Source organism: Sardina pilchardus, chromosome 1 (assembly GCF_963854185.1).
Source record: "Sardina pilchardus chromosome 1, fSarPil1.1, whole genome shotgun sequence".
In the NCBI taxonomy this organism is placed as follows: domain Eukaryota; kingdom Metazoa; phylum Chordata; class Actinopteri; order Clupeiformes; family Clupeidae; genus Sardina; species Sardina pilchardus.
Window position 1 is genome coordinate 47,911,513 of NC_084994.1, and position 56,020 is coordinate 47,967,532.

At 47.7% G+C, this 56,020-nt stretch overlaps 3 protein-coding genes across 3 annotated transcripts; 1 reads left to right on the forward strand and 2 right to left on the reverse strand.

The window, feature by feature from the left end:
- Window positions 1–6,474: 6,474 nt before the first annotated feature.
- mgat3b (beta-1,4-mannosyl-glycoprotein 4-beta-N-acetylglucosaminyltransferase b) lies at window positions 6,475–31,891 on the reverse strand. The gene is made up of 3 exons (XM_062547186.1): window positions 31,206–31,891; window positions 10,369–10,768; window positions 6,475–9,598 (listed from the first exon to the last, which is right to left on the reverse strand). Exons 2-3 carry the CDS (start codon window positions 10,765–10,767, stop codon window positions 8,123–8,125), a joined length of 1,875 nt encoding a protein of 624 aa, XP_062403170.1. The 5' UTR covers window position 10,768; window positions 31,206–31,891; the 3' UTR covers window positions 6,475–8,122.
- Window positions 31,892–34,255: 2,364 nt separating this feature from the next.
- tab1 (TGF-beta activated kinase 1/MAP3K7 binding protein 1) lies at window positions 34,256–50,447 on the reverse strand. Its single transcript, XM_062547196.1, has 11 exons — window positions 50,387–50,447; window positions 49,329–49,459; window positions 47,929–48,079; window positions 44,668–44,754; window positions 43,837–43,975; window positions 41,886–42,002; window positions 41,184–41,295; window positions 39,117–39,261; window positions 37,129–37,342; window positions 35,913–36,066; window positions 34,256–34,480 (listed from the first exon to the last, which is right to left on the reverse strand). Exons 1-11 carry the CDS (start codon window positions 50,417–50,419, stop codon window positions 34,258–34,260), a joined length of 1,506 nt encoding a protein of 501 aa, XP_062403180.1. The 5' UTR covers window positions 50,420–50,447; the 3' UTR covers window positions 34,256–34,257.
- A 60-nt stretch (window positions 50,448–50,507) lies between these two features.
- zfand1 (zinc finger, AN1-type domain 1) lies at window positions 50,508–51,498 on the forward strand. The gene has a single exon (XM_062547208.1). It carries the CDS (start codon window positions 50,532–50,534, stop codon window positions 51,348–51,350), a length of 819 nt encoding a protein of 272 aa, XP_062403192.1. The 5' UTR covers window positions 50,508–50,531; the 3' UTR covers window positions 51,351–51,498.
- The last annotated feature ends 4,522 nt before the right edge of the window (window positions 51,499–56,020 follow it).

Here is a 56,020-nt window from a genome sequence, read left to right on the forward strand (position 1 = left end):
ATGGCTGAGATGACATATTGATTCCACATTGCCTTTATAGGGACCCTTTGTATGGTGCCCCATGCGTCAGACTACAGAGTAATTGCAGAGAAGCAATCAACTGATTGGAGCAATTTAATAATCTTCTCCACTCATGATTGGACTCGGACCGAATGAAAAGGTCATGAGTAGGTTTTGTAATTTTACACATCTGTACAAAAGTACTGATCAAAGAGCTGCTTTAAAAGACCTGTTCTGAAATGATGACCTTGGTACCAAACATCAGTGATAACAGTGGCCTTCACCGCATGTCTCTTAAAAAGGGTGTTTCAATTCTCTGAGACGGAGTGGACTTGAAAAATATAGTGCAAAAATCCCACACAAACAAACACACACAAATTCAACTGCATGGTAAAATTTTAAAATTAATTTATTATATTTCTTTGCCATAGAATTATTTTTTAAGGTTAACATACAGCCATTCATATACAGAAAAAAAGCTTTTTTTTATAACTCGGAAATGTACACTCTTTATTGTTACCAATAGTAGAGAAAAATATTTCTCTATTTTTTTTTTAAAGAACATCCCTCCCTTCCCACATCTGTAATTTTCCCTCGTTTCCACAGGATGGAGTGTCCGACCTCTGACCTATATCAGGCCACACTGGAGTCGCCACCAAACCACCAGACCTCCTTTCCCTTCTACATATAAACAAGAGCAGTGCCAAAAACCCAGAGGGTGAACCAACACATTGGGCCACCCCAACCATCTCCTATTTTTGGGGAGGGGAGGGGGAGAGGGTAAAACAACCTTCTCGTCGATAAACAAAACAATATAAACATATTGTTTTACAATCAGCAATCAGTGCATTGTGACAGAGCATGGTGTGGCATTGAATGGGTGCGAGGTTGTTGGCTATCGAATGAAAAGAAAAATAACAACAACAAAAACAACAAAAAAATTGGTGAGGAGAAAAGGCTCCAGGAGGGGACTAAAGTAAACTGCTAGATTCAGAGGCATGAATCTAGCAGTGTAAGCCAGTTCAAGCAGACAAAATGCAGTGGCACTTTAATTGCTTGAGTGCCTGGATGCTGAAAGCATAAGACCCTGTGTATGTGTCTGTGTGTGTATGTGTGTGTGTGTGTGTGTGATGGTGCTCTAGGCGTAGCACTACACTGAGGAGTTTAAACTCTGACCTCAAAGTGTGCTAACACGCCGAGACGCTTGAGAGAAGAGCTGGACGGACGGCAGAGCGGAGGGATATACTGTATACTGTATGTACAGTACGTGGCTTTAAATGGGGGCATCAGGGGAACTGTGCTGACCGGCGTGCACATCAGTGGACTGCACACACAGGAGTAATTATCGGGACGAGAGCGGGAACGGCAAAATGTGTGCCACACACCACTCCCAGTACTGTCAGTCCTTCTCAGAAAACACTGGGTGGTTTTCCTACTGTCAGTTAAAAATACCAAGCATGCCATTCATCCCATCTCTTTTTTATACACAGTAAAAAAAACATGTTTCCCTGTGAACTGCTATTCTCTCAACAGCAAGCATCATCCATACTTTAGGTCATGATGATGCATTAGAAAGTATACATCAGCAGGCATGAAAAAAACCTCTGAGGGACATAGCGCCCCCTAGTGGCTGTAGTGACGAATGACCACTCCAGAACAATGGTTTTCTCTCAAAAGGGTGTTGGCCAGGGAGACCATAAAAAGTGAATGTTGCATTCACCCCCACAAGCTCATGGACTGAAAACAGCATTTCATTTTTTTAGCTACCCAGATGCTGTAGGCTTGATATGAATATTACTTTCGGGGTGTAAACCGTGTATCATATCAAAAAGTAAACATACCGTTTTACCAGGTTGATAACAAAAAGAATAATCGCGCTGTACTAAACTCATAGGTGGTGTGTATATGTGTTTGTGTCTGTATGTGAAAAAGCTTGATGATAAGCCAGAGAGTTGTAGCTGATTGTATGATCCGCCTCTTTTTTTTTGACAACGCTAGAAAAAGACGCAAGTGCAAAGCCGCCACTCCAGAAATGGACAAAGAGCAGAGGATTAAAGTCTCCCTCTCTCTCTCTCTCTTCCTCCCTCTCTCCCTCTCTCTCTCAGACTACCCAGCCCCTCAGCTCATCTCCTCCCCACTCGAGTGATGTCAGGGGAATCCTTCTGGCCTCCCCTCACTGGGAGATGGACGAGGTATCTGAGTTCATGAGGAGATCGTTTTCAAAATGAAGGCCGGAACGGTAAGGGCTAAAACAATAATAATAAAAAAGCTGCCTTGTTCGCAAAACAAACAAAAAAAATATGATAATTACATCTTTTTAAAAAAAATAACAGTTTAAATCACAACCAAAAAATGGAATATACAACATATAATGTAAATTAAAAAACATATCTGTATCAAGCTGCATTGACAAGAGCATTGTCAAATGCAAATCAATACGCAAAACATAGAAGTATACATATTTAAAAAAAAAAGATATGGAAGTGGTTTCATATCTTGTATAGATATATAGACACAGTGCCTTTATGTCGTTGTTCAGAACTAGACATGTCATTCTGTCCCTACTGTAGAGTCCCAATGCAACCTGCCCAGAGAGAAGGGCTCAGGCCATCTCCTGTACCTGTGCTCCCTGCCAGCAGGTGGGATGCCCACGACCCTGTCATTCAAACCAACAATGGAGTGTGGGACTGTGTGTGTGTGTGTGTGTGTGTGTGTGTGCAGCCCGTGGTGTAATTCTAGAGATGGGTTAAAGTCACTCACACACAAACAAGCACACACACACACACACACACATAATGCATAACACAAACCCAATACACACACACACACACACATGGGCAACCTACCCAATACACACACACACACACACACAATGCATAACACAATGGTCTATGCCCAGGTGCTCTCCGAGAGCATGCATGCATATGTGTGTGGGTATGCATGAATGTGTGAGTGTGTGTGTGTGTGTGTGTGTGTGTGTGTGTGTGTGTGTGTGTGTGAGTGTGTGTGTGGGGGCGCACGTCCATCTGTCGCACAGCGCACACAGACGTCAGCGCTCCCTTTGATCTGTTCTGAGTCAGCGTAAGGCACCTGGTGCCTCTCTCCGGGGCCTCTGATCAGCCTATGATACGGCATCCTAGAGCGACACCTTCCACCCGACACCCACCCACCCACCTCCCCGCCCGACCCCCACCTCCTCCTCCTTCTCCTCCCCCACCCCTTCACAACACCCTCTCCTCACCCAGCCAAGTGGATGACACTCGGAGCCTGGGCCTGGGCGCGCTCACACGTGTGGGTGAAGACAAGCGTTTGTCATGTCGGCTATGTGTCCACGCGTGCTAGACTGAAGCACGTGCAGAGTGGGCGGATGGACAGAGTGGGTGGGGATCGAGAGAGAGAGAGAGAAATCTCTCCGTCGCTGAAATGACCACTGCAGTAAACAATCAAAAACATCCAAAATAACAAACAAACAAACAAAAAGAAAGTAAGTGCATACAATTCAGGAACATCAGCATACAAGATGGCCGTGCGTAGCAGTGATTAGTGAGACGGGGAGATTTTTGGCAGGTGATGAGCATCGCAACGCTGCCCTGTGTGTGTGTATTTGTATGTGTGTATTTGTGTGTGTGTGTGTGTGTGTGTGTGTGAGGAGTGGGTCAGCTGAGCACACAGATTCCTCTGAGGGCACCCAGTCAGTCCTCCACCCACATTCAGTTTAGTCTGAGCTCCTCACAGGTTCCTCCTGCGGGAGCGCGGCGCAGCGTACACTTCTTATTCGTCAGTCCTTCCCTTTGCACACCGAGGAGTAGCAATAAATTAGATACACAAGTATAACAGGGACATTAACACCAGCAACAGCACAAGTAAAAATACATACAAAAAAACAAAATACAAAAACAGACAAAAAACTCATTGTGTCCAAAAACGAGGACATCCCAAGAAGACGGAAGGGGAAACAGCCCCCCTCCCCCACCCATCCCCGCCCCTGATAAGACCCCCTTCAATTTTAATTTCCCGAAGATGACATGTCGCTATTTTTTTCGGTTATGCATCAGTCAGGAACCCCATGAAGTTGGCCTGTAGCCAAAGCTTAGGCTTTGGAATAATTTATGTTGTGGCTGCAGCTGAGAAACCGTTGCATGGACTACACACAGAAAACGAATGCTGTACAGGAATTTGTTTCTTGTCCCCTACACACATATGAAATAAAAACTGTAATCATATCAAACTCTGATTAAAACTGGCACAAGCACATAAGTGGCCCATTTAACGGTGATCGAACCTTCCTGGGGCAGACAATTGAGCTTGATAAGAATGGATTTTCTCGCTGGAAGATGAATCGTTCATCGCAGCCATTTTAATTTCACCAAGACATCTTTTTCTTTTTTCAGGGAGAGCACCCCCCTCCCATCCCCCGCCCCCCAAAAAATCAAAGCAATTTGCTCCCATTTGTGCGCTTCTCCATACATAATAAGACATCAAATAACTGGGTCGTTTAAAAGGGCGACAAAAAAATTGCGGGCTATCAGTGAAATTCATCTGCCGGTAATGAATCCGCCTCATTCATCTCGCTGACTCTCTTTTGAAATGGCACAGGCCTGGGTCCTCACCCCTGATCATCTGCCTCCCTCCACCCCACCCCACACCCCACCCCATCCCCCCGGCCTAGTCCCAGGCAGCCCCTTGAATTCCACCTGATTGCAATCTCACCCTGCCATCTTTGCCGCACTCAAATTCCCCTCATGGGGCTCGTCAAGAGAAGAATGACACAAACGTCAGCGTCAGAGTTTTCAGGAAAACACGTGGCTCTCCCCCAGACTTCTGAATGACTCACAGTTAAGTTAGCTCACAGGAGAGAAACAAACAAACAGAAGAAATATAGCATCACTTTTAAAAACTCTCAGCACAACAGAGTGCCATGATAATCCAGGTTGAGTCCCTTCCCTGATGTGTGAATGTTAACAAGTCGAGGATATCCAGGTTGTCGGCTCTTTTTCCGCTCTGATGGCCGCCGCGTATCTTGTTGTGTTTTTTTTTTTGGCCTATAGTGGTTCGATGAAGTGCACCAACTGTGTGCGATGATGCAGTGGAAGCGTGATCCAGAACAGGCCGGCTTAATATGCCCTGTAACACAGCTCCGCTTAATCCTCTTACTTTATGACTTGCGCTGGTCGGGGAGGGAATAGCGTTGGACAGCGAGTCGATGCCTGCGGTGTGCTAGCCGCACACACACACACACACACACACACACAATGGACCAATAGGTCTCACTTGTGCAGGGCTGAAATGTTTTACAGCATGTGGGCGCCAAATGCTCAGGCGCTACCCTCCCTCACTGGCACGTCTTTGGCATGTTTTTGCAAAGCATGTGTTTTGTGTGTGTGTGTGTGTGTGTGTAAGTGTGTGTGTTTGTGTGTGTAGTATCTTGGTGTGTAAGGGGATTGAGGGATGGGTGTGTAGTAGTGTCGCTGTAACGGGACTGAGGGGTGTGTTTTTGTGATTGTGTGTGTGAGTGTGAGTGTGTGTGCGTGTAGTTAGGTAGGTGGGCAGGCTTGACCAGGCAAGTAGGGCAACCCCACGGAGGCGGCCGGCCAGGAGCGCTGGCGAGTCATGTCATGCGTGGTGGAGGCAGGGGGGCGAGATCAAGCGCACGAGCCCCAGAGGAGGGGGCAGTGTCCTGGGGGAACAGACGGGGGAGTTTGGCAGCTCTGTTGGGATCCTCCTTGGACCCGCCAAAATAAAGGAACAAAGACTGTGTGTGTGTGTGTGTGTGTGTGTGTGTGTGTGTGTGTGTGTGTGTGTGTGTATGAGTGTGTCTGGAGTGTGTATGTATGTGTGTGATGTGTGTGTGTGTATGTGTGTGTGGGTGTGTGCACGTGTGTGTGGATAGTAATGTGTACATGGGAGGAGAGCAGAAACAGCAGGAGTAGACAGGCTGTCTGTGACCTTGCATTCCCCCTTAAGTGGTCAATTGGAATGAGAGAAAAAAAACTGTGAAGTTTCTTTCTAACTCCTCATCTAGTATTTTTCTCCCCCTCTCCTCTCCTCTCCTCCCCTCTCGCCTTCCAATCTGCTTCAGACGAACTCTGAATGCTCTCTGCTGTGGGCGCTCGCATACTTGCACGCACACATAGGCACACCCACCCAATACATACACACACACACACACATATGGGCAACCCACCCAACACACACACACACACATATGGGCAACCCACCCAATACACACACACACACACGCACACACACAAGTATATATATATAAACACCACACGCAGCGCTCGAGAGGCTCGGGTGTGCTCTACATTCTCCGCATACACAGGCCCCAGTGACCTCAGATGAACGCGTGTGTGTTTTCGCCGAGTTGGTCCCTCCCTCTTTTCCTTCCCTCATCCTGCCCCCCCCCCCCCACAACGGCCCCCCCTCGCCGCCCGCCCCGCCTCCCCTCGAGCGCCTGCCCCCTCGACAGCCAGCAGACCCAAAACACCCCTTCCTCCACTTCCACCCCTTCATAGGCTGCCAAGACAACGTAGGCAAGCGCACTTTCTGTTTGAGTTATTTGGAGAGGGGTTTTTCTCTTTTTGAGTGTGTGTGTGTGTGTGTGTGTGTGTGTGTGTGTGTGTGTGTGTGCGCGTGTGGCAGAGAGGGAGAAAGAGGAGAGAAACAGAGTTCCAACTCATGTCCCTAAAGCCTGTCCTCTGTAAAAGGCTGTTTGAGAGCAAGACAGAGAGAGGAAGAGAGAGAGGAAGAGAGAGAAAGAGAAAGAGAGCAAGAGAGAGAGAAGGGGGGGCAGGAAGAGACTTGACTTTAAAACCCCTTTCATAGAACTATTGTATGGAGAGAGAAAGAGAGCGAGAGAGAGAAAGAAAGAAAGAGAGAGAGTGAGAGAGAGAGGAAGAGAGAGGAAGAGAGAGAAAGAGAGAGATACTCCTGCTGTGTCTGGACTCTCTTGCCAGCCATGATTTATTCATCCCAGTCTGCTGAAGGAAGCTGTCAGCCCTACCCCTCGCCTCCCCCCCTCCGGTGCTGGGAGCTCCCAGCCACAGCCACTCCAGCAGACCCCTCCCTGTCAGGCACCTTAGTGGAGCGCCGCGCACTTCTCCGCTTGCAGCAGGCGGCGTGACCTGTGATATTTCCTGCATGAGAACACCAGCGAGTGCTATCAAAGCTAATCCTCCCCCAGCCCAGCTTAGCTTAGCTTAGCGCAGAGGCCAGTCGCAGGGTCTGTGACTGAAGACTCTTGACACTTCCACTCCCAGCGACCGGTTGCTCTGCTTCTGCAAACGCGGCTAGCTCTTATCGCCGCCACCGGTTACTCGGACAGCGCCGAGTAGGCGGAATAGCGGTCGTTTTTTTTTTTGTTCCTACCAGGATCTTGATGTGAATTGAGGTCATCGAATGCCTTCTCAGAGCAAACAGGGAACTGAAAAGCCGTAGAGGCTAATGTGTTCTGTTCATTCTCTGTTTCTCTTCTTTCACTTCCTCCCTCCTTGCTTTCACTAACTAAAAGGTAACACAAAACTCACGGTGATCGGACAAAGAAGGAGATTAGTCTCCAGTCCACTCCCAACAATGCAATAATAGTAAGCCTGGTGTTTTCTCCTCTGAATGGTGTACGGGGCTCGATGTTTTGTGTGCAGGACAGAAGTGTGTTGAAGGCCGACTGACCCACCGGCCCCCTCCTATGAGATATGTCCAGAGAGATCTGCAGGGCTGACCACAGACACAACAGCAGAAAGATGTGACAGGAGAGCCCTGGACAGGGCAGTTAATCTCCCTTGGGGTAGCAGGGGGAGGGGGGGGGCAACAAAGTGAACATCAACATCATGGGACATTTTAGCATTGCTCCACTTCTTCATAGTGTCTTGCGCCAGCGCTGTTTGGTTATGTCCAACCATGCCAGTCCAACCCCACCCACTGCTGTGTGCCCTGTCCTGTCATTGGACGGTCGTGGAGCAGTGGGTGGGCCTGTGTGGAAAGGGGGGCCGGACTTCTGGTGGGCGGGCATTGTACAAGTTGCCAGTGGTTTTATCCCTTTTCTCCCCGGAACCCCATGACATCCTGGAACCCTCACCCATGGTTCTCCCGTGGACCGTCTGAAAAGCCCCTGCCACGTTCCGCCTTACCCCCCGCTTATCTTAATTTCGTACGGGTTCTCAAGCAAGTACCGGTACTGCTCGTAGTGGTCCAACATGTACTTGGGAGCGTACATGTGCTCCTTGGGATCCGAGGGAGGGTACTCCTGCACGGAGCCGTCGAACCAACCCCCGGTTCGGATCAGCTCCCGGATGTATCTAAGGTCCCGCTTGTCCTCGTAGTCGCCCCAGCGCGGGAAGTCCCCGTTCTGGGCCGAGATGAGCTTAAAGTGGATCCCCTCGGGGGAGAAGCACCACGAGCAGTGCCAGCCGGCAAAGTGGAACGGACTTCCCAGCGACCACTGCACCAGGATGTGCCCCGTGTCGTTCTCGTACTTCCGGAAGCCCGGCATGGTGTAGTACTCTCGGCGCCGCAGCCGGATGCCGTCGTTGTCGTAAACGTCGCGGAGCATGCCCACCGTGCAGCCCGACACCACCTCCAGCGAGCCCAGCTGCTTCCAGAAGAATCCGTAGAGCGACTTGCGCATGTGGATGGCGAAGGGCTCCGTCCAGCCGTCGAACAGCTTGAGGAAGAGGATGCCCTCGCGGGCCGGGATCTCGTCGGCGTCGTTGATGAGGAAGACGTCGTCCGGCCGGAGGTTGGCCACCCGCGACATGCCGTTGCGCGTCAGGAACGTGCGCAGGTAGTCGTCGGCGATCCAGCCGTCCTGCCGCCCGCCGTCGGGGAAGTGGTCGAGGAAGACGTAGAGGATCTTGTGGCGGATGTAGTCGTACGTGCCGTTGAGCAGCAGCCGCAGGAAGCGCAGCGGCCGCCGGTCGCCGTACGCCGTGAAGTTGGACTCGCACACCAGGAACAGGTCCACGGCGCTGGCCAGCTCGTGAAAGCGCACGTGCAGCAGGTCGAACTCGTGGTTGACGTTGATGGCGTTGATGACCCGGCGGGGGGTCTCGCGCGGCGTCAGCCGCTCCTTGGTGGGCAGGTTGGAGTGGTAGACCATGGTGGGCACGCCGCAGTAGGGCCCGTGCCAGCCGGGACGGCACACGCACTTCACCAGCCGCTTGCCGCGCCGGGGTTTGGCGCGCAGGGTGCCGGCCTGCTCCTCGGGAGGGTACTGCAGCTGTGGCTGCGGCTGCTCCTGCGGCTGCTGCTGTTGCTGCTGAAGCTGGGGGTGCATGGGCTGCTGGAGGAGCTGCCGCTGGCCGTGTTTGGCCGCTGCCGTGGGACCCGCCGCTTTGGCCTGGCCACCGGGGGGCGCTACTTCGGTCCCCTGCCGGAAGCACAGGGCGCCGGCTTTGGTGCGCACGAAGTAGGACGTGCGGTCGTTCTGGAGGACGTGCGGTCGGGTGTGGAGGTCGCCCATGGAGTCGATCGGGTCGGGGGTGGGAGCCGTCGTGGGGTCGAGTTCCTCCACCTCCACCACCACGTGCGGAACCTCCGGTCTCAGACGAACTACCGGGGGATTGGGGTGCCAGGGGGTCACCTTCTGCCGCTCATTTTGCTCCTGTTTTGGGAAAGAAATGTCTCGTTTAAACCCAAGAACATGGAAATAGCATCGAAGAAAAGGAGAACAGTAAACACATTGAACTAACGCTAACCATTTATCCATCACATTTATCTATCATTATCTATTGAAATATTTATGACCTACCCGTAATTTCCCAACTATTAGCCGCGGCTTATACATTGATTTTGCAAAATTTCTTCCGCTATGAGGTTAATACTAGCATGGCTAGCGCCTACCACTTCTCAAATGAGACGTGGTCTGGCAACCAGACGTTCATTTTCTCGTATTTGAAAAAATGCCCAGATCCATTGGGCGCCACAGATGTCTATCAAATGCGTCCGTGCATAGCTCATCATGGTCTTGCTTTCTCCCCTGTTCTGTGATTGGTCGCCAACATCAGGCGAAAATGTGGGTGTTAGTTTCCAGACTGCCTTAGCAGCGTGAATGAAATCACCGTGCAAGGCAGTATGGGAACACCCAGGCTAGGTTAATACAGTATGACCTACCCGTAATTTCCCAACTATTAGTCGCGGCTTATACAATGATTTAGCAAAATTTCTTCCGCTATGAGGTTAATACAGGGGCGGCAATTAATATGGTGTTAATATGGTTTTGTCTCCTTTAACTTGCATAAAACACTGTCCTGCGGCTTACACACAATGTGGCTTATATGCGGGAAAGTACTGTAATCACAACTCTTTCTGCACACGCTACCAACACAATAACATCATAACGTAGGAACTGCAGATCACAGATTCGGTGCTTACTTCAATGGCATCAGGGTCCCGGTGTGGTGGTTCCTCAGGCCTCCCCCACGGTCTGGGCACTCCGGGATCCTCCCCCACCTCCATCACCAGCCCCCCCGGCTCCTCCAGCCCCGGGATCATCCTCGCCCCCTCCACGTGCTCCCCGCCGGCTCGGGGCTTGGTGTCCGAGGGCCTGAGGTCCAGCGGCGGGCCCTCCTCGGGGACGGCGCTGGCCAGCGGCGTGGCGCGCTCCCTCCAGAAGAAGCCGGTGACCATGATGAAGGACTTGATGTTGGGGTAGGGGGCGGAGAGCTCGCGCAGCAGCGACACGTAGTGCAGCGCCTTGTAGTAGTGCAGGAAGGAGATGACACACAGGCCCACCGTGCAAAGCAAGAACACCCTGTGCCGTCGCATTTTCATCCTGAGGAACAACGAGAGGAAAAGGGGGGGGGGGGGTGAGGCGGAGAGGAGAAACAGAGACCATGTTTAAGGCCAGAATACAATTGTAGCTTCATTGAAATGATATGAGCAAGGCAGCAAAGGTTAAGCAGATTTCATCGGCTGCGCATGTATTTCCCTGATTTAGAAAGGTTACCCGCTAAGGTCAGTCAGTGATGAAGTTGAGTTTTATATCTGACGTCCACAACCAGATCAAGCAAATCCAGTTACCACAGGACCAATGATTACACAGGTGCCCTTTAATCCCCTCCGCTGCATGGCTTATTTCTGATGATATAATTGCATGTGTGTTTCTGTACAGCCTTTGAGGTTCTCCAGTGGAATCCTAAATCATATGGATTGATGATTCAGCTGTGATTGGCTAGGACAAGCTCCCTCCCCTCCCCTCCCCTCTCTCTCTCTCTCCCTCCATTCCTCCCTCCCTCCATCTTTCTATCATCATTCTCTCCGCCTGTCAGAATCTACCATGAAAAATGGAGGGAGTCGGCGGGGGTTGTCTCACAATCAAAGAAACGCAATCTGGCAGAACTGACACGGAGCACGAGGATGGATTCCAAGTTTCTCGAGTAGGAAGTGACCTTTGCTTTTATGGCTCCTCATTTGCACAGCGTCGAAATGCACTTCAGTTTTCAAGGCACTCACTACCAGTGCAGGACACCAGGGAATGGGGTGGGGATTGGGATGGGAGGGAAAAAAATAGACGGCAGAAAGCTGGGGACTTTTCTCAAGACCCTTAAGAGAAGTTCCTCCAGTGAAATAGCTGCAATCTGACCTCAGTCATCAAGCCTAATGCAGCACTTGGCTTCGCTACAACTGTTAATGTTTTCTCTCTCAGTGAGTGAGTGAGAGTGACCGAGCGAGAGAAAGAGTGAAGTGAGAGAGTGGCAAAAGAAGGAGTGGTGGAGGACAACTTTATAGGCTCTGGACTTCCCCTTCAGAATCATTTCCTCCTTTGTCTCTATCAGCAATCTCCTTCTCTCACTCTCTCCTTCTCTCCCTCCCTCCTTCCATCCCTCCCTCCTTCCATCCCTCCCTCACTTTCCCTCTTTCTTTCACACCCTCACACGGTGTGTATTTTTATCTAGACTTTTTTTCACGTCTCCTGCTTCTCTTTTGTTGGCACTCTAAATATGCCTCTGCTCTCGTCTGCCTTATCTCCGTCTCCACAGCCGCGCGGGCCTGTTCCAACACCACCGGTGTGGTGCGGCGAGGCACGCCTGACTGCGAGGGAAGGGACGCTTTTGCACCGGGGCCTGCAAGAATCTGCGCCAGAGATAAAAATACAAAAGAATATGCTGAGTGTCGAGTTACCGGGGGGCCCCCCGGGCTGCCGGGGTTGAGGTGAAACAGGGACGCGTTCGGTTACCTGCGGGAAAAGCCAGCGGTGGCCTCCGGGCTCAGGGCTGACTACGCTATGAGGAACGATCCGATCTTTTTTCCGTACACTTGAGCGGTGGTTTAGTGCACTCCCGGGCCACCGTGCGCTCACTATATATGCTGAGACGTTTTTCAGAGTTCAGGCCAGCGAGATGGATTGTGAAGTGCAGCAGTCATTTCGAAGTAATATAAATGCATCTGGCTTTAGTTTTGTGGCATGCACGTAAACAGAAAGAAATGTTGTTCGTGTTGACGCAAGCGAGCCAGTGAAAAGGCTTGCCTTTCAGACGGCAGGCGGAGCGGAGTGCTTAGACTACAGGAATATTAAAACAAAATACCAAAGACAGTGAAGCGCACATGTCCAACATTTCTGGGAGTACCAGGTGCTGCTGAGCGCACACTCTCGTGGGTCATGTCAAACATTAGACACTCACACAGGCGCCAGATGGCTCTTTCTGGAAATGAACCAACGACCCAGAGAGAACCAGGTGACCTGTCATAAGAGCATAAGAGCAGCCAACCATACCGGTATATAGGGCGCCTATTCATCTATTAAAGGGCAGCGCAGAGTCAGGTCCAAGGCCTTGTCGCCTCGTTGGAGCCGTAAAGTCGGAAAATAGCTGAGATGAAATTAAGCTCAGCGCTCGCCTCTAGTTGTTTATTTGTCGCGTTCACTTTTGCCAGCCTGTGTCCACATTGTGACGCTTGGCAGAGAGAAAATAGACTTGGGAGGATTTTTTCTTAGCGTTGTCTAAATTTAAATAACGTCCTCTTGCCACTGTATTAGCAAAGCCAAACATTTGGGGTTTTGGAGTCTTGGAGGAGTCTCAAGTGGCAAACAAACTGTGGTGAGCGGCGCGCTGAGCGGAACTCTCCACGGTAACACGGTCAAAGTCGACGTGATTGGGCCAGCTCGAGTGCGGGGGTAAAAGAAGGACAAACGAGCATTACAAATGCAGCGCAGTTTGTCGCGGCATCCAGGGCGGCTCGCGTCTAATGACTTGTCTTCCGCGGCGCTCCGACTGGCTGCCATTATGGACGGACAAGGGCGAGGCGGAAGTGGACAAAAACGGCATTGTGGGTCACCATGGGAGCAGCGGCGGAGGGGAGGGTGGCCGGACAAAACCTGCAGCCAAATGGGCTTTAACACAATTAGGGCCCCGTCAGAGAGCCAGAGTGTGTCTATGCGCTCATCACACACACACTTCCTGACACTGACACACACAAACACGCCGACCTTTTGTGTCCTCTTCTGTTTCAGTAAGACCCAAAACACATGAGAAATATCATGCTGCTCATTTATTCAAAGATGTGCTCGATATTCTTCTGATCTGACATGATGCTATCGCTCTTGCACATCACTATGAGTCATGCTAATATTCATGCCTGTCTGACAGTCCCATAGACATGACCTATTTAGAGGAGAAAACACGGAAAATGATCATTACCACACACTATTCTGTGCTTTAAATAGCACATTCATAGATTCAGCGCTTTAAAGAACAGATTCCCCGTGCGCTTTCTGGAAACAGGGGATGGAAGTCACCTTCAGACGAAAGCGAAAGGTCTTATTGAGGCACTGATGAAATCATAATTATTGTGCTGCTCTCGCAGCGTCCCCGAAGAGTTCTTCCGCCTGGCTGCTCGACGTCTCCGATATCTCGGAATCTGCAGGCTTGACGTAACTCAGCGCACACAGAGCTCTGCAGCAGCACCCGGGCTCTTCCTCCTATGCTCACTATGAAAAGAACATACAGGAGCAGCTCCCTCTCTCCCTCTCTCTCTCTCTCTCTCTGTCTCTCACTCCCTCTCTCTTCCTGGCTGCCAGTTGGCACGGTGCCCGGGGCAGCCTCCCTGCAGGGGCTTGTGGTCTGGGGGGACGCCGCCATTGTCTGTGGTGCCCGTCGTTCCTAACGAGAGGCTTCCTTTATTTGTGCCTGTTGTCAACACTGGAGCCAGCTTAGCTCGGTTACTTATCGCTCAGACGACTGCAGTGGCGGCGCAAACGTTTCGGGGGACGGCTCGGGATTCACGGATCGATTGAGGCCCCCCCTCCGCTTCCTGATGAGTCAGGTTTCTGGAGGAGGGCAGCGCGGCTCTACCTTTTTTAGCCACGGGAGTCAGGAGGCCTCCTACTCGACTGGCAAATGAGCGGGAGCCAACCGCGCAAGCCATGGGGACGGAAGAACCAGGCCAGCTAGATACTGACATGCTAATTTTTGACACGCTCTGCCAAAAGTGACGCACATACGTTTACACAGATGTAGGGTATTTTTGAAAGACTATCTCCTCCCTGGATGGAAAATCTGCCACCCACAGCAGCCATCCCCACTCACTGAGTCGGCACAGGTATGCAGCAGACACCGGGCGCTCCGAACGCGAAGGAGAGAGTGTGGGGAAGGGTGCTAAGTGCTTTTAAATAATTCAGCGGCACATTTTGAAGAATGAGGGAAGGTGGCGAGGAGTGTGCTGGAAGGTGCTGTTCCCGGCCCAGGAGGAGCGAGAAATGTGCGGCGGGCCTCATCAATAATGGAGGGAAGCGGGTCGGGAAGGGCGGCCGCTCTCCTGGTGCCGGGGGGGGAGTAGTGGTGCTCGGCATTGACTGGACCTCGGCTGGAGCCTCGGGCGGCCGTTCTGACATTATCAGCTGACGGATGATAGAGCCGGCCAGCCCGCCTGCCTGTCGGCCATCTCCCCCCACCCCCACCCCAACACAAAAAAAAAATCCCCACCTGGGCGCACATAATGGAGAACAGCTTTGACTCACTAGTGGCTCCATGCATCGTAATCAGTCCCTTTTTGCGCTGCAATAGATCCTCCCCACAACACACACACTCACACACACATCATTCCCGTGTCATTCCTCATGATCTGCTCTCTGGAATGGCCGACCCCCGGGTGGCGCGCGGCCTTGGAGCGGCTCCACCACAGATCGGGGCCAGATGTGGTTTTGGAGCGGCGGCGGTCTCCGATAGCCTCCGCAGGAATAAAAAGCGGTCGCTTTCTCAACTCGCTGCCCAGGCCGCTCTGGCCGGCTCCAGGAGCAGCGGAGCGTGGCGGCGGCAGCAGCCAGCGATGGCAGGGCACACCGATCCCGCCGCGACACTGCTGGGATTGAGCTCTGTCCCCCAAGGTGAGTCATCCATTTTTTTTTTTTCCCTGACCAAACACAGGCCCGGTCTCCGAGGACCTGCACTCGTTTACCATTGACTGGGTGTTGTTTTTTTTTTATTCTTTCTTTCCCTCGGAGGACACTTGCGCCACTCCTGTCTTGGTGCTGACAAACCGCTAGCGTGTAATTAGCGTTAACGTGTTATTTGGGCTGAGGACTGCGGATCAGCTAATGGCTGACTGGGCTTGTGTGAAGGAGGTTTTTGCATGCAGCAGCCTTGCAATTACGCCACTGTTATGCCCTGCTGCTGTCTAGACACTCAAGTGATAACGCCACATCAAACTAACCCAGGAGGATGACAAGAAATAGGTGAGTATGTGCAATGCATAATTATGTATATACAAAAAATTGCTGTTGGTGTTTAGTGTTTTTTGAAGAGATGTATGTTTATTTCAACTCAGACCTATAATTACAGTCGACTGGAAGGCTGATAAATTGAGAAATTGAGAAGTAAGAGAGACGGGGGGAGGGAGAGAGAAAGAGCGAAAGAGAGAGAGAGCAAGTGTGTACAATAATTCAACACACTTGCGAACGCATTGGGCTTCACCATCATGCATCTATAATTACAGCCAACTGGGGGGCTGATACATTGAGAACAAGACACCAAAAGTTGATGTGTGTGTGTGAGAGAGAGAGAGAGAGAGAGACAGTTGAGATGCTAAGTCATAACAATACAATAATTTGACTGATCACCGTTCACTCGGAGCACCACATCCTGCAGGTCACTCTCGGTTTCTCGCCGTGTTCGGCCGCCTCTGTTTTACAGCCTCGCTCGCTCTCCCTTCCTCTCCACTGACTTGCAGGAAGGAAACAGTGACGGGGGTGAACACCCATTACAAACGCCAACACCAGAGGAGAAATGACTGACAACAACAGATGGCAAAACCATTACACTCCGACGCGGCGGTTCTTGTCATTTCACCTACCATTTTGCGAACGTCCCGACAAGTCGTGCTGAGGCACGCTGCCGTTATGCCTCTTTTCTCTCGGCAACAGGGCATAGAGAGACCATGAGTCACCAAGACGTCTCGAGTGTGTCTTGTCAGGACACAAACTGTCAGCTTAAGCAATCACTGTGAGCCCGTGGACTTGGAGGCTTAGGTAGGCAACTGCAGCTCGGTTGGGAGTGCTGTTATTGTTTGACATTGCTGAGGCCTGACTGCTCTCTGCTGACACAGGCGTCTTTGGTAACAGTCACCACAAAAAGAAGCCCACTCTGATTGCTGCAATCAGACAGCGGTTGCACAGTGATGAGGAGTAAGAGCTCTCCAGACGAAAATTGAAACAAAACAGTGCTTCACTTGAAGCACCGCAATCCAGTGCCACGAGGACATGCCAACATCTTTTCATCAGAAGACCAGCCAAAAGGGAATGATGAACAAGATCCGTTTGGGCAAAGGTGGTGGACGATCCACAGCCACATGAGCTTAATCTCGCCGACACCTGAGACCAAGCCAAAGAAATGTCCATGCACATTAACACCCTCCTGCAGACCCGACCTCTCCACTGGCCCCTGCATAACTTTAGATAAGGCCCGCATCTCAACGTAAACCTCCCAGAACAATTACTCGGGAAGGGGGGGGACTGAGTTACAGCATGCCGGGTGGCAGTGTGTGTGTGTCTGATGTGGGTGTATGTTATGTGTGTGTGTGTGTGTGTGCGTGTGTGTGTTTGTGTGTGGAAGGAGGGGGGCGTGTCTAACTGATCCCCACACCAGGAAGAGCGATGGGGCCCCAGACAGGATGGCAGCGGCAAATGCGCGTCTGCAGGGAGCCTGGAGATGAAAGGTGCTACTGGGGTGCTGGCTCTAATCCCGTTATATAAACCTCCTACAGAGTGGAACCAAAATGGCCGCCGCTGAGCTATCAAACACGGAGAAAGCTTTTTTTTTCCGCCCTCCCCACCCCCCTGCGATCCGAGAAACAAACACACACAGTTAGATGCAAGCAAACAGAGTTCTCTCCCCGCGGTGAGAAAGTGGATTATTCCCACCGCCCTGGCTGGCTGGCAGAGCGAATGATATTTAGATAATTCATGGATGAGTACGGTGGCCTCTCTGGTAAGCATAATAATAATAATGAAAATAAAGCCTTGCTCCCCTGCATATGGCTGTGACCTTTCCCAATCCGGCACAACTGGCTTGTGCTGGACGTGGCGCATGATTGCAGACTGGGGCAAGGGCGCAGGGCTTTGCATAATGTGATTCTATTATCAAATGGCATGGTATTTGCACAGGTCACCCGGGCCAGGCGGTCAGCAGGGCGGATTCCATTTCTGGTCTACAAAGCGAGCTCTTTGTGATGGCAGCCACCTTGTGAAGTGAGGAGAGAGAGAGAGACACAGAGAGAGAGAGAGAGAGAGAGAGAGAGAGAGAGAGAGAAAGAGACAGAGATACACAGAGAAAGAGAGAGAGTGAGAGAGAGAGATGACCTCTATGAGAGAGTTGAAACCAACATCCGTCCCAGGCGAGCTCTTTGTGACGGCAGCCACCTTGTGAAGTGAGGAGAGAGAGAAAGGGGAAAGAGAGAGAGAGAGAGAGATAGATACACAGAGAAAGAGACAGAGTTACACAGAGAGAGAGAGAGAGAGATATGACCTCTATGAGAGAGTTGAAACCAACATCCGTCCCAGCACAAACCCACAGCGCTGTGGCGGTGCCTCGCTCATGGTAGTCGCCGTGCAGCCGTGCTAGCCTAGCACCATACCAACTCTCATCTCCTCCTGCCCTCATCTCATGCTCTCAACTCCACACCTGTCTGCAGCTGTTTCCCTCCCCCACTCAAAAGCCGTAGTGTATAAACTCACTCGGTCGTGCTCGAATGGTCACACAGGAAAAGCACACAAGAGGCTCTTTTCCATCACGGACCGAGGCTGGCCCAAGGTGCGTGGCCTTGGTGTTCTGTTTCCACAAGAAGCTGTAACATCAGAAACATTAGCTAACAATGCTAGAAACTTCTCAACAGTGCTTAGCAATGACAATGTACTTAGCAACGACACTGCAACCATACATCAACTTAATTCCAAAGACATCTAAGCAAGTCATAAAATTGTAAGCTTTCAATTAGAAAAGAGAGAGACCTTCAAGGACACTGATGAAGATGTAACCTGACATCGAAACCTTTTTACTCTACAGTACCTTTAATTCTTTTGCAAAGTTTTTATATATCTATATTTATATTGTTTTTATTAACAAATAAGAGCACCCGCGGTGGCTTCTACCCCAAAGTGGAAAAGGGCCAAAAACGTCTGAGGCCATCGTGTTTTCTTTCTTCCCCCTCATCCTCCACTAGTGCCAGACTCATAAGTGGGTCAGTCATCATGACCACTCAATACATGTGGGCCGTGAAATACAGTTTCTGAATGTGATTAAGTATTAAAGCAAAACACAATGGCGTGACATAGAGAGACACACAAAGAGTGCCATTCAGTGGGGCTCTCGGGAGGAGAGACGGGGGCGTGTGTGTGGGGAGGTGGGGTGGGGGGGGGGCTGTGTTGGAGGTCATTGGCCCTTCCAGGGCTTTCCTCAACGCAGCCGAGCCTCTGAGCAGAGCAAATGTGTTGTGGAAAAATGTAAGCACACCGCTCAGCACTGACAGATATACGACGGTCAAGTCGGGTTTAATTTGAGTTGAAAATCAATGTGTGGGCGGGGGGCTGCGCTCAATACATCAGCCTCTCGGGCGGCAGGTCTCTGCCAGTCCCTCAGCATGTGCCCTGACCTTTGACCCTTCCCTAGAACACACCAGCAGGGGCTCGGATCAAAACGTAGAACGCGAGAAAGGGGAAAAAAACAGTCAGGTATGTGCAATACAAACATGAGGGAGGAAGTGCTTAGTGCTTAGTGCACCCCCCCCCCCCATCTCCTCTCACACCTTTAGTTCTGGGAAATGAGCTGGCCAGCGCTGAATCCCAGAGCTAGGTAAATACCGCAGGGCTTGGAGCATCCGCTGTTCCACTAACTAGCGTGATGATCCATTGGCTGGTGGTGGTCGGGGGTGGGGGGGATTGGGCCGCAGATGTCCACAGCTCCCCTCCAGGGCCAACTGTCCTGTGGACAGACGAGGCCAAGATGGTGAGGGGGGTCTGTGACTGATCAGGCTTGAATCATAGCATACAGATCTGTCTTTTTCAGACAGACTTAAAGGTTAGTTCAAATATCATCCCTATGGTTGGTCCAAAGGGCCCTTTTCACTTCAAAGCAGACTTTTTCCTCTTTGTGTGGGTTGTATATGCACTCAGAGTGGAATATAATATGTGGGAGTCATTATGTTGCAGCCTTGGGAGAAGAGTTGCAAAATTCCAGGGATTTTCAAAGTTGAAAACTTTTCATGGGAATTAACGGGAATAAACTGGGCATTTAATGTGGTAAGTTAGTCTATAACAAGGAACCTAAATGTAGTTGAAAAAATTCAAAACAATCTCATTTCAAAAAACAATCTTGCAGCATAACATTAGTTAAAACAACCTGAGGTACTGTAAGTTCAGTCAATTTCTACCCTGCACATACGTCAATCACATGCAAACAGCATTCAAATAGGCTACTGGACATAGGCAACCCATAGTGCATTCATGTGCATGGGAAAAATTTTTTCAGACATTGTTGAATGACATAGCGCACCTTTGGAAGGTCAGTGGTTTCTGTGTTGCTAGCTTGCTGCTTGCGAGGATTAAAATAAGTTCATTAAACATTGAACTTCAGTCAGTGTACACAGCAGTTTTGGCTAGCTAATGTTAGGCGCTAGTAAAAACAGACTGGAAACAATAGACAACACTGCGATTTTCGTAGCCTGCTAACTAGCTTCATATGCTAAGCAAGGCAAAAATAGTAAACAAACAAATCATATTGCTTATTATAAAACAAAGTGTTTATATTTATGTTAATATATAAAGCAGTTTATGAATTACCTCAAATTCCCAGTTAATTCCTGCAATTCCCATAATTTCCTTTAATTCCATGAAGGTTTCCAATTTGGAAAAAAATCCTTCTTAACTTCCCATGGAAAGTTTCCGTAAGATTTTCCTACTGTATGGCATATTGCCTCTCAACAGACTCTCACAAAAGTTGCATGCTTTTCATGAATAAAGTTCATAACTGCAACTTTTTTGCAACAGTAGTTTCGCTTACAAATGTTTCTCAACAAAGATGTTTCTTTGAAACTGACTTCACAGACAAAAGACATTTTTTTTTCTGTCCAAGTGTCTTTCTCTCTATTACTGGAAAATAAAAAAATCAAGAAAGTGAAAACACTTTCAGTCTCACAACACCCCACTCTATGTGTCACTGAAGCGTTCAGTTAAAATCAAGACATACAATTGTGCTTGTGTTCTGTTAGTCTTCTGAAGCATAACAGGAGCTTTTTCTCGCTTCATAATGGATCTACTGGAAGTCAGCGCAGAGACAGAGAGTCCAGTGATGCAGCCGTCTTGGCCAACATCCCACAGCAGGTTTCTGTGTCCGACTCTGTCATCATTCTCCAGAACTGACTGGCCGGCTCAATCCTCGCACGGGTGTTACACACTGATTCACCGTGAGAGAGCGAGAAGGCTGACGCAAAATGGCGGTCATGTTACTTATTACAGGGATTTGGAGCGGACAGGTTGCCTCAACGATGTTGTTCTGACAATAAAAAGGGTCGAGACAGAAGAAGCTTGTCTCTTTCAAGTAAGTTCCATCAGTACACATAACAGCGTTGTGCTGAAGCGTACAGAAAGACAAACGCACAAATGCTCCTCTTGTCAACTGTAAATCTGAATAAAAATCTAGCCTTGTGAAACATGTTCATTTTCAAAATACCAATTCATGACAGTCAGTTCCAACTAGTCGGAGAACGAGGCATGTAATGTAATTCTCCCCGAAGAATGAGTGTACCTTGGTTTCGCAGTAGGCCTAAATGAAAAATCATCTGATTACTATCCGCCTGCTTCACAGGTCACGCAGTCTCATATATGCATTAGGCTACTGACTAATATTACACAGACTAGCCTACCAGTAACTAAGAAACTCTCCGGCTTATAGAGATGAGTCATTTCTACTTTCAGAGCAACTGCTGCTGATGAGATGGTTCAGGATGTACTGTCCCTTGGTACTACTCTGGTGCTTCTCTCTCACTCACCCTACACACACCAGCCGTATCACTCACCTGCTATCTCTGCTGCTGAGACACCGAAGGGGACACAAATCTCATTAACAACAAACATGTAACACTCAGTGCAGCGATCCGCTCAGGAAGTGAAAGCATGCCTTGATAAAAAGAGAAGACTAATGTGCCTTTTGCCATCAATAGAGCTTTCTTTAAAAGTAATGCCTCACCTCTATTCGTATAGTCTATTCACCACCACTGAATGGTCTTGCTAGTCACTGACACGTCACCCACTGCAACCAGTATTTGACTTTGGGATGTAGCTTTTTTTTCTGTTCATATCAGGGTGCGTTCAATCTCTGTGGTTCTGGTTGTGAGTGTTCTCAGCACAATCAAACATATGTAGCTAGTGAATTATTGACCACTTTGCAGCTGACGCTGTGGTTGCCACGTTTTCTTTAATTGTGTTCAGCCTTGTTTTTTATAGGTCACTGAACAAAGGCAGCTGCCAAGAGAGCACATGCACATACCTGAGGGGGGGTTCCACTGTTCACAGAGCATCAAATCAGGAACCGATCCAAGCTTTACAAGACCAATTCTGTCTTGCATCATGAAACTACCACGTTACCACAAGGCTGGAGCAGCTGTGCCTGTGCAACATTATCTACGGACACATCTCCAGCATGCCAAACAGCCTGCCATCTTCTACAGTACTGGTCCTGAAGTGCCAACGTCGTCACCATGCACGGTGCTGGGCGCGTTGACTGATTAACGCCGCTGTTTTGAGTGAGGGGGTGCCGTCAACGCTGTGGCTAAAAGCTAGCCGCACGCCCCCATCGGTCGAGATCTCACCGTGGAGGTGGCACGAAGACCAGGCGCCGCCCGCCACTGGGTGTTTACGCCAGGGGGGCACTGCCTCGACTGTGCCCTGGCAGCGGCTGGCAGCCTCTCAAGAAGACAAGTCGTGTCGAGGCTAGCTTGTGCTTCAGTCAACACGCCGCGGCGCGCTTCATCAAGGCTCACGTGGCCTCAGCAGAAACCTGAATGAGACCGTGTCCCTGAACGCCCTCTCAAGCATGCTGGAAACAGTTTCATAACAAGTCACGGCTCAGCTCACTGACATTCATTTAACCCCCCCTTCTTGAAAGAATGGGCTAGTCCCTATGTGATAATCACATGATATGTGTACAACAACAAACATGGCACGTACCATGTAAAAAAGGTATTTCCACAACGTTTGCGATGACCCTTCCACATCAGTGCGCAGCGGTAATTCCTGCCTCTCTTTACAGCACATATCAGTGTCATGCTGCGTCTACCTTCAGCGCTGTGCGTTCACCAAAAGAGCCAGCTGACGACTAATCGAGAGCTATGCTGGTGACACACCACCCAGGGGTTTGGACAGGAAAGCCTTCAATTCATTTGTATTTGTGTGTGTGTGTGTGTGTGTGTGTGTGTGTGTGTGTGTGTGTGTGTGTGTGTGTGAGTGTGAGTGTGAGCAGACAGAGAAGCCCTGTTACTGTGTAAGATAACAGTGAGAGTGAAATTAGAAATGAGGAAGGAAGTGATCTCTCAGAGGAGAGATAGCTCAAAAGTACAGTGAGAAAAGAAATAAAGATATTTTTTATATATTGTTATATAGGATGTAGGTTTTTTTTGCAAGATTTTTGCCACTGCTTACTTTTCTCTTTAACCTTTTTTTTTTACTTCCTCTGGTGAAGCCTTCAAGATGAATCAGCAAATCGACTCATGCGAGACTGTCAACAACACACACAGCATCTGAATACTTGGCTCTTAGTGACTTAGAGGCGGGCGCATTCATGTGTGTGTGTGTGTGTGTGTGTATGTGTGTGTGTCTGTAAGCCACAGCAAGTTTTCAGCGCGTACAGTCTGAGCAAAGCATGCGTGTGGGTGCATGTGTCTGCGCTCTGTGAGCTGTTTGTGTCGTTGAATGAGGGAGGCCTTTATGGATATGTTTGTGTCACGATTTACAACATACTTCAACTGACTTTCAACTTGTGTGTGTGTGTGTGTGTGTGTGTGTGTGTGTGTGTGTGTGTGTGTGTGTGTGTGTGTGTGTGTGTGTGTACATTTCTGTGTGGGTCCATCTGTGAACGTGCGTCCACTGGTATTGTCATCTATGACTACAGACTTCCATTTTACAGGCTATTTCGAAACCACGGCTTGTAAAACGCCAGCTTTTTCGCCTAGTCCTTATGCTGGGAACCCACACTCACTCTCGGGTTTCTATTCTCTCTCGCTCACCGACAAACACCCATGCACGCACACACACACACACACACACACACACACACACACACACACACACACAAACTGTCTTTTCTTTAGCAAAGACCACAACTTGCCAGTAACTAAACTGGGTATAATTCAGTGCCAGCCTCTCTCCAGCTGGTGCCTTCCTGCCCCCTCCACTGCCACTGCCCTCGCCACGGCTACCTCCATCAGTCATGCCACCCAGCACTGTGTCCCTGTTAGTGTGGGACTGAAACAAGGCATTAACCAAGGAGCTGTGTGTGTGTGTGTGTGTGTGTGTGTGTGTGTGTGTGTGTGTTGGGTGTGCGTGTGTGTGTGCGAGGGTGAGAGAGCGCGCTTGTCCCACAATCGCCCATCGGTCTCCCACTGTTGCTGCTGCAGTCTCATGCGATACAATAGAGCTCATTCTGCCGGTCCTGTCCTCCTCCTCCTCCTCCTCCTCCCTTGTGCTGAAATATCGCCTTCCATCAGAGTTCCTTACAATGGCTTCCTATTCCATTCCAGTGCACAGACAAACACACACACACACACACACACACACACACAGACTCCTTTCCTCTACTTTACTTTTTTTTAAATTTGTTCCTTTCCAATGAAATGGTAAAAGCAGTTCTGGCAGACGCTACAGTTCTGGCTGTTCTAGCAACGCTGGAGTCTTTTTTAGCCCAGCGGTCAACAATGGTGGGCACATTGGTCACACCTGATACGACCGGTCCCAAACACCATGTGCCAAGGCAACTCGTTTTCTAGGCTAAGTCACACCCGGCTGATTTGTCTGAGGGCACAATCAAGCCTCAGCCATCACAACAGCTTGTGCTGTCCCCACCATGAGCAAACAAAAAGGCCTGAGAGGGAGAAAGAGAGAGAGAGAGAGAAAGAAAGAGAGAGAAAAAAGAAAAGAGGAAAAGAGAGAGCGGGAGGAACCAAGCAAGCTGCAAGCTGATATGCCCGTTCGAGCCTCCGAGGCTGAGTGAGTTTATAGGCAGCGCCCTTTTAAAGAACAAATCCAGATGGGAAGTTGGCCAAATGGAGAGCTGATACCTCCACCTTAAAACACAGCGCTCAACAAATCTCAGCCTCACCCGCCCGAGCTGACTTGGCGAGCCAGCCGCCCCAAAGGCTTTGTTGATCACAAGATGGCCACAAGGCAACTGTCAGTCGTAAACTCAACATGAGTCCAAACAAGCGCTCCAAGTTGATGGTTTACATACAGCGGTTAGGAAAACAAACAAGGTTCTAAAAAGGTTGAGAGATGCTATCAGATGGGAGGCTGGCTGCTGCAGATTATTCTTCCTGTTGACACGGAGCACAAAGAAGGTCTCTCACTCTCACACTGTATATAAACAGCATGGCACAGCCACTGTTGTGCTGAAACCATAGAGGTTACAGCACATACACTATGGCCTGGTTTTACAAACAGCTAACACAGCCCTCTATAGTAAGAAAAAACACATCAAATGAAGGTCCTTTGTCAGCAGAATCTAATGTCTAACTGAACTGTCACGTGTTTCTGTTATGTGAAATATCTCGCTTCGCAAACCATGGCTGTTCCCAAGAGGCAGAAGTGAAGCTTGAAGTGATATGTGCCACTGGCAGCCATCTTGGAAAGTACCTTGCTTCTCCACTGCTGTTGTCAGAGAAATATCACTATGAATTTATTAAACATGCATCAGCCCTGCAGACAGCCTGAAGTGAGAAAGACAAAAAAAAACATAGACTGAGCTAACAAGAAATAAATCAGCTTCTGCGGGTACCTCCAGGCTATCATAACAAGACATTGACCAGTGGATTCTATCAATGGCATTTGAAGTGTTTGGAGGAATTTCTTGGCAAGAGAGGGCACCAGAGCACCCACAAAGCACAAGAGTCGACCACACACCCACACAAGCATGCAAAGCAGAGGAAACCAGCTGCCAAAGAAATGGCATGCAAAACAAAGACCAAACTATGCCACAAACACCCATACACACACTCACACGCTACATGCCTCTGACCAACCCCACAAATCACATGCGTGCAACTGCACACACACACACACACACGCGGCTGAGAGGTCAAAAAGAAGTCAAAGAGACTGAGCAAAGTGGTGAGCGGAGCCGTGAGGTTGGGAGTGGATTAAGGGGAGAAATATTAATGCCGACAGGGTGGCTTTTCCCTCTCGCCCGCCTGGGCCTGGGTGGAGGTGAGTGGGCGAGAGTGGGTGGTGGTGGTGGGGGGGGGGGGGGGGTCCAAACCAAACACAGAGATGTTTCTCTGGGACACTAAGTGTCTGGGAGGAGGAACACGGCGATGGGGAGACGCATTAATGATTCATGGGTCCTAAGTCGCCGCCATGGAGCCGGCGTGCTGCTGGAGGGGTGAGGCCGGGACAAAGGGCTGCACACGGCTCCCAGAGGCTGAGCACAACACGGGCCACGGGCCTACAAAGAGAGGGGGGGGGGGGTCTTCCTGCAGGCCTGGGGTGGGTTGGGGTGAGGGGGGGGGGGGGGGACAACAAAGGGGGCCCCACTCCTCCCCAAGAGGAGGTGCCACCCAGCCAGGGAGAGGTGAGAGAGGGGACGGACGCATCCTCCCAACGTCCGGAGTGGGAGGGTCCAGAAGCGTCCGGCAGCTTTGAGACTCCAGAGATAATCCTAATCAAATGCTCTGCTCCCTCTCCCTTGGTCCACCACTCCCTGTCTGTCTGTCTGTCCACCAGACACACTCTCTCTCCCTCTATCCACCACACTTTTTCTCTCTTCCTCTGTCCACCACACACTCTCTCCCTCTCTCTCTCTCTATCTATCTGTCCACCACTCCCTCCCTCTGTCTGTCCCTCCAGTTTGATCCCAGCTGGGCTTGACCAAGATGGACAGCTGCAGTGGCAGGGCAGAGGCTGTCCATCGTGAACCCTTTCTTCTCTCTCTCTCTCTGTGTGCTTTCTGATTTCACGGTCAGCTGGAGCTGGACCGTCCGAGCCTCCAAATCAAAATCCCCGCGCAAGGTACAACACAAGGAACAACGCCCTGGCTTCACATGCCTGTGTAGCTTTGGCCATGAATCAATACGCTACATTACATTACATTACATTAAGCCAGTGTAACATAATATCATAAATGCTTTCATCCCACCTACACATGCACGCACACACACACTTCACCTACCATGAAGATGCATTTACCCCACCATTAACTAAATGAATCCATTAAAACCCTGACGGAGAGAGGATGTCTCTCTCTGCTTGTGGCCAGGATTGGTCAGAACCTTCTAGAATGGCTCAAGCGCTTGGACGCGGGTGGGGTGTGTGTGTGGGGGGGGGCACTTGGCAAACAAAAGAGGAAGGAAGGAATACTGCTGAGGCAGAATGCGGACGCTTTCTGGGGATGGCAATGGTAGCTGTGTGTGTGTGTGTGTGTGTGTGTGTGTGTGTATGTATGTGACATGGAAGCGTTTATTCAGCGGGTTTTGAACCGGGCGAGCACTGCAGGAGGAATGTCAATTAAACCCCACAGAGAAGACTGCAATGTCATTACGTCCTTCACTTAATCTCCCCATCCCTCTCTCTCTCTCTCTCTCTCTTTCTCTCTCTCTCACACACAGGCGCTCCTCTCTCCTTGCTCTAAACACATCTCTAAGGTCAAGTACAGGTCAGGGCCCGTTTCTCCCCACATGCCCCGGTGAGGGACGCGCATGAAAGGTGACACCGGGCACAACAAAGGGCCGGAGAGCCAGCACGTGAGGGGAGGGGCCAGTGGGGGAGGGGGGGTGGGGGCGTGGGCGGCAGGCTCCACTCCGCGGCGGGGTTGGCAGCCATGCTGGGGATGGATGGTTGCTATTTTGGCTTGCTTGGTAAACGGGTCCTGGATGCCTGACAAGGAGCACTGTGTGCGCGTGTGTATGTGTGTGTGTGTGTGTGTGTGTGTGTGGGTGTGTGTATGTGTGTATGGGTATGTGTATGTGAGGACTGGAGCCTTATTTGGAGAGGGGAGTACCACAAGGCTGCCTGCTACGGTTGACAGGGGTGCTCCATCATTCATGAAAGCACCTGAGAGAGAGAGAGAGAGAGAGAGAGAGAGAGAGAGAGAGAGAGCAAGAGAGGGAGGAAAGGAGGGAGGGAAAGAGGGCGATGGAGGGAGGGGAAGGCTGACAATGTTAATGTTTGCTGTCCCCCTTGAAGGACACTTCTCAGAGTGTTGCGGGCTGACTAATGCATGGAACAAGCAGAAGTGCTTCACATCAACATCAAATAAGGGACAAGATGAAGTGCTTTCCTGCAAGCAAGAAATAACAACAGAAAGGCCCACGGAAGGATATCACAACACGGGGCACAGCCCAGCATCTAACATAAATGATCCACAGCACACCCAATACGGCAACAGCCTTCACTATTCCATTTTAACTGCCGATTTCTTCCACGTTGCATCAGAGCCTTGCCTTATCTCATCTTGCTAGCGCATGTCCTTGATGTTCAACTGGGCCTTCGACATGAAAAACTAAAATAACATACTCAGGTCTCCTCCGTGAATGTGTCACTGCTAGTCACCACGGGCACCAGTCAAGACCTCTGCCACAACGCCCCCACCCCTCTCTCTCTCTCTCTTTTGAGGCGGGCTGGATTTTGCCAACAGATGTAGCAAATCTTATTATCTGCGCCGCTTCAATCCACTCAGGCAGGTGCCCACTGAGTCTTTGAACACCCAACGCATCAAAGAGGCCCCAAGTCGCTAATAAGGATGAAGCCATCAGCCTTGCAGAAAGAAACGCAAAGTCTTTGGGTAGTGAGATGTCCCCCCTCCCTTGCCCTTTCTTTCTCTCGCTCTCTCTCTCTCTCTTTTTCTCTCTTTCCCTTTCCCTCTCCCTCTCTCCTGCTCGCGCACCCTCTCACTGTTTCTGACTTTCTTCTTCTATTTTCTTTCCAGGCAAAAGATCTTACACTCACCCTGCGTGGGCAAGGAAAGCTCTTTTACTGAAGCGTAGAACTCTTCAGGGCAAAGAGGTAGAGCGAGCGAGAGAGAGAGACGAAGCATGTGCCAGGAAAAGAGAGCGAGCAGGTTTGCGAGAGAAACTGAAAGAGAGATGAAGGTAGAAACTGTGCGCTTGTTTGTGTATGCAAGCGAGAGAGAGAGATAAAGAGGCAGAAAGAAAAAAGAAAGACAGAAACAAAGAGCCTTCTCAGTAGGACAGGAGTAAGTGTATCTATCATAGATGATGGAACCAGAAAAACAACAGTCAGGCCTTAAAGCCAAACAGTGCACCAACACCAAGACAGGAGATGCCCGGGCCTCTAAACACCAGTCTGAACCTCCTCACCACCACAACAACCTGACGAGAGACAGCAGGGGGAGGAAGAGGAGGAGGAAGAGGAGGAGGAAGAGGAGGGGGAAGGGGACACACTTGACTTGGACCTTGGCTGCAGCTCCTGCAACTCTGATGATTAGAGCACTACATTCCCAAAAGCTAAGGTCATGGGTTTCTGTTTCTAAGGAGTGCAAACAGTCCATATATAATGTGCTGATTTTGTGAGAGCCTGTGCAAGCCCGTCTGCCACCCTGCTATGAGAGATTAAAGAGTCAGCAGCTCAGTAATGGACTGTTAACACATCAGGGTTAACACACCCATGACAACAATGCCTCATCATGACCACTTCTCCAGAATGCACATCAACAGACCACAATTTAGATGCACTCAGTTAAATGTTCTCCTAATGCGTCTTGATTTGACTCTAAAACAAACTCTAAGGTTGACCAAAAGCGAAAACGATCGGCCTCCCCGCCACCAAGGCTTGCTCAAGACTCACCAACACTGAACTGAGAACGCCAGAGCAGATGTTTTGTGGGTGTTGTGAAATGAGTGATACAGTTGGATCATTGTGCGATTAAATGTGTGTGTGTGTGTGTGTGTGTGTGTGTGTGTGTGTGTGCATCGGGGGAGGGGTTGGGGGGTGTCAAGACAAAGTTTACACTTTCACAAAAAATATGTATATTTACAGACCCTTCATTTAGTGCTGTGGTTCCGCTGCTGAACCTGAGCGTCCTACTGTCGTATGAAGTGAATCATACGACATTGGCTGACTGTATGACAGCAGCAGTGTACCGGTAATAACAATTCATTTCATGTTAGAAACATTGCGTTACCCCAGTGTAATAAACATCTCATTCCCAGAGTTGGAAAATGTAGACCTAGCTAGGCCTATTTCTTTCTTTTTTTAAACATATCTCTATAATAAAAAAATAGAAGTCTTTGCACGGGCCACTGTTCATTACCATACAAATACTGTTGCTCGTCCTATGGCAGCTCCAGCTGTTCAGTCTTTTTGAGCAAGCATAGCATGGTCTACTGCTGACTCTCAACGCTGGTCCTTGAGGCAGCAGCAGCAGCAGCGTCTAGCTTGAACGCACGGTCGATCAGCATTAATTATCGGCGCTGCGGTGTAACGACTGCAGCCTCCCGAGGCACCGCTGTTTCCCAATGCACTGTATCGAGAGGCACACTACAGGGAGCAATGCAAATCTCGGCACCTTGAGGCCGGCTGACTCACTGTAGACTAACACTCTACAGGCCTTTTGTAAACCCGCCGGCGCTCCTGCAACCACGCCACCCCGGTTGGATCAAATAAAGCAAATCTTGTCACAGCTCATTCGGACTGATGGACTAATCGAGCTATGTGAGACTTGCACGTTTATCCTCACCGCTCTTGGTACTCTCGTGTTGTTCATCTACTTGGACGAAAACCTCATTTGAAATGGAAGTCTGTGTGGGGCGTGATTGTATTCCAGTCTCTCTACGGCACAGACGCATTTTTAATGCATTAGATAAGTGTTACAGCTGACAATTCAGTTTGGCAACAACACAGGCCAGACATAGACAAAGGTTTTTATAATAATAAAAAAAAATAACCTGATACAATTATCATCAAAGTATTTTGTAGATAGCTTCGTGGTTAGGTCGCCTCTATTTTTCTTTTATTTTTTTTAACGATTTGGTGGTCCCATCCATCTCGTGAAGCTGTGCCAAACAGTATTTGCCCATATACATGCGGGTAAGTTAGGGTCGCTGGACAGTGTCTCCTATACGACACCCTGGCTTACCCCATGGAAATTTACTTGACGACCCCAGGAGGCCAAGAATCATCTGGAACGTCTCCAAAATTTCGCCAGTGACACACAGCCGGAATAGCTTGGGCTTCTCCTGATCGAATAATAGTCAACCGATCAATAACCTCAGCAATATTATCGATAAAATAGTAATACTAGCGTACTGCCTGTAGGCAACATAATTGTCGCCAGGCTATTCACGGGGATTTAGATGAACTATCATAGAACGTCATCACAGCCTTCTCTATTTCGGCACTTTCATAGCCTATACTTTTGAGTCAGCCCAGGCCTGTAAAATGAAGGCATCGCCGATTGTTTTACATTATACACACACCCACCATCAGATGCAGACATACAAGTGCAATGACATGACAGCCGTAGAGCTCGCCTCTGCTGTGCGCTAGCTGAAGAAAAAGAGCTTACCCATCGCCTGTTTTGGGTTGTATCTAGGCTAGATGTTCATTGCGATCCAGAAGATGCTTTTGTCGTTTCCTTAGTCGTATTAACAGCCAGAAGTATCCAAGTTATAACGCATCGTTGCTGTCGTGTGTGCCTGGCAACACCAATCTCCATTACATTATTATCTTAACGCAGAGGCACATAGCCCGCTTACGCTGTGCGGCAAGGCAGAGGCAGCACTGTAGAATCTGAGGTAGGCTACCTCTGGATCCCCAGCGGAGAAAATGAGTCGGTCCAGTTGTCTGTTCGTTAGCCGCTCTGTCCATAAACCTCGCGTTTCGTGCGAAATATTACGGACTGTACTGGATTCAGTGACAACAGAGAGTGAAAAACAACGCTGCATTCAGGAGGTTCAGAGCCGTTCACGTTGTTGTTCGACGTAGTGATGCAGGGGATAGCTTATCTCCATCCCGGTAGCCGAGATGCGGGATGAAATGAAAATGATCCTTGCGCCTTCCTACAGCAATTTTGACGGTTTTATGACTCGCGACCCCCACCTCTCCATCGCCGTTATCTTCGGGCCAGGCCCGCGCGTAGCAGTATATAACTAGTCCAACTGCTTTCTGGACTAAAATGACGCCTTTCCGCTCGTGTTCAAGGCAGACCCCTCTCCTTTATTTTTCATTCTCTCCCTCTGAAATGACTGAGGTGAGGGGAAAGGAGGGGGGACCGCACGAGACGACGACAGCTCCTCCCAGTTTGCTTATCACACACAGGACCCAGGGAGGGGAGTAGCCTACGGAGGGGGCCGAATAGAGGGGTAGTCACAGACGAATCATATATGAAAGCGAAAATATAGGCTACAACAACATTTGGAGGCTCACTAAAATGCTAATGTTCTAAGAACGATGCATGTGACAACACTACAGCGAAGCCTGATACAAAATAACTCAAGCGAGAAATGAAACATTGTTTGTTCCGTCCCACATTCGACTGTCACCAACTCCGGTTTAACGGATTTACCATTGCTCTCAAAAATCAAGAATAACTATTTCCCCCTGGAATCATACAGATCTCAGTGTGGCCTAATGTGGACTATTGACGAGGTCTTCGCTGCAGTCAGCTGCAAAAAGTAATTTCCGTGGCTTATTGAAAAAGCACTTATAATGGCTCCGCTCAAGGGCTTCTCAAGACAGATGGACGCATGAAAAAATACGCTCATCTTGATATGTAGGCTACACACAATCGTAGGCTACGCCTCCTACATTCAGTATTTGAGATTCTTTTGACAACAACAATTACAGAAACCAAGTGGACTAATCTAAAACACGCACGCTGCATCATTTTAATTACTGCAATCAAAAAAAAATATAGGCTAAGTAGGCTATATTAAGGATAAGTTCTCTGTTGTTTAAATTTAAAAAGTTTATGCTTTAAAATATACAAATATTTCACTACAGCTACATCACCGGGGAAGTTGATTTGCAGCTTGATGTGAATTTCATAATCACCATAATATGATAAAAAAGAAACTAGTTAAAAGAGAATAATAGACATGAAAACATATTAAGAGTACAGCACATGCATCCAACTACAATAGTATCCTCTCATTATACTCATAGCACTCACACCATTCTCAGCACACACACTAACACACACTGTGTGTGACTGCAACTTGCCATCATAACACCCTCATATAGAAGATAAAGGAGTGAAACTTCTTTACTAACGAGCCACATCTTGAACTCCTACAAGACATGAAAAAAAGGTCACGAGACTTCAGCTTCTATGACTTTACTTTGGCAAGGCACTAATGCTCGCAATACAAATGAGCAAAACGACAAACATGAACACAAACACAGAGATATACATGAGTGACATTCGCAAATATAACCCGGTGACGACAGCATTTGCTAAGGTCATGACCCCCCTCGCACTCCGACCCCACGGACCTCGTCTTTCTTTAGCATGGGCCCACAGGGTGCCTGAACTGAACTCATGCTCGCAGTAGATGTGGTGGGTGCCGTGTCAGCCATCAAGCACCATGACAGGTGCTGGCACTCAAGCTCCGCCCCCCCGTCACCCACCCCTTCCTTCGTCAAGACGACATGATTAAAAGAGAAAGAACGGTCAGACTTCTGTACCTCACGTAGCTTACCGCACCACAGTCCTTTAAGGAAAATAAGAACAAAAACAACAACAGCCATGGTGCATGTTAAATGACAACATTCGATTGATTTGTGTCAGTTTTGCGCCCACCATGTTTCCTGTCAGAGCAGGGAGTTGTTTTTTTTTGTTTTTCTTTTTGAAAATGCCCATTAGCAGTCCATGTCTTTGGCTCACAGTTCATTGAAGGCAATAGTTAAAAATAAAGAGGTGTAAAGTATATTCCCTTCTTGACGAATTCATGTTTTCAGTGGGAGCTTGATGAGACAAGCCAAACTCCTCTCCCACAACACCTCGGTGTATGTATATTACTGTATATCTGTGACCTGTTTACCATTACAGAATATCCTACACATTCAACATGTTGTGCATTACAGTTTTCTTCTAGAATTCACCGCTTTCAACACAATCACCTTCGGTGATGGAATGTGCCAACCTCGCTAACCTTTGCTTACACTCATCCCAGCATCACTCAAAACATCTGTGATCGTAGACCATGTTGAGATAAAATAAAAATATGATCAGGGGTGCAATGGGCCAAGATCCTACACACAGAGAGCAAGCACAAGCTTGAAGTCTGCCTGCCTCATGTCTGCATGGCTCAAAGATCAAAAACAGTAAAAAAAAAAAAAAGAAAGAGGAAAGAAATTGCACTACGGCCACTCTTGGCAGATCCATGTTGGGAATTTGCTGACATCTGTGAGCCGTAAACTTGGGAGTTATGCATTAACAATGTCACAGTCGCTGAGTTCATCATGGAGTCTAGCGGCGTACTCCCACAGAAGCCCCGCTTCAGGCAACCCATCTGACCCCCACAACCATGCAACACTTCCAACCCAAAAGTCCAATCCCTCTGATCCGCGGTTCCGCCCCTGACACCCCCAACCCCCTTCTCCCACCCCCGGGCTCCTCACTGAGGGCCCAGCCCGCCCTGTGTGCTCTGTCCGTCGCTGTGGTCCGAGCCCCAGAGCTGGTAGAACTCGGTGAAGTCCACGTAGGGCGGCACGCGTCCCGTCTCGTCCGGCTGGGCCGCCTGGCTCCCCCGCTGGCGGAAGAGGCTGCCGTCGCCCGAGCTGGAGCTGGAGCTCTGCGTCTGGGTGTTGGTGGACTGCAGGGTGGCGGTGGGGCTCTGGCTGTGGGGGGGAGGGGTGGCGGGGGACATGGGGACGAGAGAGGACACAGGGTCAGGGTCCAGGCTTGGGTCGAGAGAGCCAGGCTCAGGGATAGCGTCGGGCGGCAGGACGGGGTCAAGGTCAAGGTCGGGGACAGGGAGGAGAGGAACGAGGTCAGGGTTACAGTTAGGCTCAGGACCAAGGAAGTCAAAGTTAGGCAAGGGGTCGCGGTTAGAGTCCGGGACAAGACAGGTATGGTTAGGAGGGGGGTTTGGACCAAGATTACGCTCAACATCAGGAATCAGACAGGTGCCAAGAATGAAGTCAATGTTATGAATAGGCTCAGGGTTAGTGTTAACCACCAGATTGGAGTCAGGATTAGCAATTAGGTCCAGATCAAGATAAAGATTAGTATAAGCAGTAGGTGCAGTGTTGGAGGCCGTGTTGAGACTAAGACTATGGTTGGTGTTGGAGAGAGGGTCCAGACCAATAGGATCAAGCTTAGCAATAGGGTCTAGGTCTGGACCAAGGAGAAAGTCCAGATCAGGGAGAGGGTTGGGACCAAACCCAACGTCGGAGTTGGGGTTGGGGTTAGGGTTAGGGTTAAGTCTGGGAGTCGGAGCATGGGCAGGGATCTCACTTATAGGCTGCAAGATATCCACGGATATGGAGGGGCGGATGGTGGAGACCAGCACCATGCTACGGGTGAGGCCAGAGGAGATAAGAGCAGGCATGGACAGAGCGCAGGGACGGAGAACGGAAAGCAGATGAGTGGGAGTGAGAGAGACAGAAATGGCAGAGGATGAGACGAGTGGAATGACAGTGTTGATAAGCCATGCACATGCTGACGAGAAGTGTGTGACTACAAGAAATCAGCACTTTGTTCAGTTGTTTGGCTAGTTTGGAGAGTCACTAGTCTGCATATAGCGCAGTGTAGCACACATTAGGATGAGAGAGCCCAATCAGATGGAATCACATCAATTAAATCTACTCTATACCACCCACACACTGTCATCAATACAAATCTGAGTCCCCACACATGTAAACCATATGGTGCTAGTTTATGATGCAACAAAGTTTGTGTTTGCAAATCAATCTCACAATGGAGTTCAAATCAATTTTATGTGTGGATGGACGGGACATTGTCCACCTTAAAGACAAAATCATTTTTTTCATCTCATTAATCATTTGAAAGTCATATCCCTTGTAGACCAGACTGGATGGCAGCCAGGTCATTACAAGTCATTACCATTCTCGATACAACTCTGAGTTAGCAGAATTGATCTCATCGGGCTATTGCTTCCCCGTGTTCTGAACTGAAAGTTCCAGCCGTAGACAAAACAATACTGTACATCTGACTGGCATCAAGTAGACGCAACAAATGGGAAAGTTAGGAGTGGCTGGATCAAGCATGCAGACAATAGCAAGAGTCTGGAGGGGGTTTCCAGCATACCCAGGTGTGGGGGTCCCTCCCTCCAGAGTGGAGGCGGTGTTGGTCCCGTTGGTCAGCGTCCCCTGGGAGGGCATCACCAGGGAGAGGGTCACGCTGGTCTTACTGGTGTTCTGGTTATTGGAGTAGGGAACGGAGACCGGGTAGATGCGCCCACCTGCCATTGGAAAACACAATGGATGGAGAATCATTGTTAGGAAAAAAACACAACTTCATGAAAAATGCAATCTATGGATGGAAATGGAATCCATTTTGTATTGTTTTATCTATAGGCATAGATCTATACTCCTTTTTTAACATCGCTTGGTCACTTCACTGTTTCTGTAATCTCGGCTTCATTGAAAATGAGGGCTACTCTCAATGGACCCTCTGAGAATAAATAAAGGTTGAATGAATGAATTGTTAACATTGGCTGAAGCTTGCTCAATTGTTCAAATGTTTTGGCAACATGTAAACAACATCTGTTGGTCAGTTCCTGTTTCTACGAAAACTCAGAGAAGTGAAAATACAGCAGAATAAAGCTCAGTTGATGGACAGAAACATTACAGAACGTCTTCTGTAATGTTTCTCTTGTGTATCTATAACATTTAATATACCATATACAACGTGTAGTCAACATCTATAATGCAATCTACATATTGTACGTGAATGTGTAAAAATATCAATCCCTCACAGGTGTTGTGTGGCTGAGCAGTGGTCGTAGCATCTAATCGACAAGCACCTCAATAAAATGAACAGTTTTGAGTCATAGGTGTACACACTGTACAAGACCTTCAAAAAGAGCTGATGCTTTAACAGCCAGTATGACAGCAGATTTTCACTCAAACCTAGGAGAAGCACATCTGACTTCGCTCGTAAATCGTGTGATCTCAACCTTCACATGATTAATGGGCTGTATATGGATGGCTTCTCCTTGACCCAGGTTGATTGAAATCCTTTGGCCACTTCTGCCTTTTTTTGTAGATGTAGTCGTGCAGCTATGCTTCGAGCAACTAAGCTCATGCACCATCTTTGTGCACAATAACAATTAAGCAGAGAGAGAGCCAAAGGATTCCTTTTCTGTCCGTGTCATTAATGCGCTCATATTCCAGCGCTAACAAGTGCATAGGTGGGAGTTGCAGAGCTAAGTGGAGAAAGCGAAGGTGCTCGAGAATGCGAGCGGTCGGGGGGGGGGGGTTGTGTTGCGGCGCGGAGACGAAGCGAACGGACGCCGGCTCACCTTGCGTGGGCGTGAGCGAGCCGTCGGAGAGCGGGTAATTGATGACGCGCACGAGGAGGGTCATGTCCTCGTGGCGCGAGCAGTGCGATGCCCGCTGGCGCCCGCTCACGAAGGCGTCGTGGTGCAGCCGCTTCACCCGCTCCACCACCGACTGCGCCGCCGCCTCCAGCGTGCTCTGCTGGGCCAGCTCCGCCGCCACCATGGCAACCATCTCCTGGAACGAGAAAAGGAGGGGGGGGGGGGGGGGGGAGAGAGGGGGAGAGGTTAGTGAGGTGTGGGAGTTAGGGAACGGAAGGACTTGGCCTGCATGAAATGCTATATCACTGGGGTCAGTTTCCCAAAAGCAGAGTTGCTAATTACGATGCATCTTCCATGGTAGTGTCACTGCCAAATGGGAGTGAACCGTATTTGCGTCACGCGTAAACGAAACAGAAACACGGTGTTGATATTCGGTCATATTTCGGTCACATTTTAGCAAGGGCTAACAAATATGCTCTTAATTAAATTAAAAACGTGATATGTGACAGTATGAAGCTTAACTGTTTGTGCATGCGCAACTGAAATCTACGGACTCACATTCGGCAGTGACACTACCAAGGTGGTTGCTATTGTAATGGTCAACGATGTTGATGTTTTGGGAAACAGACTACTGACTGCCAAGCGAGATACAATCTAGATATGCTAAAAATGCTGTTGGGAAACTGACCTCTTGACATGAGTGGACAAGCTGCCCTGCAAGAGGGCCTGCTAAGAGATGTTGACAGCTCTTGGAACTTCTAGCTCAGCTGGTAATGTATGGTACGTCAGCATCATTCTGGGCTTGAGATTCATTTTGACAGAGTGCATGTTCAGTTTACTCTATGCATGGTTGTATGCGAGCTTTCCACTTGTGATAATGGCAGTGGAGGAATCTGGAGTAACAGCTGTGGAAAACGCTCCTCTAAGCTGTACAAGCAAGTTACGACACTAAAGTGTTATAATGTTAAACTGCATGACTAAGCTGCTGTTGAATAAAAGACACCAGTAACGTTATGTTTAAATGTTGCGATCATCATTTCTGCTAAGTGCACAGACTTGGTATTCTATTTGAGATGACACCACCGTGTTGGAGTTCACATACTATGCTGTAATACACAGCATGCCGCAGCAGGTTGGTCATAATAATGAATAAACGTTTAATAAATGGTTTTCACCGTGAGTGGGAATAAGGCTTGTGTGTACACATGCACCATGAAGTGAGAAAGTGAGACCCATGTGTTTAAGGGAGTGCATGTAGAAGATCTAATTAATGCTTTTTAATGGGACACAGACTCTTATTATAGTCCATGTGCTGCTACATGCTACTACAAATAACATTTCACTAGTTTAGTAATTCATAATGATCTAATTGCTACTATTATTATTATCATAATTATTATATGGCATAATCATAGTTCAATGATAATTATGACATAGTAATAATATTACTGCTGGAATATGAGCGCATTAATGACATGGACACAAAAGTAAACATTTAGCTCTCTCTCTGTTTAATTGTTATTGTGCACAAAGATTGTGCATGAGCTTAACAATAATGATAACAATAGTAATAATAGTCATATAACTATATATATATATATATATATATATTACTAGTTTTACTATATATATATATGTTATAATTATCATTTGCAAGAATGTATGTCATGTGCTCATTTTCCCTTCACCAACAGGAGCCCCAGACCTCCCAATGCCATTTCCAGTGAAAGTCATAACTGCGGCTGCATTCTTATGACCCACATAATGAACCGGCGGTTCTGAAGTCCGCCACCACAGAAAGCCTTTGATGTGCACCGCCACCCAGCGGCCCTGTGGCCACACTCACAGCTGGAGTCAAGAAGGTCGCCAAAGGTCATCGCTCTCCCTCAACCGGCTCGGCTCTCAACTTGGCTGCCGGTCGGGGGGATGGGGGGGGGGGGGGGGGGGGTTTGACAGTGGCGCGTCCGTACCTGATTGGCCTGCTCGGGCCCGTGAGCGGATTCCAGAGCCTTGATGAGACCCTCGGACATGAGCAGCAGAAAGCCCGTCACTCCCTCCAGCGACTGCCCTCCGTGGATCTCTGCCTCGGCGATGACCGGCTTATTCTTAGCGGCGCTAAAAAGGAGAGGCGAGAAGTTGGAGAAAGACACAGAACAAACATAGTTAGAGGGGGGAAGGCTTCAAAGGTAAAGGACAAAACGCGAACGAGAGAGAGAGAGAGAGAGAGAGAGAGAGAGGGAGGGAGAGGGAGAGGGAGAGATAGATTGAGAGAGAGAAAAGGCAATGGCATCAGGCATCAAAATATCCACAAATTACTCATGGTTCGGTCTGATGATTTTGCTTGTGACTCTGCATGACCAAAACGCCAGAGTCGCTCCACAAAGGGGAGCAATTCAATTAAGTGGACTTTAGTTTTTCTTCCCCCCCCCCTTTTTATTGTGTGCGTGGATAATTTGAATCACATTCAAAGCTTAAGACCTATTTACTTCCCAGCGGGGGCAGGAAATTGGAGCTCTTGGTGTGCAGGTTAATGCAATTTAAAAGGACTCAAAGTGGTAATGCCAGACTTGGACCGCAGTCAAACAGCAGGCCTGAGGAGCAGACCTCAGTGTTCAGTCAAAACATTTGGGTTTTTTTTTTTATTATCCTCTCAGAGTGTATGTGCTGTCAGAATCCCTGAAACGGCAATAAACACAATGATGATGACTCTTGTCTGTTTGAAGAGTTCCAAAGAGGCTCTAAAGCAACAAAGCGGAATCAAACGGTCGGTGAGAATCTGCTCAATAAGCACAGTCTTTAGTCGCCATCAAATGTGCCCTGTGTTCTTGCAACGGGTTTCGACACAACATCTGCGCTGCATTAATTAACGGGGCAAATTTTTCATTTGATTTTTCATTCAATTTTTCGTCTGAAACATTTATTGCAGAGTGGCAACAGAGATAATCACTAAGCTCTCGTTATCCTGCTGCTTTAAAAATAAAAAAGAGAGAGACTATTAGACTAGATTAGAGCTCAACACGGCCGTCCAAAACCGACTGTTCGAGTTGGGTCGAAGCGCCATTCATCAAGTAATCGTTGGGCTCGGGACAGACGAAGATGTCATGACCTGGTTTTACACTGGCTCAGTGGACCACAAACGTCTACTATTATTTCAAACTTTAAGCCACTCTCACACTACCTTTATTATTTTTGAGCCTTATTCAATCTGACGCGCCAGGGTTACGTAAGTGTTTGGCATTGGGGAACACAACATTTTGGTCTCCTAAATCAGGGGCCGGTCTAATTTCGGTCTCTGCTTCAGTGGTTAAGCTACCCAGGGATTCAGCCACTACCGAGGGTGTCCCACTGTCAAATGCATGCCAGTGCGCTGACAAATTCTGTTCCCCTCCAACATCCCAGAATGCACCTCATCTGTCACTGCCCAGAATAAAACATAATCCAACAAATGATGTGGCCAGAAAGCTTGAAAGGTGCTGAAAGCTTGAATACATGTTAAAAGCTACCTACAAAGCAACTGGCACATTAATGTCACAATGCTAACTCCATACCCTAGTAAATTATTCTTTGCATAGACCTCGCATCTTGACCGAAGTAGGCCTGTAACTTGTACATTTATATTTACATTGCACTTCAGACAGGATATACGTATTTTACAACGCAGGGGTCTGAACACAAGTAGTATTTTAACCGTTTGCCTCGTTTAGAGAAGACATCATGGGTGTAAGTTTGATCATAAAGCTCCAATCCAGTCTGACTGAATGGAGCTGAAAAACAGTGTTAGACTCAATGTTACTGTTAGCACTGTAGCTCCCTGGCAGCTTTATCTGTTGGCTACAGCAACTCGAGCTAGGTAGAACCGACTGTTTTGTGTTTTTTTGCCCCGATAGTACTCGATGACCTTGAGAAACAGAGATCTATGTGAAAACTTGGCAGAGTTTTCCTTTAGTAGTAGCAGTAGTAGCAGCAGTAGCAGCAGCAGCAGCAGCAGCAGCAGCAGCAATAGCACTAAGACCCCAAGACACGGAGCGGGCCCTCACCTCAGCACGTCGATGTCCGTGTAGTTGAACTTCACCTTGTAGTCCCCAATCCGGCGGGTGCTGCTCTGGCCGGCGATGAGGCTGGTCTGACGCAGCCGGTTGGTGTCCAGACCTGCCGGCGCACACGACAGGGGTCACCTTCAGCGTTACGGCCCCGTGAAACGACGGCCATTAAAACCCAATCATTAAACCACATGACACAGGGGCTGTAATCATCCTCACCCCCCCCCCCCCCCCCCCCCACCCCCCGGTCATCAGTGAGCTGAACATGCAATGAAACCAGCACATTAAGTCAGTGAGGAAAAGATGAGGGAGGCTTGGACTACACACATAAAAGGTATGTAATTGAGGACTTCCAAGGGCATGCATATTAGAGATGGGAAACACAGTCAGGATCAGGAAGCCCTTCACCTCCTACTACCTGAACCTTAGGAATCAGCTCCATCATTAAAAACCAGCACGGATGAGAGCAACTTAGCACCACCCTCCCAAAGATTCAAAATCCCTCTTTATTGACCACCACATACCATTATAAAAAAAAAAGTGTGAAACTTTCGGTCATGCCGGTTTCTAAACGGATGGATAGTTAGGCCGTTTTCTTCCAACTCTGTACTGTTTTTACACGTAACAGTAGGAGAATGGCCGCAGCCATTACCACTGCCACCCCCTCTGCCCCTGCGGTCTCTCTCTCTCTCGCCTCACCGAGCTGTGCCAGCCGAGCGAGCTCCTCCTCGTTGTCCGTGGTGTGGGCTCGGCCGATCTGGATCACCTGGTTCTGGCCATCGCTGGTGGACTTGCACAGCAAGGCGCGGTTGGTCCCTGTTAAGGAGAGGAAAGGACACGGGAGCCACAAAGCAGAAGTTAGCGCCGAAAACTGTTTACACAAGAGCGGTGTCTGCGTTCACACACACGTCATTGTTAATGGAGCTAATAAAGACAACCACGCGTCTTGCTCAGGGTCTCCCTGGGTGGGCTTACTAAACTCAAATGAGACCATAAAAACAGTTGAATTTACGGGATGATACAATTACCACTGCCTAAATAGGCAAGGCAATGGGAAGCTTAAGTAAGCCTACTGTATAAATTTTATTATGCTTTTTTTTACAGGGCAGCTCTGGTTAGGCCATATTTGAGCTGGCATTAAGCATGTTATCCTACACACACATTATGCAAATACAAAACATGTCTATAAAATGCAAATAGCCGTTAAATAACCATGCAATTGTTAAAAATAGATTATAATGTATTTTTCATACAATTGTGTCCATCAAAGCGACCGATATTAATCGACTACACCACAAAGCCTGCTTCAGAGGTACAGTAAGCTACAGAAAACTTCTCTAGCTCTACTTCATCTGATGTGAGCTATGCTGGATCGCCATACATATTCACTGCCCAAGAAACTCAGAAAATGGTGTGTTTGCCTGAAGCATTGTTACACAGACAAAAGTGTTGGACACAAATAAGATAGAGCAAGAGCAGACATTCCTTGAGCCGACTAAAGCGAAAAGAAAAAACGGGACACCGAATCCCACATTTCCGCACTTCTTTCCGACTTTCTCTGAGGGAAAAAGTGTAGCCGAGGCAAAAAAAACCTCCAACACTAGTCTGCCATGTCATGAGTTCTCGTGCAGACATGTTAACCTGCCTGTCTGAGACACTTAGCGTTACGCTAGTGGAGTCTGCAGTGCCTTGGCCCACTCCTACCACATGCTCCTGACCCTGTCCAAGCCTTGCCCTCGGATGGGGTGTTTTGTTTTCCTGTAATATAAATGACTTTCACTCTCTGCCCTTCCCTGACCTCCAAAGGAAACCCTGCGGTCCCTTGCTCTTTCCTATTAAGGGGCCAGACAGACACCCTTGGCATGAACTGACCCTCCTTGATGTCTGGTTTGTCAGACAGAAACAATAAGCCTCAGTAATTACCCAATAAAGAATCATTATAGCAATGGATTTGCCTTACATCGACCCAGACGAGCCCAGGGAGGGAGGGGATCGCTGTTTTGCTTGATGTTTTGTGTGTGTGTGTGTGTGTGTGTGTGTGTGTGTCAGTCTGTCTATAGGCGTATGGGAAGCTTGTGGAGAGTTGCACTCTATCAACTTCCCGTGTTATGTGTTCTGCGCTGAACTGTTTTGGAATTCAGAAGTGGTACACAAGTTGTCTCCAAAGCTGCGAACTGGCTCAGCATTTAACAATGAGTGCCTGGGGATGGTTAAGGGGTCTAAATATGTCTGCAGTCAGTGCACTAAAGCGGAACACCACAGCTTTTTTTCACCAAGAATAACAAGTCCTTCACAAATGCTCATTGCAAACATTTTCAGCATTGCGTTGGAGGCCATTGGCATCTCACCAACACAGTTTAAGCTGAAACAATCGCTGACTGCAGCAACGCTAGGAAGTGAAAGATTGTTTCAGTGCATGTTTCTAAACACCCCAATGTGCTAACAGAATAGAATGAGACCATTGTGTGTGTGTGTGTGTGTGTGTGTGTGTGTGTGTGTTTGTGAGTGCATGTATGTGTGAGTGTGTATGTGCGTGTGTATGTCTGTGTGTGTGGGTGTGTGTGTATGCGTGAGTGCATCTTTGTCTGTGAATATATCTGTGTGTGAGAATATATGTGTGTGTGTGTGTGTGTGTGTGCATCTCACTGACCGACGTTGGCGATGTAGAGTTTGTTGTTGAGGATGAGGGCCACCACTGCGGTGGCGCCCCCGTTCACTTCCTGTTCCAGCACGCCCAGCCTCTCAGACAGCTTCTGACACTGAGGGGACAACTGGTGGAACAGAATACCCTACAGGGGACACAGAGAGAGAGAGAGAGAGAGGAGGAGGAAGAGAGGAGAGAGAGGGGGTAGGAAGAGAGGAAGAAAGGAAATGCATAATATGTGATAAAAAGGAAAGGTAGGTAAAACAGTCTACAAATGTATGCACTGCATATAAATGAAAGTAGAAATCCCAAATCTATGCACTGAAGGTGGATATCTGCATTCTATAAGTAAAGCCAGCCATCATTTAATTGGACTTCCAAAGAAGGTCAAGTACATACACACATAGGCTACACATAACAAAGAGCCACTTTACATCATATCCAGCTCTTCACAGGCATAGATGTGAGGTGACCTAAAAGCTTACTGGCCCCCAACAGTTCATTACCGCTATTTGAATATTTACAGCCATTATGCATTATAGTATGTTCAAGCGCACAAACATGGTCCCCATAGAAACAGGCTGGATGCTTTGTTCCACAGAATGACCCTGAGTCATTCTACCGCTCGGGAAAGGACCACTGATGGGAATTTTCCATTCATGCCCAGAGTGGTCCAGGGACCGAACAGGACCTCCCCGTGTGTGATGATGGCCCATGTGTGATGATGGCCCATGTGTGATGATGGCCCGTGTGTGATGATGGCCCATGTGTGATGATGGCCCATGTGTCACTGGAGTGAGAGCACCTGCCCTGCCACCTGCACATGCACGTCCTTACCTCGGGGATCTGGGACTGCAGGCTGGTCTTCTCGGCCAGCGCGTCGCCGATGGTCTCAAAGTAGCTCTTCTCCACGGCATCGAAGGCCTGCGACGACAACAACAAACAACAGCACCCGGTGAGCGCCTCCTCGGTTCACTTCCCCCAAATGTTAAACAACGATCAGACAGAACGGTTTTTTTTTTGCCGTGAGCTTTGCATTTTATACGTTGTTTCGTATTGGCACAGTGAGCCGTTTGCCCGCTGCTTATGTTCCCAGAGCGTCTCGTGTTTCTGCAGGGATGCACTGGCTGCCCAGCTCGACTTGAAAGAAGTTAAATTCCAAACAGAAAAGCACCCGTGTTTGCATGAAAACATAGAGCACCTTGCGTTTTCTAAGCAGCAAAGCATGCTGCCCTGTTTGACTGTTACCTAAGGCTCCACACCCCTGCCACTGCAGGCTATTTAAATATAAATAATACAAATAATAAAGTTGACTGGTAAAGAGCAGACACTTTAATCCAAAGTGACAGAGACTGGAAACAGGGAGTTTGGGAATCAATGTTTCATGAAACTCAATAAAGGAGTGAATAACATTTTTTTTATGAGTGCACTCATTAAGTAAGGGACAATGTATAGAACACTGGTCATTATCAGAAAATAGGTCCTGACAGGGCGAACAACGCGCAGCGTTGACTTGGCTACTGTTTCGTGGTTCCGCTAACAAAATAAAAAGTTCGCCACACAGATAGAAGTTGACAGTTTCAGGTGTTGCATGGTAACATCTTACTAGCCGAGTTTCACTTTCAATGAAATTCCATTGCAATTTGCGAACGCATTTGTTGCAGATTGATATGAAAGACTTGAATTAGAATCACAAAACCCATTTTCCTTGACAGCGTTCTGACTCTGTTACACTTAGCAAAAGTCTGTTATCGAGAAATATCAGACCTCCGAACGTTGGGAAGGCCCATTCAAGTGAATGGAGCATTCTATAGCATTATGAAAAGCCATGTAATAAGTTAGACATGTTACACAAAGAATAATCTACACCACTAAATAGTAACACTCGTACACTGCCGGTCATACGTTTGAAACACCTACTGTTACACCTATTGTTACATTGTAGACCAAAACTATGAATTAACAGATGAGGGATAAGGGTAATGTAGTAAACAAAAAAGAATAAACAAAGCTGTTTGTTTACATTTTACGTTTACGTTGTTTACGTTTTATTTTCTGCTCTTCAAGGCAGCCAACTTTTGCTACGATGACAGCATCTCACACTCTTGGCATTCTCTCAACCACCTTAACGGTAGACACTGGGAATGGTTTTCTAACAGTACTGAAGGAGTCCCCATACATGTTGTACGGGAACTTCTTTGCCTAAAACATAACACCTAAAAGAGTGGGCGTTTCAAAAGTTTTGACCGTTATTGTATGTGAAATGAATATTTCACACTGTTTACGTGTCGTGGGACGTGAACATCAGGGTCGCGGTTGCCAGGTCATTTGGAAACCTTTTATGCGTTGATGATTATAGAGTGAGAGTGCTATTCAAATCAATTCTGCTCAGACATTCTGTGGTGGGTACAGCCTAGCCAGAGAGGAACTCCTCTGTTTCCTTTTCAATAACGTACGAGAGTACGCTGCCTACATTAGTCCGAGGGACTTTTACAGGAACTGCTTTAAATATTCACCGAGTACTCTCATCTCATGTCAAGCTCACAGCGTAGTTACTGTAAAAGTTCTACACAAAGTTACCAGTTTCATCTCAAGTGAGCCATTCTATTATGCAGTCCATTACTGGCAACACAGCAGCAAAGTTTACATTTACATTTATGCATTTAGCAGACGCTTTTTCCAAAGCAACTTACATATGTCAGTTATATTAAAAGGGCGACTTATACATGTCAGTTATTATTGCAAAGGCATTGTTACCTTGTCCCTGGAGCAACTTGGGGTTAAGTGCTTTGTTCAAGGGCACAACGGTGAAAGCTGGGATGTTTAACAGCATCTATTTTGGCATTGAAATAAGGTCTGGTGTCCTGTACATTGATCAAGCCCATTTTCTCAAGGAGAATCTCGGTTCAAGTTCTCGTTTAGTGTAGGACTTAAGTCCTATTGAATATATGGGAAATCGCCCCTAAAAGTCTACATTTTCCTAACGCCTCACATTCAAATAAAATCACTGATTTGTCTGAAGAGAATGGGTGTTGTAACGTGTATCTCAATAATGCATTGTACAATCACTGCCAGCCCATGTACTATCAACAACATGCTATTACCACTATGCTTTTAGCTGGCCTGCTCAATCATTAATGATGACTTTTAATTCATAATGTACACGTAAACCTAATGAGTTACCTCCTGGACTCATCAATAATTCTCTGACTAATCCTCCTAAAACACAAAAATGACATGGTCCCTTAGTGGCCTACCACATTGCTTGGGAACTGGAAGGCGTCTTAATACAATTATGAAGAGCAGAATGACCAAGAATATATATGACATCATTCTAGAATATGAAAGTAAGGCTTAGTAAATCAGAATATCTCTCTCTAGGGCTCTGTAGTAAATTAATTACTTAGACAATAGAGTGCGTAAGTGAAAGTGTCACGTTGTCTCGGTAACACGATTTCCTGTTCTAAACAAACAACCTGCAAGTGGCATTTTATATTGCCTCACCGTGTTGTTTCTTTCAAAATGAAAATAAATGAATTTTAAGCGGTAAAAATCACTACCATGTCAAGGCGTTTATGTAAGCTTCTGGTGTACTAACAGGAAACGTTCATGCTAGCATGAAAAAAAAGTTTATAATGTATTGGCTAGCTGGGCAAATCTATTATTACATGAAGTTAGCTAATGTCAACCGATGTCAACTCGTAGATTAATTTGTGCAAAAACGTGGCTTTTTCTGTAAAACAATCATCTGGCATAGGATTTTTGTGAATTTGGTTTGTTTAGAACAGAAATTTTGGTTGTTACGGAAACGTGACATCACACTTACGCACTCTATTGGTTAGGATTGAAAGAAAAATATGACAAGCCCTCACTGCTCCCTGAGCACCGCTGTTGGGCAGGCAGCTCACTGCTCTGGGTTAGTGTGTGCTTCACCTCACTGTGTATTCACTGCATGCTGTGTGTGTTCACTAATTCACGAATTGGGATAAGTGCAGAGACCGAATTTTCCCTCACGGGATCAAAAAAGTATATACTTATACTTGACCTATAGAGAGGCCATCTTTGCAACTCTTCACCTAGCGGACAGAGGTGTCGCACCTGAGATATTATCCGGCGAACGTCTGCGTCCGAGTGTGTGGAGTTGAGCTGGCCCAGTAGGAGCTCTGCAGTCAGGCACTGACACATGAAGTTGGCCACGCTGCTGCCGTCGTAGCCATTAAACACGCCGTACAGGAAGCACTCTTCGGTTCTAATTGGACAGAAACAACACCGACATAGTGAGCAGAGGGGTATGGGCAGCATGCAGAGCATACCAATGGCTGCCTACAGACTAAACCTTCAGTCAAGGGCATCTTCAGCACAAAATCCTGATAAATGACAGACTAATTGCAGTACTGCAAACCACCACAAAATGTCAACGGCCTGGTCTGATATTACAGCTCTATGGTGCAGCCTCTACTGGTGAGGCTGGTCTGATATTACAGCTCTATGGTGCAGCCTCTACTGGTGAGGCAGGTCTGATATTAAAGCTCTATGGTGCAGCCTCTACTGGTGAGGCTGCTGAATTGGTACCAACTGAATATTTGCTCATTTCCGAGCATGTCAGAAAAATACAGACACTGACAAAAATGTGAAAGGCCCTCTCTAAAGGCAGTGCTTTAGTTTGTCCTCTCTGGGCTACTGTACTGTAAGAAGATGGCAGCATGACATGGCAGATTTCTTGAAGGGGTCTGCTTGCTCCATCGTATATCAAGGACTGCTTCTAAGCAAATAAACGATAATAAATATAAGTATCTATAATTATACGCTGATAAAAATATGACCAAACATTATTGGATATTCAAGGAGGTTTATTTGTCACATGCATATGATTACTACTAAAGTAAAGAATGCAGTGAAAATGTCAGGATAAAGAAATATTTTTGGATAAAGAAAAACACAACTGCAACTGCATTTGCAAGCAATATAGAGGCCCTTTCATACCAATCTAGAGATCAGGGCTACACTTGGGACAGGTGTTCACTCAGGAAACAGAAACGGTAGTTTCATGAGAGTCTATTGGGAAATCCTGCAAGTAATCAGGTATCAGGAACATCTGTTTATTCAAACTAGGGACACTTGACTGAAACTCAACTAACTACTGCCTCTAAACTGCCACAAGACTTATAGAAAGAGAGTATCGGTTTTACATAATCGACAAACCACAGGCGTCACATTCCAAGCTTCATAAGGTACGCTGACAACAAAATATAATTTGGATCCCACAGGCACTACTCAACAACCAGCAGCCACCATTAGCCCACATCTTAAACAACATGGGTTGTGGCAGTATGTGAGATAATGTGCAAAAACAGCAGACAAGGATGTGTTTAAGTCGACATGTGCCTGGAAAACAGTGGTTACAGAAGACTGTGGTGGACCACCAAAAGTGCCGTATATAGGTCACTGATAACTGCAGCTCTATTAGCACCATACAAAAAAATACACACAAAAATTACCTGAACCGGAAATGCCCATCCTCGTACGGGTGGCTCTGAGTGCCCTTGCCATCTGTTCCGTACACACAGTTGGGCGCACTGCCCACACCGCACATCTGGCACAGGGGCAGGTCATCTGTCCAACTCTGATGCTGAAGAGAGTAAGGAACGAGAGAAAAGAGTTCAGCAATGACTGCATCATCCAGGATTACGCAAGAATGCCTTACTGCTATGGATGTATTAATAGAGTAAAATAGTATCATATTAATACACCCATAGCAGTGAGGCACAGTGTACAGTGATTTTACGATTGGAGCAAGTTAGATAATACATTGTGTTCTACTGCAGCTGACTGTTATATTAGCTTGAAACCTTGAAACAGAAGAATGTTCACCTAAAAGTTACAGGCCATCGTCTCTTGGTATTTACTCTAGCCACAGTGACTAGACTACGTGATTTCCCTGCTCTCTTCCACCAACAACAATGATGAAATGCAATGTCTGGCAAGCTTCAGCCTCTCCTTTGATTAGCCTCTGCTGGTCACATTCTAGTGTGATAGATACTGTACACGCCTGTCTGTCGTCTATAACGCAAGAAACTTGACAACTTGAAGATATTGACAACTATTGTACACCTTGATTTGTCAACACACGTTCACTTTATGCAAAAGCTAATGTTTTGAAGAGTTAGCTTCCTCGCAGGCCAGGTAGCCAATTAAATGTTCATGTGAATTCATCGTGTAAATTGTCTAGGCAATGAAGTATATATAATCCCTAAATGTTGAATGTGAATCTTTACTAAAATGTAAATGTTGCATTCAGAGGAGAAGAGATGACTAAATTGAAACTTGTACGGACTGTCAAACTACAGTTAGCTAGCTAACTACTCTAACGTTAGCTATCTGGAGCTCCAAAAACACTGCCGTGATGCAAAGGAAACACTGGCAAATCGTGCACGTTTATCTCTGGAAAATCATGCGTAGTTCAATATGATAAGCAAGCTGCCATCTATTCGGCAGGTTGAATTTGTCATGTTGTCGCAATATCACACAGAAAAGTGTTGCTAAAACAATTCCTTACGCTCTGCATTAGATTCCTCCGCTGCGCCGCCATCTTGAGCGGAAGTGGATAACTTCTAATAATGACGTCGAAACTCACGTAACATATATGTCTATGCACGTACCCCACGCATCAACGCAGCAGTGTGCGTACAGCGGAAGAAAACATGGCTGAACTGGACATCGGCAAACATTGCGAAGTCACGGCTTGTAACCAAAACGACTTTTTGCCCTTTACTTGTGATGCCTGCTCTGGTGTTTTCTGCGGGGAGCACAGAAGTCGTGAATCACATTCATGCCCTCAGCTGAATGTTCAACGTGAGGTGATTGTTTCAGAGGGTAGCGCTAGTAGCAACTTGTACCAATGTGCATTTCAGGATTGTAAAGGTAGAGAACTGCTACCGGTCATCTGCCCCCACTGTGAGAAGAACTTCTGTCTTGCTCATCGACATCAAGATGACCACACGTGTGAAAAACTTGAGACACAGAAACCGCGAATGGCAGCCACAAAGGAGCTGGTTCAAAAGATTGTTGAATCAAAGAAGAACACGCCGTCGAGCGGTCGTCGTAAGGGAGCTAAGAACAGCGCAACAGCAGCAAAGGTTGCACTTATGAAGTTAAAGATGCATGCATCTGGCGATAAAGGAATACCACAGGTGGAGAGAGCCTATTTCCAAGTTTTCTTGCCCAAGGAAGCCAAAGACCGCTCTGTGGGCATGTTCTTTTGCACTAAATGGACTATTGGGAAAGTGATCGACACGGCTGCTTCACAGGCTGGCTTGAAGAACAACAACAACGTGCTAACAGCCAAGAAGCTGCGGTTGTGTCACCCTGAGACAGGTGAAGCTCTCAGAATGGATGTCACTCTGCTCTCTCTACTTGAACAAGAACTTCCACTACATAATGGAGGCAATATGATCTTGGAGTACCTAGACAGCGGATGCACTACGTTGGATGATGTTGGAGCATATATTCCAACACCATAAAAACTCCTTCTGCAGTGCTGATGTCAGGGAGTTGGACGTTATTGATCTACCCTGAAATCTCTCCTGAGACTTTTGAGAGCTCCAAATGGCCATGCATTTGTTACCGTATTTTACAAATTGATGATAATAATAACTGTGTTAAGAAACAGTTTCTGTTGCATTATTTCTTATAGTTGCCCACAACAAAATGTCCATGGAATGACATTCTTGTCAGGGTAGACCATGTCATGGAAAGATGGTGCTTTTAACCAGGGCATCTTTTTTAAAAAGTGTGTTACCTTGCCAGGGGATGGATTTTAAAGGTGAAGAGTGAAACTATCTTTTCTAACCTATAGGTGTGTGGGGGACAGTAATGAACGGTTAAGCATTAAGTTAAGTCAGCGCTCGTCTTTGAGTATGGTTTTTAGTTTTACATTACAGAAGCAAAAGGGTAACTAAACTTACCTCAAACTCTTAAACATTGTTATTGCTTATTTTCTTTATTGGGAAATGGCTCTTAATTTATCCATGATACATGTAGTTTAATGCATGCTGATCTTATCACTTATAAAGTGATAGTGTCTTAAAGTCAGATTATTTTCCAAATGGCATGTTTGTCAATATGAGGTCTTAAAGTTCTTCCCACACCCTTTGTAAGCTCTATAAGACTTTCATTCAAATGTATTAACATTAAGCAATATCAAGGCCAGCTGTCACAAGCAGTGGTTCTCAACGCGTGGGGTGGGCCCCAAGTGGGGAATAGAGATATGACAGGTGGTGTGCGAGGATCAGAGGAATTCTTTTTTTTTTTTTTGGTGCCCATCTTTAATAATGCCTTACTTTTTTTGACAAGGAAGATCATATATTCAAAACGATATAGCCATACACAAACAAAAGTCATATAAATAGAATGCACCACCGTATAAACAATTAAAATAACATCTGATCCAGTGGACTGAGACAGGAAATGTAGGCTAATGTGGAATCAAGATGTGATAAAAAAAAAAAGTATTTTGATATTAACATTTTGCTTGGTTGATGGGGCCAGGTGGGGCCAGAGAGAGAGAGAGAGTGTGAGTGTGAGTGTGAGTGTGAGTGAAAGTGTGAGTGTGAGTGTGAGTGTGAGTGTGAGTGTGAGTGAAAGTGTGAGTGAGTTGCGACACGCGACACGCTTTGATGTCGCCGCCACGCGAGCAAAAGTTCCAAAAAAACCTGTGCTGAATGGCTGAATTGCATGAGGGTGGAATGTACTTCTAGATGCTGGAAGGTGTAATCAATTAACTCATTAACTACTGACCAAGGGATTGGCTGTAAATAGTTCCAAAAGTCCCATAACGAGGAAATAGCCTGGAAAAAGCGCTGCCATTTTTTCCTATGGAGGTCTATGGGAGTGTCGCCACTCTGTTTTATCTACCGCTCTGGGTGGGGCTTGAAAATTTCCCACCTTCAAAGTGGGAAATGACAGAAAAAGTTTGAGAACCACTGCTAGATCCCTTGCCACATCTCACCTCTGCTGAATACATGCAGGCTCTGAAAAGATTTTTAGTGATTGAATATTTTAATTTAAATCTTGTTCTCACATCAGCATTAAAATTAAATGGTTGCTAAAAACGGCCACTGTAGGCCTATTTTACAAAGCTATGATGACTTCATACTGCCTCTCTTGTACGACTAGACTACCCTCTTGTGGTGAAATATCGCATAAGCTACAGCAGTATCATTTGTGATTAATTCCACGCAAGATTATTAAGATGGCCGAAGAGATTCTTTCATTCTACTTAAATATATTATCTAAGTCTAAGATGTGTTAAGGTGGGAAGATCCACCTTAGTCTTGTTAGTCTTCCAACTGTCCACATAGTATAGAAGTCCTACACTCCTAACTTGCCTTATAATGTGTTAAATTTACCCTGGTTATTTGGCCAGCCGTTCAGTTGCAAAGTATTGTGAGTTACTGATTTGTCTTAACTGTCTATCTATAATGATCAGTCTGAATTGATCACATTATTAGTAATAGGATAGGTATAAGGAATAGGCTTGTAATACCATGCATTTGAGATTTGTCATTTTATTTTCTGTGCATGGGTAAAAAAAATGTCAGAACACCAACAGCTGTAATTTTTTTGGTCTTTATTGTTAAATTACAAAAGTATTGTTAAGGTGATGGTGAATTGAAATGGTCAACTTCAATTTGAACACAGGAAAGTCCCCAGCTGCATGTGCTTGCTGTGGGTCCCCTCCATATTCCCACGTGCTCTCTTTGCTACTGAGCAGCTTGGGGCATCTTCTTCTGGCCTTGGCTATTGGTCGTCCTCCTGCAGCCACCACGACGTGTCACTCAGCTTGATCTGAAATGTGACTCTTTTCTTCTGTTGTCCAGTCCTCTTTGTCCTGTCTGACCCCGCACTGGTCTCCGTATTGCAGGAGTCATGTGATCTGACGGGGAACGAGCTCCAGGTCTGGTTGGCCTTGTCGATTTTCCTCCGTCTCTCCTCTCCCATCTTCTCCTTAGTTTGTTGCATGGCGTCCATTTTAGCAAAAAATGCGGTTATGTCGTCATCGTCGTCCCTCTGTGCGCTCCTCCACACCTCCTCCTCTCTCGGTCGCTCCTCTGCCCTGTCGCTCTCCTCCTCTGACAGCTCCAATGTCTGCTCTTGTCTCATCACTTCCAGCTCTCTCACCTCCTCCTGCACTTTTCCAGCAGCCATTTCCTCTTGCTTGCCTTGTTGTGTTTGGGTGTCAGTCCCACCAATGGCTTCCTCAAGCCACAAGACAAGGTCAAAGTCACCTTCGCTAGCGGGTGCCGTATGCCTCCCCTCCTTTCTTCGTCCCTGCAGATTGGTAACGGGCGTGTCTCCAGTTTCGAGTGGGGACTTCTTCGCTGGACTGTTTGACCCCTGACCCTGCAGTCTCATGTCCTCGCCCCATGCCTGAAGCCATTGTGGGCGGGGCTTGTCCACGTGTCCCACCTGCACCTGTGGACTGGTATCATCACGTCCGCTCTGCACAGTCCGCTCTCGCTTGGCCTCCTCTCGCTCGTTCTCCTCCTCCAATTCCATCAGCAGCACTTCCACCATGTCGTCATCTTTCTCCTCCTTTAATCTAACTTCATCTTCCCGTTTTCTCCCAGTCATCTGTTTCGCATTCAGGGGGTCTTCTTCTTTCTGTTCGAGCTCTTTCGTGGTCACTTGTTCTTCCCGTTTTCTCCCAGTCATCTGTTTCGCATTCAGAGGGTCTTCTTCTTTCTGTTCGAGCTCTTTCGTGGTCACTTGTTCCAGTATCATGACCTCATGTTTTTGGTGCTGTGGACTTTCATTTGACTCTCTCTCTTTCTCCTGCGTTTTTTGTGCACTTTTCTTTTTCTTTTCCTCCTCTCCAGTTCTCTCTTTCACAGCTCCGCTTCTCTGCATCGCCGAGATCGTTTTACGCTGCCGCTCTATCTCTGTCCTTTTAGTTGGCGTCTTCAGCCTCTTCTCCGCCCTGTTGTTGTTGCCTTTGAGTTCTCCTTCTGCGGCCTTCCTTTGGGCAGCCTCGCGTCTGTCCTGAACAGGTTGGAGCTCCATGTCCTGCTCCATCACTCTTGACGGCTCTTTCCTCGTCTGCTCCTCTAAAACACCGCTGTGTCTCACTGCCTCTTGTAGCTCAGCTCGTGAGATCTTCTGTTGAATCTGCACTTCTCTGTCTTTCTGTCCCCGTAGCTGGTTGTTTTTCCTCTGCAAATCGGATTCCCTCTCCATCTGTGCCGTCTTTGTCGTCTTTCTCACCTTCCTCACCACTGGAACATCCATCTGACTTATTTCTTTGTTCCCCTCCATTTTCAGATCGTCCTTCTCCACATTCTTTGGCCATCTTCTCGCCATCTCTTTCTTCTGCGGCTCTAGCAGGTTCTCCTTGGTCCTCCTGTGCAGTTCCTCTTGCAGGAACCGGATCTCCTTCTCCCGGTTGACGATTCTGATGAGGTCCCTGGTTCGGTTCTCCTCCAACTGATACCGTGCTCTGCCCACCTCTCGCAACTCAAGCACCAGGAGCTCCAGCTGAAGCTGCAGCGTCCTCTCTCTCGCTCTGTCCACTCGGTCGTCTTTGCTCGTCGTAGCTACCTGACGCCTCCTGAGTGGAACCCACGCCCTTCCGTTCCCAGCGCTCTCCACATCGCCACTCTCGTATTCGTCTATCTGCTGCCGCCTGTGTCCTTCATATGTAGATATGCTCTGGCCACCCTTACGGCTGAACTCTCCTGCTCCTAGCTTCATCTCCAGGCTGCAGAATCGTTCACTGAGCAGGGCTATTGTCCTAGTCAGCATCTCAAACTTCTCCATGAAGAAGTCTCTGTCGAGGGGCTGCGCTCTCTGGTCCCTGTTTCCATCTACACTTCCTTCTACTGGCTTCCCATCGGGTCAATCTGAACGGATGATCCAACCTCTCGTACTTGCCTCCTCCTCTCTCTGGGCAGATCCTCTTCCAGCATGTTTGCAACTGCCTCACTGCAAAGTCATCCTGGACCCTGACCCGTTGTGCACAAGGTCCTCCAAGAAGTCAGATGTTTCACAGCAATCTCACTATGATCAGCTAAATCAAGGAGAACCGGTGTTAAGAGGCCCATTTTCATCAATTAAGCAATACATAGCTGGTTGTAGGCGTAATTAATCTCATTACAGATCAAATTGAGAATTTTTCTGCTGCATTAGTCCAATA

What these genes read in the sequence shown, in the direction of transcription:
- mgat3b (XM_062547186.1), bottom strand. Translation starts at nt 10,767, where the DNA reads ATGAAAATGCGACGGCACAGGGTGTTCTTGCTTTGCACGGTGGGCCTG. An exon ending in GGGACCCTGATGCCATTGAA is followed by an intron (nt 9,599 to 10,368) that starts GTAAGCACCGAA and finishes TTCCCAAAACAG; the next exon opens with GAGCAAAATGAGCGGCAGAA.
- zfand1 (XM_062547208.1), top strand. Translation starts at nt 50,532, where the DNA reads ATGGCTGAACTGGACATCGGCAAACATTGCGAAGTCACGGCTTGTAAC.
- tab1 (XM_062547196.1), bottom strand. Translation starts at nt 50,419, where the DNA reads ATGGCGGCGCAGCGGAGGAATCTAATGCAGAGC. An exon ending in GGAGGAATCTAATGCAGAGC is followed by an intron (nt 49,460 to 50,386) that starts GTAAGGAATTGT and finishes TACTCTCTTCAG; the next exon opens with CATCAGAGTTGGACAGATGA. An exon ending in GGAGGGACCCCCACACCTGG is followed by an intron (nt 34,481 to 35,912) that starts GTATGCTGGAAA and finishes TCCCCCCCACAG; the next exon opens with CCAGAGCCCCACCGCCACCC.